Source organism: Bactrocera oleae, chromosome 4 (genome assembly GCF_042242935.1).
Source record: "Bactrocera oleae isolate idBacOlea1 chromosome 4, idBacOlea1, whole genome shotgun sequence".
In the NCBI taxonomy this organism is placed as follows: domain Eukaryota; kingdom Metazoa; phylum Arthropoda; class Insecta; order Diptera; family Tephritidae; genus Bactrocera; species Bactrocera oleae.
Window position 1 is genome coordinate 65,973,897 of NC_091538.1, and position 71,716 is coordinate 66,045,612.

The 71,716-nt window shown below is 35.6% G+C and overlaps 9 protein-coding genes across 9 annotated transcripts; 5 read left to right on the forward strand and 4 right to left on the reverse strand.

Annotated features, from left to right (window-relative positions):
* The first annotated feature begins 1,718 nt into the window (after positions 1-1,718).
* On the forward strand, positions 1,719-20,546 carry LOC106627206 (serine-rich adhesin for platelets-like). Its single transcript, XM_070108497.1, is given in 3 exon segments — positions 1,719-5,032; positions 5,843-19,275; positions 20,511-20,546. Coding segments are annotated over 3 exon segments (16,728 nt in total). The 5' UTR covers positions 1,719-1,773.
* LOC106627254 (uncharacterized) lies at positions 20,500-21,767 on the forward strand. Its single transcript, XM_014247318.3, has 2 exons — positions 20,500-21,036; positions 21,102-21,767. The coding sequence occupies exons 1-2, from the start codon at positions 20,656-20,658 to the stop codon at positions 21,552-21,554; spliced, it is 834 nt and encodes a 277-aa protein (XP_014102793.2). The 5' UTR covers positions 20,500-20,655; the 3' UTR covers positions 21,555-21,767.
* A 3,226-nt stretch (positions 21,768-24,993) lies between these two features.
* Positions 24,994-27,408, forward strand: LOC106627274 (uncharacterized). The gene is made up of 2 exons (XM_014247339.3): positions 24,994-25,485; positions 25,826-27,408. The coding sequence occupies exons 1-2, from the start codon at positions 25,084-25,086 to the stop codon at positions 26,042-26,044; spliced, it is 621 nt and encodes a 206-aa protein (XP_014102814.2). The 5' UTR covers positions 24,994-25,083; the 3' UTR covers positions 26,045-27,408.
* Positions 27,045-28,048, reverse strand: LOC106627280 (uncharacterized). The gene is made up of 2 exons (XM_014247346.2): positions 27,525-28,048; positions 27,045-27,460 (listed from the first exon to the last, which is right to left on the reverse strand). The coding sequence occupies exons 1-2, from the start codon at positions 27,924-27,926 to the stop codon at positions 27,158-27,160; spliced, it is 705 nt and encodes a 234-aa protein (XP_014102821.2). The 5' UTR covers positions 27,927-28,048; the 3' UTR covers positions 27,045-27,157.
* A 5,661-nt stretch (positions 28,049-33,709) lies between these two features.
* LOC106627282 (uncharacterized) lies at positions 33,710-37,584 on the forward strand. The gene is made up of 2 exons (XM_070108373.1): positions 33,710-34,443; positions 36,900-37,584. The coding sequence occupies exons 1-2, from the start codon at positions 33,997-33,999 to the stop codon at positions 37,086-37,088; spliced, it is 636 nt and encodes a 211-aa protein (XP_069964474.1). The 5' UTR covers positions 33,710-33,996; the 3' UTR covers positions 37,089-37,584.
* Positions 37,585-39,736: 2,152 nt separating this feature from the next.
* Positions 39,737-41,542, reverse strand: LOC106627269 (protein TsetseEP). Its single transcript, XM_014247335.3, has 3 exons — positions 41,381-41,542; positions 40,332-40,655; positions 39,737-40,245 (listed from the first exon to the last, which is right to left on the reverse strand). Exons 1-3 carry the CDS (start codon positions 41,426-41,428, stop codon positions 39,829-39,831), a joined length of 789 nt encoding a protein of 262 aa, XP_014102810.2. The 5' UTR covers positions 41,429-41,542; the 3' UTR covers positions 39,737-39,828.
* A 6,138-nt stretch (positions 41,543-47,680) lies between these two features.
* Positions 47,681-48,982, reverse strand: LOC106627286 (uncharacterized). Its single transcript, XM_014247352.3, has 3 exons — positions 48,495-48,982; positions 48,093-48,428; positions 47,681-48,029 (listed from the first exon to the last, which is right to left on the reverse strand). The coding sequence occupies exons 1-3, from the start codon at positions 48,570-48,572 to the stop codon at positions 47,838-47,840; spliced, it is 606 nt and encodes a 201-aa protein (XP_014102827.3). The 5' UTR covers positions 48,573-48,982; the 3' UTR covers positions 47,681-47,837.
* A 2,667-nt stretch (positions 48,983-51,649) lies between these two features.
* LOC106627293 (uncharacterized) lies at positions 51,650-52,991 on the reverse strand. Its single transcript, XM_014247360.3, has 3 exons — positions 52,459-52,991; positions 52,064-52,399; positions 51,650-52,000 (listed from the first exon to the last, which is right to left on the reverse strand). The coding sequence occupies exons 1-3, from the start codon at positions 52,510-52,512 to the stop codon at positions 51,773-51,775; spliced, it is 618 nt and encodes a 205-aa protein (XP_014102835.1). The 5' UTR covers positions 52,513-52,991; the 3' UTR covers positions 51,650-51,772.
* A 2,864-nt stretch (positions 52,992-55,855) lies between these two features.
* On the forward strand, positions 55,856-57,015 carry LOC106627287 (protein TsetseEP). The gene is made up of 3 exons (XM_014247353.3): positions 55,856-56,009; positions 56,074-56,409; positions 56,477-57,015. Exons 1-3 carry the CDS (start codon positions 55,956-55,958, stop codon positions 56,771-56,773), a joined length of 687 nt encoding a protein of 228 aa, XP_014102828.2. The 5' UTR covers positions 55,856-55,955; the 3' UTR covers positions 56,774-57,015.
* Positions 57,016-71,716: the final 14,701 nt, after the last annotated feature.

The following is a 71,716-nucleotide window of genomic DNA, read 5'->3' on the forward strand; positions in this document are numbered from 1 at the left end:
GATTTTCTAGGTCGTTTTAGTATATTCATAACTTAAATCATTTTTTTTTTAATTTAAATTTAATTATCGGAGAAATAAGATTACGAAAAAATTTCGATTTTTGAAGCCACCCCTTAGTGTAATAACTTTCACAAAAATGGACATTTTTTTTAAAACCACCATTTTGACAAAAATAAAAATTTTGACTAGTCCTAAGATCATTACCTGGTCTCATCTATAATAATATTTTTTTAGTTTTTAGAGTTGTGATTAAGGAGAAAGTCTTGCTCAACGCCAGGCACCGCTTTTCGGAGGTTCTCTGGAAATCGACTACGGGAACCAGCGAACCAAAAAATTTTAAAAGTGAGTCATCGATTAACAAAGTAGAGTAAGTATTGCAAATGCATATTTCTTTATCTCTCTTTTTTTATATTTCTTAAAAAAATTACAAAAAAATAAGTTTTTTTTTACTAGTAGGTGAATATAAAAGAGTACGTAAAAGTCTATTTTATTAGCAGCTGCTAAATTCTACCCTTTTTTTAATTTACTCAAGTATGAGTGACGTATATTGATAATCTAACCACCGATCCTCCTTTATTTAGCGGTAATCTTTAAACAAATATCATATACAAGTCATTTATTTGCCGGGCAAACAATACTAAATTTATTTACCCATTAAATATTTAACATTTGGTTGTAAAAAGACACCCGATATTTCAACCAGCAAATATTTATTCAAGTCAATAAAAGATATATATATATATATATATATGTATGAACGTAAATTACTCTATGACTTTGCGGCGATAATGCTGCTATAGAATTATGGGCAGAAGAGATACTGGCTGTCGAGTAGTTGGTATGTGGGTAAATTAACAAGATAACGCAGTTTTTATTTCCGGCAAATTATATACCTTTGTACATATATGAAGGTACGTAATATAATAGTCGACATATATTGCCAGAGCTGGTAAATAATATTAAAGTTTTTAATGAAAAATATAACAATTTTTTTTTCAATTAATTGCATCTACTTTATATTTTGCGAAATAAAACACGTGATTTGGTGTGTGAACTTTTGCCCGGGTTTGGTATATATCACCTGGGAGGATATCAATTAGTTTCTTTTTGTAGCTTTTGTGCTATTTTATGTAAAGTGTATAATTGTAGACTCCCCAGCTTTAAGGCTCGACCTTTAGGATTCTATAACCTAATAGAGGGTGCGTCTTAAACGTTCACCGGTACAATTTTTGAAAACTTATATGCGAATTTAGTAAACCAATACTCTGTATACTGGTACATTTTGTGAGTTAAACCTTCTAGTGAATCAGACTGTCTGGCAACAATGAGTGTCCAAGTAATTAAAGCTCAAAGCTCATCGCGCTTACTTATTTCACTCTTTTGAATTATAACGATTTACATGCGAGAGTTTATGAAATCGGGCTTCGTTTTAGTTAAGACTAGTCACAAAAAGTCACGTTGCTAGTTTTAAATAGTTAGTTGAAATACATTTTGCATTGCGCTTAAGTAAAGAAAGCTTTTATGTAGCGCTAACGTATTTAAATATCTACAATTTTATTTATTGTCCATAGCTGTCACTTGTTTCATTAAAACGGAAGAAAGTGTCACTGAAATGTTTAAAACATTAGCTTGAATGCCGCAAAACTATACACAAAGGCGAGTATAAAAGGCGAAAGAAATGATAGCCAAATACAGTATCTGTGAAATTTTCACAAGCGCCGGGTAACGAGGCTTAGAATATATCCTAAAATAGCTCCTAAAGTAAAAGTGAAAATGTGTGCTTGTAAATTATTGCTCCTTTCGGTTTGCTTAATAACGCCGTTTTGCATCGAATGTGAAGATTCTTTGATGGTGGAGAAGACAAAATTATGCTCTTCGTATTATAATCGAAAAATCGAAGCTGCGCAACACGCAATTCAGAGTACAATTGAAAGTTGTAGTGACAGCGATTTGTTTTGTAAACATATCGCAAATAAAGAATTCTTATTACAAAAGGCACAAATCGAAAAAGAATTGGAGTACTGTAAGAGAGCAGAATGCGATAAAATGTTTACAGTATTAGGCGAGCAAACTGTAAAGAACCGACTAATGCGGGCATATTGTGAAAAATTCATCGTGCTACATGGCGCTCGAAAGCGTAGGAGTACTACTTTCAGCTCGGCAGATTCCGATGCAAGTGATGTGTGGTCAGCGTCCGAAGAAGCGAGTGACACAATGAGCAATTCCGAATCACTTGATATGAGCTACAGTGATTCTTCGTTCTATAGCGTATCGAGTGTTGTATCATGCGAGTCTGAATCTCGAACTGCTGATAGTGACATATCATTTAATAGCGGATCAATAAGATCTAGCGATTTTACTGATGAAAGTTGGGATTCTTCAGAGTCTAAAAGTTGGGAATTGGGTCTTGGGTCTGAAACTGATGAAAGTTCAGAGTCTGAGACTGACGAATCATCCGATTGTGAAAACTGGAAATCTTCAAACTGCGAAACCGATGAAAGCTCACAGTACATTACTGATGAGATTTCGGAGCCTGAATCTGAAATTTCGCTCTCTTCAGATTCCGAAACTGACGAAAATACAATGTATAAAACTAACGAATTTTCTGAGTCAGAAAGCTCGACATCTTCAGAATCAGAAATTGATGAAACTTTAGAGTACAAATCAGAAACGTCTTCAGAATCCGAAATCTCAGAGAAGTCAACTGAAACTGAAGAGCTCCGCGAGTCATCATCTTCATCAGAAACTGAGGAATCAAGATCTATCAGCAAAGAAATCCCCACAATTTTTACAACAACCACGTCAACATCCTTCACTACAAAGCTTACAAATAATCCCACCACTTTCCCCACACAAACTCAATTTAAAACAAATCCTGATGTGTCCCACCACACGACTGATACTTCCACAAAAACATCTGAAAGAAGAGAATTTTCTACCACAACCGAATCCGACACAACTACTCATATATCATTGAAAACAGAGGTAGCAAATATTTTCACCACTACTTCTGGAGAAACACCTTCAACCACAAATCCTGATGCTTCCCACTTTACGACTGAAAGTTCCACAAGAGTATCTCAAATAGGTGAATTTTCAACCACAACCGAATCTGAAGCAACCACATCAACATCCGTGCAATCTGAGCCAGCAAACATTTCCACCACTTCTTCAGGAGAAACTCCTTCGACCACAAATTCTGATGCTTCACACTATACGTCTGAAAGTTCCACAAGAGTATCTCAAATAGGTGAATTTTCAACCACAACCGAATCTGAAGCAACCACATCAACATCCGTGCAATCTGAGCCAGCAAACATTTCCACCACTTCTTCAGGAAAAACTCCTTCGACCACAAATTCTGATGCTTCACACTATACGACTGAAAGTTCCACAAGAGGATCTCAAATAGGTGAATTTTTAACCACAACCGAGTCTGTCGCAACCACATCAACATCCGTGCAATCTGAGCCAGCAAATATTTCCACCACTTCTTCAGGAGAAACTCCTTCGACCACAAATTCTGATGCTTCACACTATATGACTGAAAGTTCCACAAGAGTATCTCAAATAGGTGAATTTTCAACCACAACCGAATCTGAAGCAACCACATCAACATCCGTGCAATCTGAGCCAGCAAACATTTCCACCACTTCTTCAGGAGAAACTCCTTCGACCACAAATTCTGATGCTTCACACTATATGACTGAAAGTTCCACAAGAGGATCTCAAATAGGTGAATTTTCAACCACAACCGAGTCTGTCGCAACCACATCAACATCCGTGCAATCTGAGCCAGCAAACATTTCCACCACTTCTTCAGGAGAAACTCCTTCGACCACAAATTCTGATGCTTCACACTATACGACTGAAAGTTCCACAAGAGTATCTCAAATAGGTGAATTTGCAACCACAAACGAATCTGACGCAACCACATCAACATCCGTGCAATCTGAGCCAGCAAACATTTCCACCACTTCTTCAGGAGAAACTCCTTCGACCACAAATTCTGATGCTTCACACTATACGACTGAAAGTTCCACAAGAGTATCTCAGATAGGTGAATTTGCAACCACAACCGAATCTGACGCAACCACATCAACATCAGTGCAATCTGAGCCAACAAATATTTCCACCACTTCTTCAGGAGAAACTCCTTCGACCACAAATTCTGATGCTTCACACTATACGACTGAAAGTTCCACAAGAGTATCTCAGATAGGTGAATTTGCAACCACAACCGAATCTGACGCAACCACATCAACATCAGTGCAATCTGAGCCAACAAATCTTTCCACCACTTCTTCAGGAGAAACTCCTTCGACCACAAATTCTGATGCTTCACACTATATGACTGAAAGTTCCACAAGAGTATCTCAAATAGGTGAATTTGCAACCACAACCGAATCTGAAGCAACCACATCAACATCCGTGCAATCTGAGCCAGCAAACATTTCCACCACTTCTTCAGGAGAAACTCCTTCGACCACAAATTCTGATGCTTCACACTATACGACTGAAAGTTCCACAAGAGTATCTCAGATAGGTGAATTTGCAACCACAACCGAATCTGACGCAACCACATCAACATCAGTGCAATCTGAGCCAACAAATATTTCCACCACTTCTTCAGGAGAAACTCCTTCGACCAAAAATTCTGATGCTTCACACTATACGACTGAAAGTTCCACAAGAGTATCTCAAATAGGTGAATTTTCAACCACAACCGAATCTGAAGCAACCACATCAACATCCGTGCAATCTGAGCCAGCAAATATTTCCACCACTTCTTCAGGAGAAACTCCTTCGACCACAAATTCTGATGCTTCACACTATATGACTGAAAGTTCCACAAGAGTATCTCAGATAGGTGAATTTGCAACCACAACCGAATCTGACGCAACCACATCAACATCCGTACAATCTGAGCCAACAAATATTTCCACCACTTCTTCAGGAGAAACTCCTTCGACCAAAAATTCTGATGCTTCACACTATACGACTGAAAGTTCCACAAGAGGATCTCAAATAGGTGAATTTTCAAGCACAACGGAGTCTGTCGCAACCACATCAACATCCGTGCAATCTGAGCCAGCAAACATTTCCACCACTTCTTCAGGAGAAACTCCTTCGACCACAAATTCTGATGCTTCACACTATACGACTGAAAGTTCCACAAGAGTATCTCAGATAGGTGAATTTGCAACCACAACCGCATCTGACGCAACCACATCAACATCAGTGCAATCTGAGCCAACAAATATTTCCACCACTTCTTCAGGAGAAACTCCTTCGACCACAAATTCTGATGCTTCACACTATATGACTGAAAGTTCCACAAGAGTATCTCAAATAGGTGAATTTGCAACCACAACCGAATCTGACGCAACCACATATACATCCGTACAATCTGAGCCAACAAATATTTCCACCACTTCTTCAGGAGAAACTCCTTCGACCACAAATTCTGATGCTTCACACTATACGACTGAAAGTTCCACAAGAGTATCTCAAATAGGTGAATTTTCAACCACAATCGAATCTGAAGCAACCACATCAACATCCGTGCAATCTGAGCCAGCAAACATTTCCACCACTTCTTCAGGAGAAACTCCTTCGACCACAAATTCTGATGCTTCACACTATACGACTGAAAGTTCCACAAGAGTATCTCAGATAGGTGAATTTGCAACCACAACCGAATCTGACGCAACCACATCAACATCAGTGCAATCTGAGCCAACAAATATTTCCACCACTTCTTCAGGAGAAACTCCTTCGACCACAAATTCTGATGCTTCACACTATACGACTGAAAGTTCCTCAAGAGTATCTCAAATAGGTGAATTTGCAACCACAAACGAATCTGACGCAACCACATCAACATCCGTGCAATCTGAGCCAGCAAACATTTCCACCACTTCTTCAGGAGAAACTCCTTCGACCACAAATTCTGATGCTTCACATTATACGACTGAAAGTTCCACAAGAGTATCTCAAATAGGTGAATTTGCAACCACAACCGAATCTGACGCAACCACATCAACATCCGTGCAACCTGAGCCAGCAAATATTTCCACCACTTCTTCAGGAGAAACTCTTTCGACCACAAATTCTGATGCTTCACACTATACGACTGAAAGTTCCACAAGAGTATCTCAAATAGGTGAATTTGCAACCACAACCGAATCTGAGGCAACCACATCAACATCCGTGCAATCTGAGCCAACAAATATTTCCACCACTTCTTCAGGAGAAACTCCTTCGACCACAAATTCTGATGCTTCACACTATACGACTGAAAGTTCCACAAGAGTATCTCAAATAGGTGAATTTGCAACCACAACCGAATCTGACGCAACCACATCAACATCCGTGCAATCTGAGCCAACAAACATTTCCACCACTTCTTCAGGAGAAACTCCTTCGACCACAAATTCTGATGCTTCACACTATACGACTGAAAGTTCCACAAGAGTATCTCAAATAGGTGAATTTGCAACCACAACCGAATCTGAGGCAACCACATCAACATCCGTGCAATCTGAGCCAACAAATATTTCCACCACTTCTTCAGGAGAAACTCCTTCGACCACAAATTCTGATGCTTCACACTATACGACTGAAAGTTCCACAAGAGTATCTCAAATAGGTGAATTTGCAACCACAACCGAATCTGAAGCAACCACATCAACATCCGTGCAATCTGAGCCAGGAAATATTTCCACCACTTCTTCAGGAGAAACTTCTTCGACCACAAATTCTAATGCTTCACACTATACGACTGAAAGTTCCACAAGAGTATCTCAAATAGGTGAATTTGCAACCACAACCGAATCTGAAGCAACCACATCAACATCCGTGCAATCTGAGCCAGGAAATATTTCCACCACTTCTTCAGGAGAAACTTCTTCGACCACAAATTCTAATGCTTCACACTATACGACTGAAAGTTCCACAAGAGTATCTCAAATAGGTGAATTTGCAACCACAACCGAATCTGAAGCAACCACATCAACATCCGTGCAATCTGAGCCAGGAAATATTTCCACCACTTCTTCAGGAGAAACTTCTTCGACCACAAATTCTAATGCTTCACACTATACGACTGAAAGTTCCACAAGAGTATCTCAAATAGGTGAATTTGCAACCACAACCGAATCTGAAGCAACCACATCAACATCCGTGCAATCTGAGCCAGGAAATATTTCCACCACTTCTTCAGGAGAAACTTCTTCGACCACAAATTCTAATGCTTCACACTATACGACTGAAAGTTCCACAAGAGTATCTCAAATAGGTGAATTTGCAACCACAACCGAATCTGAAGCAACCACATCAACATCCGTGCAATCTGAGCCAGGAAATATTTCCACCACTTCTTCAGGAGAAACTTCTTCGACCACAAATTCTAATGCTTCACACTATACGACTGAAAGTTCCACAAGAGTATCTCAAATAGGTGAATTTGCAACCACAACCGAATCTGAAGCAACCACATCAACATCCGTGCAATCTGAGCCAGGAAATATTTCCACCACTTCTTCAGGAGAAACTTCTTCGACCACAAATTCTAATGCTTCACACTATACGACTGAAAGTTCCACAAGAGTATCTCAAATAGGTGAATTTGCAACCACAACCGAATCTGAAGCAACCACATCAACATCCGTGCAATCTGAGCCAGGAAATATTTCCACCACTTCTTCAGGAGAAACTTCTTCGACCACAAATTCTAATGCTTCACACTATACGACTGAAAGTTCCACAAGAGTATCTCAAATAGGTGAATTTTCAACCACAACCGAATCTGACGCAACCACATATACATCCGTACAATCTGAGCCAACAAATATTTCCACCACTTCTTCAGGAGAAACTCCTTCGACCACAAATTCTGATGCTTCACACTATACGACTGAAAGTTCCACAAGAGTATCTCAAATAGGTGAATTTTCAACCACAACCGAATCTGAAGCAACCACATCAACATCCGTGCAATCTGAACCAGCAAATATTTCCACCACTTCTTTAGGAGAAACTCCTTCGACCACAAATTCTGATGCTTCAAACTATACGACTGAAAGTTCCACAAGAGTATCTCAAATAGGTGAATTTGCAACCACAACCGAATCTGAAGCAACCACATCAACATCCGTGCAATCTGAGCCAACAACTATTTCCACCACTTCTTCAGGAGAAACTCCTTCGACCACAAATTCTGATGCTTCACACTATACGACTGAAAGTTCCACAAGAGTATCTCAAATAGGTGAATTTGCAACCACAACCGAATCTGACGCAACCACATATACATCCGTACAATCTGAGCCAACAAATATTTCCACCACTTCTTCAGGAGAAACTCCTTCGACCACAAATTCTGATGCATCAAACTATACGACTGAAAGTTCCACAAGAGTATCTCAAATAGGTGAATTTGCAACCACAACCGAATCTGAAGCAACCACATCAACATCCGTGCAATCTGAACCAGCAAACATTTCCACCACTTCTTCAGGAGAAACTCCTTCGACCACAAATTCTGATGCTTCACACTATACGACTGAAAGTTCCACAAGAGGATCTCAAATAGGTGAATTTTCAACCACACCCGAATCTGAAGCAACCACATCAACATCCGTGCAATCTGAACCAGCAAATATTTCCACCACTTCTTTAGGAGAAACTCCTTCGACAACAAATTCTGATGCATCAAACTATACGACTGAAAGTTCCACAAGAGTATCTCAAATAGGTGAATTTGCAACCACAACCGAATCTGAAGCAACCACATCAACATCCGTGCAATCTGAACCAGCAAACATTTCCACCACTTCTTCAGGAGAAACTCCTTCGACCACAAATTCTGATGCTTCACACTATACGACTGAAAGTTCCACAAGAGTATCTCAAATAGGTGAATTTTCAACCACAACCGAATCTGAAGCAACCACATCAACATCCGTGCAATCTGAACCAGCAAATATTTCTACCACTTCTTTAGGAGAAACTCCTTCGACAACAAATTCTGATGCATCAAACTATACGACTGAAAGTTCCACAAGAGTATCTCAAATAGGTGAATTTGCAACCACAACCGAATCTGAAGCAACCACATCAACATCCGTGCAATCTGAACCAGCAAACATTTCCACCACTTCTTCAGGAGAAACTTCTTCGACCACAAATTCTAATGCTTCACACTATACGACTGAAAGTTCCACAAGAGTATCTCAAATAGGTGAATTTGCAACCACAACCGAATCTGAAGCAACCACATCAACATCCGTGCAATCTGAGCCAGGAAATATTTCCACCACTTCTTCAGGAGAAACTTCTTCGACCACAAATTCTAATGCTTCACACTATACGACTGAAAGTTCCACAAGAGTATCTCAAATAGGTGAATTTGCAACCACAACCGAATCTGAAGCAACCACATCAACATCCGTGCAATCTGAGCCAGGAAATATTTCCACCACTTCTTCAGGAGAAACTTCTTCGACCACAAATTCTAATGCTTCACACTATACGACTGAAAGTTCCACAAGAGTATCTCAAATAGGTGAATTTGCAACCACAACCGAATCTGAAGCAACCACATCAACATCCGTGCAATCTGAGCCAGGAAATATTTCCACCACTTCTTCAGGAGAAACTTCTTCGACCACAAATTCTAATGCTTCACACTATACGACTGAAAGTTCCACAAGAGTATCTCAAATAGGTGAATTTGCAACCACAACCGAATCTGAAGCAACCACATCAACATCCGTGCAATCTGAACCAGCAAACATTTCCACCACTTCTTCAGGAGAAACTCCTTCGACCACAAATTCTGATGCTTCACACTATACGACTGAAAGTTCCACAAGAGTATCTCAAATAGGTGAATTTGCAACCACAACCGAATCTGACGCAACCACATATACATCCGTGCAATCTGAGCCAACAAATATTTCCACCACTTCTTCAGGAGAAACTCCTTCGACCACAAATTCTAATGCTTCACACTATACGACTGAAAGTTCCACAAGAGTATCTCAAATAGGTGAATTTGCAACCACAACCGAATCTGAAGCAACCACATCAACATCCGTGCAATCTGAACCAGCAAACATTTCCACCACTTCTTCAGGAGAAACTCCTTCGACCACAAATTCTGATGCTTCACATTATACGACTGAAAGTTCCACAAGAGTATCTCAAATAGGTGAATTTGCAACCACAACCGAATCTGACGCAACCACATCAACATCCGTGCAACCTGAGCCAGCAAATATTTCCACCACTTCTTCAGGAGAAACTCTTTCGACCACAAATTCTGATGCTTCACACTATACGACTGAAAGTTCCACAAGAGTATCTCAAATAGGTGAATTTGCAACCACAACCGAATCTGAGGCAACCACATCAACATCCGTGCAATCTGAGCCAACAAATATTTCCACCACTTCTTCAGGAGAAACTCCTTCGACCACAAATTCTGATGCTTCACACTATACGACTGAAAGTTCCACAAGAGTATCTCAAATAGGTGAATTTGCAACCACAACCGAATCTGAAGCAACCACATCAACATCCGTGCAATCTGAACCAGCAAACATTTCCACCACTTCTTCAGGAGAAACTTCTTCGACCACAAATTCTAATGCTTCACACTATACGACTGAAAGTTCCACAAGAGTATCTCAAATAGGTGAATTTGCAACCACAACCGAATCTGAAGCAACCACATCAACATCCGTGCAATCTGAACCAGCAAACATTTCCACCACTTCTTCAGGAGAAACTTCTTCGACCACAAATTCTAATGCTTCACACTATACGACTGAAAGTTCCACAAGAGTATCTCAAATAGGTGAATTTGCAACCACAACCGAATCTGAAGCAACCACATCAACATCCGTGCAATCTGAACCAGCAAACATTTCCACCACTTCTTTAGGAGAAACTCCTTCGACAACAAATTCTGATGCATCAAACTATACGACTGAAAGTTCCACAAGAGTATCTCAAATAGGTGAATTTGCAACCACAACCGAATCTGAAGCAACCACATCAACATCCGTGCAATCTGAACCAGCAAACATTTCCACCACTTCTTCAGGAGAAACTTCTTCGACCACAAATTCTAATGCTTCACACTATACGACTGAAAGTTCCACAAGAGTATCTCAAATAGGTGAATTTGCAACCACAACCGAATCTGAAGCAACCACATCAACATCCGTGCAATCTGAGCCAGGAAATATTTCCACCACTTCTTCAGGAGAAACTTCTTCGACCACAAATTCTAATGCTTCACACTATACGACTGAAAGTTCCACAAGAGTATCTCAAATAGGTGAATTTGCAACCACAACCGAATCTGAAGCAACCACATCAACATCCGTGCAATCTGAGCCAGGAAATATTTCCACCACTTCTTCAGGAGAAACTTCTTCGACCACAAATTCTAATGCTTCACACTATACGACTGAAAGTTCCACAAGAGTATCTCAAATAGGTGAATTTGCAACCACAACCGAATCTGACGCAACCACATATACATCCGTACAATCTGAGCCAACAAATATTTCCACCACTTCTTCAGGAGAAACTTCTTCGACCACAAATTCTAATGCTTCACACTATACGACTGAAAGTTCCACAAGAGTATCTCAAATAGGTGAATTTGCAACCACAACCGAATCTGAAGCAACCACATCAACATCCGTGCAATCTGAACCAGCAAACATTTCCACCACTTCTTCAGGAGAAACTCCTTCGACCACAAATTCTGATGCTTCACATTATACGACTGAAAGTTCCACAAGAGTATCTCAAATAGGTGAATTTGCAACCACAACCGAATCTGACGCAACCACATCAACATCCGTGCAACCTGAGCCAGCAAATATTTCCACCACTTCTTCAGGAGAAACTCTTTCGACCACAAATTCTGATGCTTCACACTATACGACTGAAAGTTCCACAAGAGTATCTCAAATAGGTGAATTTGCAACCACAACCGAATCTGAGGCAACCACATCAACATCCGTGCAATCTGAGCCAACAAATATTTCCACCACTTCTTCAGGAGAAACTCCTTCGACCACAAATTCTGATGCTTCACACTATACGACTGAAAGTTCCACAAGAGTATCTCAAATAGGTGAATTTGCAACCACAACCGAATCTGACGCAACCACATCAACATCCGTGCAATCTGAGCCAACAAACATTTCCACCACTTCTTCAGGAGAAACTCCTTCGACCACAAATTCTGATGCTTCACACTATACGACTGAAAGTTCCACAAGAGTATCTCAAATAGGTGAATTTGCAACCACAACCGAATCTGAGGCAACCACATCAACATCCGTGCAATCTGAGCCAACAAACATTTCCACCACTTCTTCAGGAGAAACTCCTTCGACCACAAATTCTGATGCTTCACACTATACGACTGAAAGTTCCACAAGAGTATCTCAAATAGGTGAATTTGCACCCACAACCGAATCTGACGCAACCACATCAACATCCGTGCAACCTGAGCCAGCAAATATTTCCACCACTTCTTCAGGAGAAACTCCTTCAACCACAAATTCTGATGCTTCACACTATACGACTGAAAGTTCCACAAGAGTATCTCAAATAGGTGAATTTGCAACCACAACCGAATCTGAGGCAACCACATCAACATCCGTGCAATCTGAGCCAACAAATATTTCCACCACTTCTTCAGGAGAAACTCCTTCGACCACAAATTCTGATGCTTCACACTATACGACTGAAAGTTCCACAAGAGTATCTCAAATAGGTGAATTTGCAACCACAACCGAATCTGAAGCAACCACATCAACATCCGTGCAATCTGAGCCAGGAAATATTTCCACCACTTCTTCAGGAGAAACTTCTTCGACCACAAATTCTAATGCTTCACACTATACGACTGAAAGTTCCACAAGAGTATCTCAAATAGGTGAATTTGCAACCACAACCGAATCTGAAGCAACCACATCAACATCCGTGCAATCTGAGCCAGGAAATATTTCCACCACTTCTTCAGGAGAAACTTCTTCGACCACAAATTCTAATGCTTCACACTATACGACTGAAAGTTCCACAAGAGTATCTCAAATAGGTGAATTTGCAACCACAACCGAATCTGAAGCAACCACATCAACATCCGTGCAATCTGAGCCAGGAAATATTTCCACCACTTCTTCAGGAGAAACTTCTTCGACCACAAATTCTAATGCTTCACACTATACGACTGAAAGTTCCACAAGAGTATCTCAAATAGGTGAATTTGCAACCACAACCGAATCTGAAGCAACCACATCAACATCCGTGCAATCTGAGCCAGGAAATATTTCCACCACTTCTTCAGGAGAAACTTCTTCGACCACAAATTCTAATGCTTCACACTATACGACTGAAAGTTCCACAAGAGTATCTCAAATAGGTGAATTTTCAACCACAACCGAATCTGACGCAACCACATATACATCCGTACAATCTGAGCCAACAAATATTTCCACCACTTCTTCAGGAGAAACTCCTTCGACCACAAATTCTGATGCTTCACACTATACGACTGAAAGTTCCACAAGAGTATCTCAAATAGGTGAATTTTCAACCACAACCGAATCTGAAGCAACCACATCAACATCCGTGCAATCTGAACCAGCAAATATTTCCACCACTTCTTTAGGAGAAACTCCTTCGACCACAAATTCTGATGCTTCAAACTATACGACTGAAAGTTCCACAAGAGTATCTCAAATAGGTGAATTTGCAACCACAACCGAATCTGAAGCAACCACATCAACATCCGTGCAATCTGAGCCAACAACTATTTCCACCACTTCTTCAGGAGAAACTCCTTCGACCACAAATTCTGATGCTTCACACTATACGACTGAAAGTTCCACAAGAGTATCTCAAATAGGTGAATTTGCAACCACAACCGAATCTGACGCAACCACATATACATCCGTACAATCTGAGCCAACAAATATTTCCACCACTTCTTCAGGAGAAACTCCTTCGACCACAAATTCTGATGCATCAAACTATACGACTGAAAGTTCCACAAGAGTATCTCAAATAGGTGAATTTGCAACCACAACCGAATCTGAAGCAACCACATCAACATCCGTGCAATCTGAACCAGCAAACATTTCCACCACTTCTTCAGGAGAAACTCCTTCGACCACAAATTCTGATGCTTCACACTATACGACTGAAAGTTCCACAAGAGGATCTCAAATAGGTGAATTTTCAACCACACCCGAATCTGAAGCAACCACATCAACATCCGTGCAATCTGAACCAGCAAATATTTCCACCACTTCTTTAGGAGAAACTCCTTCGACAACAAATTCTGATGCATCAAACTATACGACTGAAAGTTCCACAAGAGTATCTCAAATAGGTGAATTTGCAACCACAACCGAATCTGAAGCAACCACATCAACATCCGTGCAATCTGAACCAGCAAACATTTCCACCACTTCTTCAGGAGAAACTCCTTCGACCACAAATTCTGATGCTTCACACTATACGACTGAAAGTTCCACAAGAGTATCTCAAATAGGTGAATTTGCAACCACAACCGAATCTGACGCAACCACATCAACATCCGTGCAACCTGAGCCAGCAAATATTTCCACCACTTCTTCAGGAGAAACTCCTTCGACCACAAATTCTGATGCTTCAAACTATACGACTGAAAGTTCCACAAGAGTATCTCAAATAGGTGAATTTGCAACCACAACCGAATCTGAAGCAACCACATCAACATCCGTGCAATCTGAACCAGCAAACATTTCCACCACTTCTTCAGGAGAAACTCCTTCGACCACAAATTCTGATGCATCAAACTATACGACTGAAAGTTCCACAAGAGTATCTCAAATAGGTGAATTTGCAACCACAACCGAATCTGAAGCAACCACATCAACATCCGTGCAATCTGAACCAGCAAACATTTCCACCACTTCTTTAGGAGAAACTCCTTCGACCACAAATTCTGATGCTTCAAATTATACGACTGAAAGTTCCACAAGAGGATCTCAAATAGGTGAATTTGCAACCACAACCGAATCTGACGCAACCACATCAACATCCGTGCAATCTGAGCCAGCAAATATTTCCACCACTTCTTCAGGAGAAACTCCTTCGACCACAAATTCTGATGCTTCACACTATACGACTGAAAGTTCCACAAGAGTATCTCAAATAGGTGAATTTGCAACCACAACCGAATCTGAAGCAACCACATCAACATCCGTGCAATCTGAACCAGCAAACATTTCCACCACTTCTTTAGGAGAAACTCCTTCGACCACAAATTCTGATGCTTCAAACTATACGACTGAAAGTTCCACAAGAGTATCTCAAATAGGTGAATTTGCAACCACAACCGAATCTGACGCAACCACATCAACATCCGTGCAATCTGAGCCAGCAAATATTTCCACCACTTCTTCAGGAGAAACTCCTTCGACCACAAATTCTGATGCTTCAAACTATACGACTGAAAGTTCCACAAGAGTATCTCAAATAGGTGAATTTGCAACCACAACCGAATCTGAAGCAACCACATCAACATCCGTGCAATCTGAGCCAACAACTATTTCCACCACTTCTTCAGGAGAAACTCCTTCGACCACAAATTCTGATGCTTCACACTATACGACTGAAAGTTCCACAAGAGTATCTCAAATAGGTGAATTTTCAACCACAACCGAATCTGACGCAACCACATATACATCCGTACAATCTGAGCCAACAAATATTTCCACCACTTCTTCAGGAGAAACTCCTTCGACCACAAATTCTGATGCATCAAACTATACGACTGAAAGTTCCAGAAGAGTATCTCAAATAGGTGAATTTGCAACCACAACCGAATCTGAATAAACCACATCAACATCCGTGCAATCTGAACCAGCAAACATTTCCACCACTTCTTCAGGAGAAACTCCTTCGACCACAAATTCTGATGCTTCACACTATACGACTGAAAGTTCCACAAGAGTATCTCAAATAGGTGAATTTGCAACCACAACCGAATCTGAAGCAACCACATCAACATCCGTGCAATCTGAGCCAACAACTATTTCCACCACTTCTTCAGGAGAAACTCCTTCGACCACAAATTCTGATGCTTCACACTATACGACTGAAAGTTCCACAAGAGTATCTCAAATAGGTGAATTTTCAACCACAACCGAATCTGAAGCAACCACATCAACATCCGTGCAATCTGAACCAGCAAATATTTCCACCACTTCTTTAGGAGAAACTCCTTCGACCACAAATTCTGATGCTTCAAACTATACGACTGAAAGTTCCACAAGAGTATCTCAAATAGGTGAATTTGCAACCACAACCGAATCTGACGCAACCACATCAACATCCGTGCAATCTGAGCCAGCAAATATTTCCACCACTTCTTCAGGAGAAACTCCTTCGACCACAAATTCTGATGCTTCAAACTATACGACTGAAAGTTCCACAAGAGTATCTCAAATAGGTGAATTTGCAACCACAACCGAATCTGAAGCAACCACATCAACATCCGTGCAATCTGAGCCAACAACTATTTCCACCACTTCTTCAGGAGAAACTCCTTCGATCATAAATTCTGATGCTTCACACTATACGACTGAAAGTTCCACAAGAGTATCTCAAATAGGTGAATTTTCAACCACAACCGAATCTGACGCAACCACATATACATCCGTACAATCTGAGCCAACAAATATTTCCACCACTTCTTCAGGAGAAACTCCTTCGACCACAAATTCTGATGCATCAAACTATACGACTGAAAGTTCCAGAAGAGTATCTCAAATAGGTGAATTTGCAACCACAACCGAATCTGAAGCAACCACATCAACATCCGTGCAATCTGAACCAGCAAACATTTCCACCACTTCTTCAGGAGAAACTCCTTCGACCACAAATTCTGATGCTTCACACTATACGACTGAAAGTTCCACAAGAGTATCTCAAATAGGTGAATTTGCAACCACAACCGAATCTGACGCAACCACATCAACATCCGTGCAATCTGAGCCAACAAACATTTCCACCACTTCTTCAGGAGAAACTCCTTCGACCACAAATTCTGATGCTTCACACTATACGACTGAAAGTTCCACAAGAGTATCTCAAATAGGTGAATTTGCAACCACAACCGAATCTGAGGCAACCACATCAACATCCGTGCAATCTGAGCCAACAAACATTTCCACCACTTCTTCAGGAGAAACTCCTTCGACCACAAATTCTGATGCTTCACACTATACGACTGAAAGTTCCACAAGAGTATCTCAAATAGGTGAATTTGCACCCACAACCGAATCTGACGCAACCACATCAACATCCGTGCAACCTGAGCCAGCAAATATTTCCACCACTTCTTCAGGAGAAACTCCTTCGACCACAAATTCTGATGCTTCACACTATACGACTGAAAGTTCCACAAGAGTATCTCAAATAGGTGAATTTGCAACCACAAACGAATCTGACGCAACCACATCAACATCCGTGCAATCTGAGCCAGCAAACATTTCCACCACTTCTTCAGGAGAAACTCCTTCGACCACAAATTCTGATGCTTCACATTATACGACTGAAAGTTCCACAAGAGTATCTCAAATAGGTGAATTTGCAACCACAACCGAATCTGAGGCAACCACATCAACATCCGTGCAATCTGAGCCAACAAATATTTCCACCACTTCTTCAGGAGAAACTCCTTCGACCACAAATTCTGATGCTTCACACTATACGACTGAAAGTTCCACAAGAGTATCTCAAATAGGTGAATTTGCAACCACAACCGAATCTGAAGCAACCACATCAACATCCGTGCAATCTGAGCCAGGAAATATTTCCACCACTTCTTCAGGAGAAACTTCTTCGACCACAAATTCTAATGCTTCACACTATACGACTGAAAGTTCCACAAGAGTATCTCAAATAGGTGAATTTGCAACCACAACCGAATCTGAAGCAACCACATCAACATCCGTGCAATCTGAGCCAGGAAATATTTCCACCACTTCTTCAGGAGAAACTTCTTCGACCACAAATTCTAATGCTTCACACTATACGACTGAAAGTTCCACAAGAGTATCTCAAATAGGTGAATTTGCAACCACAACCGAATCTGAAGCAACCACATCAACATCCGTGCAATCTGAGCCAGGAAATATTTCCACCACTTCTTCAGGAGAAACTTCTTCGACCACAAATTCTAATGCTTCACACTATACGACTGAAAGTTCCACAAGAGTATCTCAAATAGGTGAATTTGCAACCACAACCGAATCTGAAGCAACCACATCAACATCCGTGCAATCTGAGCCAGGAAATATTTCCACCACTTCTTCAGGAGAAACTTCTTCGACCACAAATTCTAATGCTTCACACTATACGACTGAAAGTTCCACAAGAGTATCTCAAATAGGTGAATTTTCAACCACAACCGAATCTGACGCAACCACATATACATCCGTACAATCTGAGCCAACAAATATTTCCACCACTTCTTTAGGAGAAACTCCTTCGACCACAAATTCTGATGCTTCAAACTATACGACTGAAAGTTCCACAAGAGTATCTCAAATAGGTGAATTTGCAACCACAACCGAATCTGAAGCAACCACATCAACATCCGTGCAATCTGAGCCAACAACTATTTCCACCACTTCTTCAGGAGAAACTCCTTCGACCACAAATTCTGATGCTTCACACTATACGACTGAAAGTTCCACAAGAGTATCTCAAATAGGTGAATTTGCAACCACAACCGAATCTGACGCAACCACATATACATCCGTACAATCTGAGCCAACAAATATTTCCACCACTTCTTCAGGAGAAACTCCTTCGACCACAAATTCTGATGCATCAAACTATACGACTGAAAGTTCCACAAGAGTATCTCAAATAGGTGAATTTGCAACCACAACCGAATCTGAAGCAACCACATCAACATCCGTGCAATCTGAACCAGCAAACATTTCCACCACTTCTTCAGGAGAAACTCCTTCGACCACAAATTCTGATGCTTCACACTATACGACTGAAAGTTCCACAAGAGGATCTCAAATAGGTGAATTTTCAACCACACCCGAATCTGAAGCAACCACATCAACATCCGTGCAATCTGAACCAGCAAATATTTCCACCACTTGTTTAGGAGAAACTCCTTCGACAACAAATTCTGATGCATCAAACTATACGACTGAAAGTTCCACAAGAGTATCTCAAATAGGTGAATTTGCAACCACAACCGAATCTGAAGCAACCACATTAACATCCGTGCAATCTGAACCAGCAAACATTTCCACCACTTCTTCAGGAGAAACTCCTTCGACCACAAATTCTGATGCTTCACACTATACGACTGAAAGTTCCACAAGAGTATCTCAAATAGGTGAATTTTCAACCACAACCGAATCTGAAGCAACCACATCAACATCCGTGCAATCTGAACCAGCAAACATTTCCACCACTTCTTCAGGAGAAACTCCTTCGACCACAAATTCTGATGCTTCACACTATACGACTGAAAGTTCCACAAGAGTATCTCAAATAGGTGAATTTGCAACCACAACCGAATCTGACGCAACCACATCAACATCCGTGCAATCTGAGCCAGCAAATATTTCCACCACTTCTTTAGGAGAAACTCCTTCGACAACAAATTCTGATGCATCAAACTATACGACTGAAAGTTCCACAAGAGTATCTCAAATAGGTGAATTTGCAACCACAACCGAATCTGAAGCAACCACATCAACATCCGTGCAATCTGAACCAGCAAACATTTCCACCACTTCTTCAGGAGAAACTCCTTCGACCACAAATTCTGATGCTTCACACTATACGACTGAAAGTTCCACAAGAGTATCTCAAATAGGGGAATTTTCAACCACAACCGAGTCTGTCGCAACCACATCAACATCCTTAAAAGCTTAACCATCAAGCATGTTCATCACTTTTTCCAGTGCCTTGTGAACTTTTCTTTAGGAACTGCGTCTACAACGAATTCCCGTGTTATGTATGGTGGTGCTATGACTAATTTCTTAGTTTAGTCGTTGGTAAATAGCCAATTCCTCTAAACAGTTTACTATCTTAGCTATCTCTTCCATTCGTTATTATAGACCAGTGAATTCGCGTAGCGTGTTATCTTTAGTGGCGGAAGTAATTTATAAGTTTTTAGTCGATTATTTGTGAACAATGGGGAAACAGCAGCAACAATGATGTATTTGTACTCGAAAGCTTTTAGCTATATAAATTATAGGTTTCTATGTTTGTATGGTATATACTCGTATATGTATTAAGATAAAGAAATTGCAAAATCTGCAAAAAAATAAATTTTGAAAAGACATCGGAATTTTATTGAGTATTTATGGATGTTGTAAAACAATTTTACAAAGGCAAAATAACCATTTTACCTATAAAATTCTGTACGTTCCCTTAATGTTTTCCAGTTATACATTAGCGGCCAATCTGAACGTACAGATTGATTATACTCGACCAATAAACCAAAAGTACTTAAAGTGCATTATACTTAGTGAAAAATTGCAATTCGCGAAGCAACAATTAACAAGAGATCATTCCAGAAATTAATAGAAAATGTATAAGCTATCGATTATTCTACTAAGCCTTATAGCAGGCTCGGCTTTCGGTGCTTCAACAAACAATTTGTTACGGAGCACAGAGATCAACTTATTGCAATTGATGGTGGACACGCGAGCCGATCAACGCGCGAATCCTGAGCAAAGCTTGGCTTGCTTCGATTATTATCTTAAAGTGTTCGACGATCTCAACGAAGAGTACCGCCTAAGTTTTGCTGCTTGCTTGGACACAGCTGATGTTGAGCGGAGAAAGATCGACGCTGCCACACAACCTGAACGCGATGCCATTGAAAAGTCGGCAAATTCATCGTGTGAGGCTCTGAACGTTTGCGCAAACCTTGTTGGTTCTATCGAATATTTCAGTTGCTTTTCGAGTGCTGTAAGTGGAGTCTGATCACCGATGACTGGGGTGAAATATTGTTTAAAAGAATTATTATTTTTTAGGGCAAACGAAACACCGAAAGCATGTACGAGATTTCAGCAGATGCTGGCGAATCACTAGCAAATGTACGCGAAAGCTATCGCTTAATAGAAAATGCTGAACATCGCTGTACGAATGCATCTGAACGTGAATATGTGGAGAATACTTATAAGACTAATTTGGAATTACAAAGCTGTCTTAGAGGCGAAACGGCAGTACCGACGATCGTCGCTCCTACAGAAATACCTACGTCTACTCAGGACATAGCAACAGTGACAACTGAAGAGCCCGAAACAACAGCGGCATCAACAGAGTCAATTTCAGATACTCCTGAAACAACAGCGGCATCAACAGAGTCAATTTCAGATGCTCCTGAAACAGCAACAGAGGGTGATTTCATGCCAGAAGAAGACCTTTTTGCCATGAGGAAACTTCTTGCTAAACTTAAAAGTAGACTTGCATTGAGCAAATATTAAGGGCCTAATGCTTGAAACCCACTAAATAAAAATGCACCAAACTTTATCCTAATTAAAATGTCTACTTTGGCAGAAACACATTATTATATGGAAGATTGAGAAACCCTGTATTTGAAATCAATTAATATTAAATGTTACTTCGAGCACGAAGAAACCGTATTTTGTAAAAATTCTATAAAAATAAATAAAAATTGTGAACAGGCAAAAATACAATTGTTATTTTATAATATTCTGTAAATCAATTATGAATACTTTGAACCGAATAGACAAAAGTCAGCGTATTGAAAACTGTCGTCTTGTCCCTTCAAAATTCGAGCGTAAAGATTTTAGAATGTATGGAGATGAAATCATGAATCTTTCAAGCTTTAGAAACGCGTACCAAATAACGGTACAAATACTCAAAAATATCATGCCTTATAAGTTTTTGACTTGCTGGCGAGCTGCTTTTATAATAGAATTCTCATGTTTAGCATTTTTGAATGAAATATTTATTATTATGTCGATTGCTGGCGTAGATAAGCTCACGATTACTGATAATAGTTCAATACACTTGATTTATTAGTTAGATATGAGGATTGGTTGTCAGTGCAAATTGTAGACACGCAAATATCAAGTTCAGCAATCCAATTTAATTACTCGGCTTTATTGCGTTAATTAAGCAGATAGTCAACATCAATATATGTTGAAACTAAAAAAAATATTAAAGTTTTTAGAAAGTGGTGTATTGTGCCATTAACCAAATGTTAATAATGAAGCGGGTATTAAGATTCTTTGAACGAGACATTTAATTGAAACCCATGTCAACAAAGGCTGTATTTCCTATTTTTTTATGTTTGTCTGAGAAATAGTACAGTGTTGAACAGACTTAACGGAAACTTTCGTTAAAAAAAAATTGTTCATTTCTCTACATTAATATTGTTGCCTTCAAAATCGTTCCCATTCGATATTATCCACTTATGCCAGCGCTTATTACAATCGTCGAAACATTTATCAAACTTGATTTTTGGAATAACCTTTAGCTCTCTCAGAGAAGAACTTTTAAAGTCATCTACGAATATGCTTTTAAAATGACGGTCTGTTGCAGTTCTCTTTATTTTTGGAAATAGGAAAAAGCCACACAGAGCCATGTCTGCCGAACTGGAGGCAGGAACATCGTACATTATAGTTTTTGGCCAAGAATACACGAACAAGCAACTAGGTTTTGAAAATTCATAAAAACCTTAGCGCCTGCTACAGATAAAATAAGCAATATGGGACAAAAGGGGCATATATTATATATCAACATAATAAAAAACCAGCAAGAAAAGCCTAAGTTCGGGTGTAACGGAATATTTTATACTCTCGCAACTTGCACTAACTTATATTGTAGGTCATAGACTCATTTACTTTTATTATTGCTATATTTTACTTCTCGCCAGCGAAAATTATACTAAAAATTCGGGTCATAGGCATGAAATTAATTATTGACATTTTTCATGCATACTTGAGAACTTATTTTCAAGAAATTTTATAAATATATATTACAAAATCGTGAATATCAGTTATATGGCGTAAAACGTAAAACATTTCCGCCCGATTTTACCCATTTTAGGCATAAAGATACACTGTCGAAAATCTTTATATTATGTATATGGGAGCTAAGAGAAATATTGATTCGATTCAAACCATCTTTGATACAAGGGTGTAATATTGTCAAAGAAACATTTTCCCTGAACTTCAATAATATATCTCACAAAGTGATCGGTATTTTCGCCGAAAAGTTAGACATACGCATCGCGGTCCACATATACATGTATGAGTGGCGCAAATCATTCACTGAAGCTCGCAAGTCATCGAAAGCTTGTCTAATGCGAGTCGTCCATCCATCTCTGTTAATAACGATAACATCGAAAACGATGACGAGACGTGGGCTTATGAATATGATGTCGAAATTGTATAAAAATCACGTGAACAGCGCTTCAAAAATGAAACGAAACCAAAAAAAACTAAAATTCGCCGAACTGAAGGCCATCCCAGCTGAGGTTTATAACAAGTGTATGGAAAATGGATTTAGCTTTGCAATGCTTGTATTGGCTCAGGAGGCTACTTTGAAGGCAATAGTAATGACTTGTATTAAAATTCGTGGAATTGTGGTTTTCATTTCGTCAGTTCAGTTCAAATTTGAACAAAAGATATATTATATAAGCATTTATGATCTCTTACAATTTGAGAGACATTGGAACCCGTCTAGCTAATTGTTCATATTTCAATATAGTACAAATTGTTATAATTCATTAAACCTTTTTTATATTAGACTTTTTGGCAAACTCCCAAAATATCGTACTTTGTACTAGATAAAAATTAATAAATATTTGCACTGGATCACGCTTTAAATAATCATCGCATTTAACGCTATCAATCCTTCAGTTAAATACTCAATTCTTAGAAAGTTAGACTCGTATATGACTCAATTTGAAGGCATACTAATTACTAATAAAGATAATAATTTTCTACGTATTCTGGTGTTAATTTCATTGATACTGCAATAAAATTAAACATTATTCATCATAAATATGTAGATGTGTACACGTAGAAAATTATTAAAATACATTGAAGCAAGATTTAGTCAAAATTATCATTAGATATATTTAAACTATTTAAATTTTAGAAAATTGCCTGTAAAAGTATTCACTAAAATGTTCTTGAAACATAATATATTTTTGTTGCGAAAATTCGGACTGAAATATGCCGGTAAATTTCACGATTTTAAAGCAAGTGCGTTGTGCGATGTATGTACATATAAAAATTATTTTCACATAACTTGGAGCAGCTTATTCGTGTTCCTTTCGGGGTACATAAAAAGTAAAAAAAAAATAAGATTTTGTATGCTTTAGGGCTTTAGAAATACCCAATCCTAAAGAATACACAATTTTTATTCTTTTTTAAATTTGTATGTTCCCCGAAACCAAAACATTGCAGTACTGTGGTACCAACATACCAAACATGTGAATGCGTCTTATCAGCCATTTGTCAGCTGCCAAATCAATTGATAAGAAATTTCAAATTAAGTCGTAATGTTAATGTTACAATTTAACAATAATAATGTAATGATCACTTATGCATATACCCAGTGCACATTGCGGAATATAATTAATTTGAACTATTTGAGAAATATTTATGGGAGGTTATTTCTATTTCCCAATGTTGAAATTTACGGTGAAGTTTCAGATATGTGAAAACAGCTACTGTTTTTAAGATTATCAACTACTGTTATCAATGAACGCAATTTATATATTTATGGTTGTTCCTAACCTTCGCATTGTGGATTGGTATTAAAAATAACATTAAATCGGGCAAATATAAATATAATCATAATGAGTAATGCAATATAATTATCAAATGTAAATCACCAAAATAGTTCGCACTCATATAAATACTCTTGAGCAGTGCTTTTGAAGATCAGTATAAGGTGCATAGCCAATTGCGACAGGTGTAAAAGAAAAATTAATCAACACTAAAAGTGATACTTTAAAGAATAAAAGTGTGCAAGATGACAGCAAAATCTCTACTCCCCTTGCTGATGGCAACAATTGTCAGCACTGCCTTGGCACAATCGCCTGTGGATTGGCAGCCGTTGCTTGACCAGCAGAACTTGGTTCTACGCCAAGTGGTGCGGACATTGCAACTGACCCGTGGCGGACTCATCGGAGCTGAGGAAACCGATGCCTGTTTCGATTGGTATTTGAATAATCAGACTGCGATCAATGAAGTCTACTATAAGGATTACAACGACTGCAAGAATACGGCAACGGCAGCAAAGACATTGCTGTCGAAGCAAAGTGCTTTAGAACGTGAAGACCTTTTGGATGATGGTCACTCACTTTGCTCTGCTTTGGGTGCATGTGAAAGTATCTCCGATAGTCTGGAATTCTTCCAGTGCTACAATAAGATGGTTAGTACTCTTAACTTGAGACACTATGCTATATCACATTATTAACATTAACGGTCGTTGTATGGTTGATATTTGGTAATGAGAGTAAAATATCAGTGAAGAAGTTCTTATGAATTAAGGATATAATTTTAGTAACAACATTAATTTGAAACAATTAAAAATAAAACAAATTACAAATTTAGCTAAAGTGTTCTAGACAAAATATGGTATGAAAATATGAACTATAACTTTGATCTAAAGTCATCAGTACTCACATATGTATAGACATATTAAAAATTATTCTAAATATGAACATATTTTATATACTGATTTCCCTTCATCTCCCTTTTTATCATAACAGTCTAGCAATAACAGTCCGCAATTGTTGAACATAACTGTCACATCGGAGCGCATAGCTGACAAATTGACAATTTCATATCGAGCCATTAATGACACCGAACGTGTATGTACTACTGAAGCCCGTGTTAAGAATGTGAATGACCTGAGTATCAGTAGAACGAATCTCAATAACTGTTTGAATGGTGATTGGAACCCCCCCCGGGGGGCGCGAAAGCTCTGAAGCGTCCTATCAGTTAAGTGGAAGCCGAATGCTACTCAAGCAGGACATAGGTATATCATTCTGAGCCAATAGCTCGCATGTCAGAGAGGAAAGCAATAGACGCATGAGTTGGAGCAGAGATAATATTACTTACTAAGAGTAATTTATAATTTATATATATATATAAAATCAAAGAAAATTTATAACAATAACACAGAAATAATATTCTGGCGCTTTATTTTAAACTTATTTACCTATACGTATTTAGAAAAGTATGTAAGATATATATACGGCTTTAGAAGATTAAGAAATTTTATAAGAATTATAAAAGGAAATATTTTTTAAAAGATTATAGGTATTATAAAGTCTAATTAGGTGGCTCAAAGTTGAAATAAACTTCCAGAGTTATCATTCCCGAAATTTAGTACATAGAATATAGTATCACTCGAAGTTTGTGAAAACAAGAAAAAAATCAACTTCGTCAATTTCGGCTGCACCGCAACGTTTGACGACATTTTTTCATCTTGGAAATGTTCACTACATTGTTACAATACCTTTAAGCAGTTTTGTAAACACAGAAATGTGTTAGTAACGGACATAGGCTCCCCCATGGTCAAATGTCAAAATCTGCCTAGAAAGTTTTGACCTCAGATAGGATCCAACAATCGACCCTGCAGCAGTTACCTCTATCAATGCTTTTAAATATCAACTGAAAGCATGAAAATTATAATGAGCAAAAGATAGCGATTAAGTTACTGAGTAACCAAAGGTATTGGGATTTTTTTAAAAACTCTCGAATTCAAGTTTGTGGAGAGTTTTTTTTGTTTTATAGAAAACATTAAACTCGTAATTGGTGTAAATCGAGAGTGACAAAATAGCCAAATAGTAAATATTTTCTGGCATTAGTGCTGAACATACTCACTCTGAGTACCCCTTTGACAAAAAAAATTTCGGACAAACGGTTTTGACATATATCAAGGTTATAACAGTACCAGTTTTAGAGATAATATATGAATATGAGTAAGAGATTTATTGTTATTTTTATTACAACTGAATAAGGCAAATATTCGGACAATATTTTAATTGAAGTTAAGTACCATATAAATCGTTTTATGCGAATTTGGAAAGAGTAAACTAATAATTTTGTGTAGTTGTTGTTGGATCCGAAGATATTTGCGTTGTTAACGTTGTTGTATGAATTGGAGTTGATGTGGATGCTGTGGGACTTGTAGTTGTTGTTGGTACATCAGATACACCATTTAGGCAACTTTGTAAACTATTATAGATGACGTTGTTGTTTCCATCGTATTTGCGTTTCGCATCGATCAGACAACCATTCTCCTGATAATCAGAGTCGCTATAAGCGTGCTTCACCTCAGCCAGCGTATCAGAGGCACTTGCGGAAACATTTGCCATAGTATGCTGATTTGTAGTACTCTATGGGAGAAGCGAAGATGCACTTGTATTTTATAAATTTCTTTTTAGAAATATCTTTACTTACCGCCAACTCGAAGCACTTAAAGTAATCAATGGAGTCCTTATTTGGTACACAGTTTTCTAGCAGCTTGCAGGCATGCGCACTCGATTCTTCGATTTCATCTCGCTGCTTATATGTTGACTCGTCAATTTTTTTGCGTCTATCCTCGGCACTCCACAAGCATTGTGAATAATCCTTTTCATATTCATCATAGCAATCGGAGAGTTTCGGCAAATAGTAAGCGAAGCATTCATTGGAACGCTTCGGATCACTTTGCTGGAGGTTGCGCGTGTTCAGCAGGAAATCGATCAAAGTTTGATCGGTGTTGATTTCGTGTATTCTGTTGCGGTAGCGTGTTAGGTTCGCATGCGCTTGCATAGCGATGAAAAGGACGCTGAGTAGAGTGAATTCCAATGCACGTGCCATATTTTGTGTACTTTGCTCTTCGATGGTCCTGAATTTTTTGAATATTAAAAAATAATTATTTTTACTTTAAATTGCTTTGGTGCACCTTGTTTGCTGCTGCACTAAACAATTTGACTGTGACACTCACTGAGGCATTGTAACATTTTATAATTTACTGCCAGCTCCCAGAGAACATTGTGATACCGCGCTAAGAATTGAAAAAATTTTTGAACATCTGATTTTTTTTTTTTGGTTCTTCATATTTCGCTGATATTTTTAATTTCTTTGCCGGCAATCTCGCTTATCGCTCCACGGGTGTCTTTTACAGTACGGCAATGTGAGTGTGTTCATCCGATATAACTTCTGATTTGCAAGAAGAAAGAACAAAAATCGAACTGTGTTTACCGGTCATTAGCAGTCGCGATAATTAGTTATTCAACAAATCATTTTTATCATGAGTCGGTGTTATATACTTATTATAAACGAAAACTTGAGTTTACCATTAAAAGTTAGTTATCAGTAAACGAAAGGTGAAAGACATTATTTGAGAAATTTTGCAATGAGCATATATCAATGTCAATCAATTCCAACAGGAGTTAGAAGCTGCTGACCCGCAGGTTATTGTGCTTTTAGATATGATAAAGAATCTTCTTCTCAATGTACTCTACACAGTTTGCACCACTGATTATTAATATGACAACAAAAAAATAAATATTTTCTAAATAAATATTCTTTCTAGAGCTAAAGAATTTCCTAAAAGTAAGCTCTTTTTACGGGTCTTTTCCAAGTTTTGGCGCTGGTCAAGGTCTAATCAATTTGTTGATTGGCGTAACAATTAAGAGGTCGAAGGTGATGGTATCTGCTATGGTAAGCGATTATGCAATTTATTTTACCTCTTTGGTTCCCTATATCAATATTAATTTTCCTCCTAAATTCCAACTGGGACGTTGCAACAAGCCACAAACTAGACTTGTCAAATAGGCACCTGTGTTAAATGACTTGAGCCATTAGCGAGTTTGGCCTTTTGATTAATTTTTTCATGATCAATCGGGGCTTTTCCGGTTAACTTATTTATTTCGGAACTGATCTAATCTCTTGTTGGAATCTAGTATAACATCGCAAAAATCATGATTTATTGTGCTCGTATTTCATCGTGTAATATACATATATATTGTAATTGGAGAATTAGCACCACCGCTGTACTAGACACCTACATACATATGTATCTATGTACATATATTAATATTTTTCTCGAAAAGAAACAAGTTTAGTTTTAGTATCGGTTTATTTTCTGACTCCGAAATTTAAATAATATTTGCTTTGCTGAGATTTTCTGTGGTTGATTGAGTCACAAAAATATATTCGCTAATTCATTGGATTTGTAGTTAACATGTTTCCATACAAAGGAGCCCTTATTGAACGCGAAATTGAGGTTCAGTTTCGGTTGAAGTATTATTCGATGAAATGGGTACATAGGCTTTAATTTCGACTGATCTTGAATTTTCGGACTCATACTAGATAAGTTAATGAGTCACTAATATGCGATTAGGAACAAAATAATTAGTAGAAATTTAGGGACTAATATTTCTACTTATCTAATTTTGATATAATTTGAACTTGCAGCAGTAAAGATAGAAATAAATATTTAATCAAAGCCTAAAACCGAAAGTAAGTCAAATGGTAAATAAAAGATGTCGCTGCAGCTACTTAAATGCACTCAACTAACTGTGTTTAGGAAAGTTGCTCAAAAACTTGCTCAGTGAGTAATTAGCTTTCCAGTGGTGCGTATCAGTAACTCAATTCATATCGTTTATATTTGCCTTTATACATATATATGTCGACATACGTATAAAGGTATGTTTTTAAGTGTTAACTCTCTTATCAGTGTTGTAAAGTTAATGAAAACGTGAAATAAATAAAAAATTACGTGGATTTATGGATATTCTCTCTTCTTCTTTGAAACAATATTTTTTATGGCAGATCAGTTGTCTTTAAACTAATTCTTATACGTCGGTATATGGTAGCCTTATCATTTTAGTTGGTTATATCAAACCCTGATCTCATAAACTTGTAATAGTAAATTTCATGTGCAGGTGCACATTGATTAATAATATGAGGAGATGCCTGACCAACGATTTAATTAAAATGTGAAAAATTTAAGCTTCAGGTTAAGCCCAATAAGTTTCGTTTGGGTAAAAATGCATTGAGTTAAGTTTTATTGTGGTATAATAGGGTAGGTTTAGAAGGTTGATATTAACATTTGTAAGATTCCAACAGCTGAGGCTAAATCTGATGATATTTTGTTTTATAAATAATATTTTTTTCAGAGATCGTTCCACGAAAGAGCCTAAATAATTTACATATATTATTGATTATTATTTTTATACTCTTGCAACATGTTGCTACATAGTTAAACAGTTTTGTTTACCTAACGGTTGTTTGTATCACCTAAAAATAATCGAGCTAGATATAGGTTTATATATAAATGATCAGGATGACGAGACGAATTGAATTCCAAGTGACTGCCTGCCTGTCCATCCGTCCATCTGTCCGTCCGTCCATCTGCGCAAGCGATAACTTGAGTAAAAATTAAAATATCCTACGTTCCTTGGCAAAAAAGTAAGGACGAGTTCGTAGATGGTTGTAATCAGGCCCACAAAACGCCATTACATTTTATATTAAAGATGGGTGTAAACCCATATCTTGGGATCTGCTTAATCGATTTCAACCAAATTCGGTACAAAATATTCGTCTTATATTTCTATATTATAGTGCGAAACAGGGCGAAATCGGATTACAACCAACCCTAATTCCTATATAACATCATTTTCAATTCCATCAGATTTTTTCACTTTCCACTATGCATATCAAGCAACAATGATTATATCGGGGTAAAACTTTGCGTGAATAATACGTTTAAAGTATGCCACCTTGTGACCAAAAATTATCTAAATTGAACCAAACCTGTTCAAGCCCCTAGGTACTGAATATGTGGACCCCAGTGCCAATAGCTGATTTTTTACCGAAAATATCGGTCATTGTGTGCGATATACCTATATAGGCAATTCACAAGCTTCGTCTTATGTCGTATTTCAATAGGTTAAAAAATACGACACTTGTGAGCACCCCTTAATTGTTGTATGTTATATTATGTAATATTTCTACACTTCACCAGCTGGTAATGAAAAATTAAGAATACAAACTTTCCACGGGAAAGTGACGAAAATAAAATTAAAGCTTCTTTAAAAACACAATAAAAAAAAGTAAACAGATACAGCTGATAGGATAGCACACTCAAAAAACATACTTCGCCGTGTTGTATTTGTTGTATTTCAATTTTATATAGGAAACAACAACAGTGTTGATATGATAGTCATAAAAAAATGAGATAATACAACGATATGACACAATTTGACACCTTGTGAATACCCTAATAATTGAAACTCTTAGAGGATTATTTTCTAATGATAGTATGCATGTATGTCAATACTTCCCTTAGCCGCCATGTACCTAATATATAAAAAGATTTTTGAACTTCCGAATGACTATATACCGCATATATCGGCCATTATGTGAGTTATCTCAATGAAAATGAAAGAGCGTGTTTTAATTATAACAGTGTATCTTTTTGTCTAAAATGAATAAAATTGGGAGAAAACTTGACCTAGCCCCATATAACCAATATCTAGATATTCGAACATTCGGCTGACTTTGCTCCATATGAGTTACAAATAGTAACTAGCAGTTCAATGTTACCATCTTTTTACGTTTTATCATCTGTAATTAATTTATTAAATGCTATAACTTTTACTAATTAAAAAACAAAAGAAACAACCAAGCATTTATGACCTCATTTACATGTTGAATTATTTTTTTTGCTATTTTATGTTTCTAGTAATGGAAAAATGTTCAGGCATCAAACTAAATCACTGTTTTGATCTTGATGTGTATGCATACATATGTATTAAGGTTAAACAAAAGAAATTAATCTATAGCAGTTATGGGTAAAATACAACCTACATATACATATGCAGAGAAAACAATATCTTTGAGTTAGATTTTTTAGGATATTTTACGTTTCACAAAAATCCGCTATTATATATACTTTTATCCTAAACGGTTCACAAGGTATGATACTTTTAATAAAACACGTATTTTTATTATGTGTTATCTAAATAGGAAATGTTGAATTCCACCGACACCTTTTAAAATTAAGCTCAAAGTCCTGCTTTGCACCGATTTTTTTTCTCTGCATAAAAGTTTATTTTAACTTTTAATACGACATGCTATTTTTTTTTGGCTCACCCTAATACATATAAGTATATGGAGAAATATTTGTAGGTTCCATTCATGGAAATTTAATTACGAGACAACACTTTATAGTTGTTGTTTTTGAGTATAGGAAATAATAACAAATTAAGGTGAGTATTATTATTGGTACTCTTGGACATAAAAAGTTAGATAGTGGGTGCTTAAAAACACTATCAAATAGTTTGCGTACGATTGTGTGTATGCCATATATTTGCCTAGATATAACAAGTGTTGCATATTTTCTAGGAACTGCAAACTTAACGACCACTAAGATGATAAGTAAAAGGAAGTCATTATAAATTAAGTACACTTTATAAATTAAAATTTTTTCTTACTTTATTTTTCTGGAAATACAAAATAAGTAGAGTAGAATAAATGTTTTTATATGCCAGATTCCGTGAAGATATTTTTTCTAATAAAAAAGCTTTCCATACAAGCACTTGATTCCTATCGTTCAATTTGTATGTCAGTTATCTGCTATAGTGAACCGATATCGGCGGTTCTGAGAGATGAGTGACTTATTGGGGAGCAAACGACGCGTGAAAAATTTCAGAACGATATCTCAAACAACTGAGGTGTTAGCTCGCGTATATGGTATATGACTGACGGACAGATGGATATTGACTCAGCTTATCGCGCTGGTCATTTAAGTATATATTTTATAGGGTCTTCGACGTTTCCTTATGGGTTCTGAGATTAAAAGCTTCGTAGCAAATTTAATATACTATGTTAAGGATATACTTGTAACAATAAAAATGATTATAAATCGGTTATTACAAAGCCATTCGGACTATTCGAGTTCACGGCATGAACAAAATCGTGTGCTTCACTTAATCAGAACAATCGAATGAAATATCTTCTGTTGAGTGATTGGAGTTTCCTAATTTCGGCACACCCTGTTTTGTAGCTCGAAAAGTTGCTATACCCAAATGGTTATCTGAGTTGAAGATATTTTTTTTGCTACTTAAAGTATTTTTTTTTTAGTAAATTTCAGTATCTGATGAATTTTTTGTAACATAAGCAAAATTTAGAATTAATTGTTTTTGATAAATGTGTAGTTGATATGTAAACAAAGTTAATTATATTGCAATTTGCGATCAATTTGAAAGTACAGTGAAAAATATATTTTATTAATTTAAAAAATAGCATACTTTATTTGCATATATATTTTTGTTAAAAATAATTTATTTAATATTTTAATATATAATTTTTGGATAATTATCATATTTTCAACTTTCAAAAAGTACTGACGTCCCTCATCAGCACACTAAAATGATTCGGTGAGCTGTAATTGAATTTGTGTTGCGGTTACTTGATATTTTTTTAGAACAAATTCTATCTTGCCCTCAACCCTACCTGTTCTACCACGCTTTCAATTTATGATAAGAGCCAAAGCATTTGCCCCTCACACATGCCGACAGACACATGTGTATCTGATTAACTACTGCTGAGCGAACGCAACCGCCACAACAATTAGTCGACACATTGCCTAGCTCATGTAACGTACACCGCAATTATTGTCTGGCTGTCTAACGGTACGCCTGTCTATTTTCAAGCCCGTCAACTGATTGCTAGCTGTCTGTCTACGCATAAACACACGTAGCTGTCAGTCAGTCGGCGCTGTGTGCGCCGTGTGTGCACTTCATGATTGCAGCAAAGCAAACCAACAAGCACAATTTGCCATTAATTACACATTTGCAATCGCCTACTTGTTGTCTACGTGCTATACGGTGTCGCGTTACGTAAGCACGTGAGCGTATGCACCGTTGTGTGAGTGTAAATGTTTAACCCATCAACAATGGCTCAGCAAGTGTCATCGTTAAAACAGTTAGAGTCGCTGTTGCTGTTGCTGTTTTTATTATGGTTCGCCAACAGCTGTTGCAATCAGGCGCAGGCATTTGCGGTATTGCCGGAGAATGTGTTCGGTGGTGGCGCCGGTTTGCTGGTGAATGATATTGTTGTTGGCGATGTCGCTTTGCCGGTGACGCGCGTTGAAAATGATTGCTTTGAGACATTTTTGCAGGAGAGTCGAAGTGCGAGCAACACCTATGCGTCGGCATATCGAGCATGTCAAATGTTGGGCAGTCGGAAGCGTATGGAATATGTGAGCGCGGAATGGTCAACTCGAGAGGATATGATGGAGCAGGTGACAGCGTTGTGTAAGAATCTTTGTGATTGTGCACAAATTGTGGCTGATCTGGAATTCTTTCAATGCAGTGCCCAACATGTAAGTGCATAGAAATAAGATATTTGTGGTTTATTGGACCGTGTTTGCAAGGAAAATGAGGCGTTATATTGAAAAGCGGTAAACAAGTTAGAATGTTTACATTAGGTTGGTCCTCAAATGTGGGCATACATTTTCCAAAGCATATTTCATGATTCTAATATCACTGCAATCAAAAGTCTCACTTCTAAATTTGGTTCCAATTATAACAATTTGTTTTACAGAAATTATTAGAAATTATAGATATTGAAAATAACACGATACATAATATGATTTTTTAAGAGGTTGAACAGAATTTATACCAATTTATTTGGAAAAATGTTTTTTCTATTCGCAAAGCTCTGGAAGAGCTGAACGAACCTGTTTTAAAATTTCGGAAAAAATCATAAAATATGTATATGCTTAGAAGATAATTCTAAATTATAGAAAATCATGTAAGTGAATCATATTCACCTCCAGAGAGACGGTCATACAAGACCTTTGTTTCTCATAGAGAGAATGTCTTGTTTATGTTTATTTTTGTGGAGTACAGTACAAAACAGTGGCTACCAAATTTATGAGCAGACGTAAAAAAAAGTCTTTAAAAAAGTAGATTATGTGAATTTATCAGTTGTTATTGAAAACTTAATTAGTTTGGCTTGACTTGGTATTTATATTTGTTATAGACAGTGTATTGTGTTCAAATATTAAGAACGCATTTCATAAAGGAAAATCTACATTAACAAAATTCTTTCAATTTGTGAATAATGTATCAGTATTGTTTTGAGAGAATAATTTTTAAGAGAATATCATCAGTATGATCCATAAACCGACTTTAGCAAATCTTTAGATAAAGCTCTTTTGCAAAAACTTGATCTTCTCGGTTTTTAGCCAAGATTTCTTCAGTGAGTATCTTTTTACCTCAACAATAGAATACAACGAGTGACATAAATCATTTGATTATTTGGTGGCATGGAAAAATATGGCATTGAAAAAATATGGCATTGAAAAAATATGCCACTGAATATTAAAAAAAAAGTAAGACGATGAACTTTTCCAATTTCAATATGTATTGTAGTAAAAAACTGTAGTCTAGAACAAGATTTGTTGATTTAGAAGTGACTTGGACCCTAAGCTAATTTTGGTCATCTTGTTAATTCAACAGTTTGGAAAGCTAAATGTACTCTTTGTTCTATTACGTTACTAAAAATCGTTCAAGAATGTCCGATAGGGCTTTATAGGAAGTAACCAAATCCATTCTGACAAGTTAAGATATTCTAAAATAAATTTTCCTAGTCAATTATTCACTTATAATCATCTATTTATTTTTAATTTAGTTTTATTTGTTATAAGCAACTTTTAAGTCAACAAGACTACATGCTCGCTCAACGTGTTGTTTTTGTAGTAATAAATATTATTTTATAAGCTCTTGTCATTTTTAACAATTACAGTTTATATCTTGGAGCTTACAGTTACATATGATTATTGTATTAATCTACAAATAATTGTAAAGTTAATATTGACAAAATCTATTGCATCGATCACTTAGTGGCAAGCGTAATTTTATACCGACCAAACCGAAACCGTAGTGTAATGTTGTATAGAAAATATTATCTTCTTTACTTTTTGATTTCTTATATATTGGAAGGAGTGGTTAAATATTTCTTTTGATATTTACGTAAAAATCAATTAGCAAACTTATATATATGAGTACAAAGGCTTAAGAAATTATAAATAATTCGCTTTTATGTACTTAAATACTTGCATATCTATTATAATTCCAATAATTTATTTAAAAATAACGGCAAATATAATTCGATGAACTCAAGCATAGCGATAAGCTTATACAATAATACTTAACATGAATAAACTTTTGTTGTTCATTTCTGCAACAACAAGAAAGCAGTGCAAATACACCTTAATATTTTAGATGTATAAGTGGCACATAATCTCTAGTTTACATATTCTTTTGTATGCCTATGACATAAATTTACCTACTTTCTTAAACGCTTTAATAATCCCTAATTCTTTAGCTGATAATAAAATAATTTACATGTGACAGTAACATTTTTATGCCTATGCGGTAAAATCTTGTCTATCAACAATTTCATAAGCTATCTGCACCCCAGTCTATACAACGGGTGTAGACATAAAGGTCCAAGGGCGCCATAATTCCAACTAGTCGTATAGATATTAAAGATAATTTAGAAAATAAAGGTTTGTGCTTAGATTAGTTTTTCTATTTTCTCTCTCGCTGATCGCTAAAGACTATAATAAAGATTTGTATTAAAAAACGTTTAAATTTCATTTGATTATTATGTAAGTGTCCAGGTTGAATCAGTTTTTCTTGCAAACATAATATTAATTATAGAAAACATTAAAAAAATGTATCTACAATAATTAAAAATTCTTTTAAATTTAATTTTTTTTTCAACTTATTTAAAATTTTCTACTATATTTTCTAAACATATTCAAAACAGTCCTACAAAGGTGTGAACACAATGCAGCAAGTTTATTTGAATTCAACCGCCGCCACCGTGGAATTGGAACACAAATATGAAGAAGCGGAAAAGGAGATTCTATTATGTATTATCTCTGCCGAGCAGGAATATGTGGATTTGTCTAGTAAAGCGTTTCTAAAGCTGTCGAAATGTTTAAAAGCAACTTGAAATGCGTTTTAACTAAAATTATCTATTTTGTATAAGTAAGGAAGGAAAAAGCTCTAATATAATTGTGGTACAATAACATTTTTAATTGATTTAAGCTTAGTTTTAACAACAACAATAACACAATACACTTTTATTTATTTTTTTTACGTATTAAACGAAACTGAACTGTTGTTTTAAGCAAACTTTTATGCCTGAAATTTTTTGCTAAACGTGTTGGGCAGAATTTCTATATAAAAATATGTGAAAGAGGAGAGAGTATGATATGCTAATCATACATACGTGTATACTAAGGTAAATAATAAAGTGTAAAAAAAATGGATAGCAGCATCAGAAGATGTGCTGATAAAGTATCAATGCTTTGAGTTAGAATTGTGCCAGAAAAAAAATTTGAAGCTTGGCAAAAGATTAGAATTAATGGTAAGCGTAACAAGAATTATATCTCTGCACAAGGTTGCGAATTTTATAATTAAAAATTTTGAGGATGGAAAATAGACTATTTAAAATTTAGTTTTTAATCAAAAATCGGAATTAGGAGAAAATTATTTTTTAAACTTAAAACTGGAGTAAATAATAAAAAAATTCTGTTTTAAATTAAAAGCTGAAATGAAAAGGGATAAAAAGAAGAGATTTACATATTTGTAACGAAAGCCTTTAATTAAAAGTAATTAAATGTAAGCAAGGCAAAGACTGCTAAATTATACAAAAATTATGGAACACGAAGTATGAAATCGTGATAATATTTTTATAGTAAGATAATTAGTTTTTTTAATATTTAATTAAAAGTTTGGCATTAACATTTTTTTATTTTTCAATCCGGTATTTAAAAATAAAATTTTGAATCCAAATTTTGGTATTAAATTTTTTTATTTTATAATCCGGTATTTGGAACTAGAAATCTGAAAATAATTTTTAATTAAATGTCGGGATTACAAAATAAAAAATTCAAGTGTTAGTTCAATTGCTTTTTAATGCATTTTTCAACCCTGCTTCTATATTTTTCTCATAAACTTTATTACAATCTCATCTTACCGTTTCATATAAATAATAGGTAAAACTGGATGATTCTGGTGTAAATTTCTTCTGAATGAGAAGATTTTCAGTTAGATGTGAAGAATATGTTTAATTTTGGGAAGAACGTTTTTTGCAACCTTCTGAGTTAAGATTATATATAAAATAAAAGTAAGTTAATCTAGAAGACATCTAAAATGAGCTTATGCACCAGAAGGCTACCTAATAAGGTAAAATGGTCTTCAATGAAGATCTATAGGCCGATTTTGATAGGTATTTTTGTATGACAGCTATATCCTATAGTGGTCCAATATCAGCTTGTCGGCTTAATTTCAAAACGATATCTTAAAAAATGAAGGACTAGTTTGCATATATACAGACAAACAGATGGATGTACATACAGGTGGACATGGTTAAATCGACTCAGCTCGTCAGGATAATTATTTACCATACATATACTTGTAGTAAATACTTTATAGGGTCTATGACATTATTATTTTCTCTCATCACATTAATGGTTAGCTTCATCTCGCTCTCTCTCGCACCTCCATTCATTACTGATTGTTACGATGACGATGATAACGTCGTACATTATGGAACCTTTGGACGGCGTTCAGACGAGTACTCTTTTGGCGCTCATTATCGGCAACTTTTTTGTTGGTGTCGCGTTTACAATAGGGACGTTCAGACAAGTGAATATTGATTTGAAATCGAGCGCTATTGCAACCATGAAAGGAATTTCAAAATGTCGAATTGCGTAGCAGCGAGCTGTTACGAATATAAACCCGAGCACGAGTGGCACGGTCCCGTTTTTGTCGTCCCCTCGCTTTAAAATACCGGCTTTAGTGACAAAAAGGGGTGCGCGTGTGAACCGGCACCAACATATAACTGTCGTCAAATAGTGTTGTCTTAGATTTATTATATAACATAAAAACGTCACCATGAAGTATTAACTCCAAACTTTGTAATGTGCGGATTAACTCGCGTTGACTGAATCGTCATAAATTCTGCTGTTCTCACAGTATTTGTATATATGAATATCATACTCGCATATTTCGATATAAACTAGTAGCGGTAGTATAAAAGAGAAATCTGGACGAAACAAAGAAGTGACGACCGGCATAGAGGATATTGCTAAGGTAAACTTGCAGAAAATCGGAACTTCCTAAAATTTAACACGAAAGTAAAATATGCTCAAATATGAAATTTTCAACTAAGCAGGAGCAAATTTTATAGATCAAGAAGAGAGACAGCTGAATTTTTTTTACGGTGTCTCCTTTGCATTTCCTGACTGTTTACTTATTTTTATATCGCTTTTTCTTCACACTTCCCTTTTTATTTCCTCTCGGATATTTTCTTTTTCATTTCTTTCGCGTTAAAAATTTAATATTTTGTGTTTGACCGATAGAAGTGACAATATCTCGTACAATCAACTTGAAAACAAAATACATTTAAAGCTACGGGGAGTATATATATCGACATTTTTTGAACGACTGTACTTTCCGGACGCTTTAATACCAAACTAGTTTCTAAATATATTAAAATAAAAGTTTTAAATTCTTTGAGAAAAAGGAGTTATAATGTAATGATGTAATCTAACCAAAATTTTGGAAAGATACAAATAAATCTTCCATATATACTTTGGGTTTAAATATAGATGTATTATATATATTTATAAAATAATATATTTATTATAACAGATTTTCTTGTAGGACTATTTTACATTAACATTTTACACATTTTGAGCCTCTTGATTGCCATTTTGATGCAACCAATTATTGAAAATGGAAATTAAATTACTCCTCGGCGCAGGATGAGCAGCAGCAGCCGTCCGAGGCTGACTGTTCAAAACACCCAAGGGCGTACGACGAGGAGCAGAAATCAGTTGTATATCATTTACGTCAGCGGACGATAGAGAGGGGCTGACTGTAGTGGTGGTGGGTGGTGGTATTGTTGGTGGTGGACCATTTTCTAAACAATAATTAAGCGCGGTGTAGATTTGTCCAGTGCGCTCCACATACTGACGTTCACTCGCGTTTGAGCAACGATAGGACTCGACGTCAACAAAATTGATTTGCTGCCGTAAATCTGCTGCCACATCGGAAGCATTATTAGAGACGACGTAAATGGTGGACACTGTGTTTGAAGACTGCAATAAATTATATATACAAGTAGAAAATATTAATGATTATGTTTTTTATTATATAATTATAAAAAATCTTGCTTTCCACTCACCAAATATCCGAAACAGTCGAGTGCCGACAATGAATTATTGATCACATTACACGATTGCACATAACCACAAACACCAGCTGCTAAATTAGAGATGCCACTTTGGAGTGTACTCGCCTGTGCCAAAATATTATCACGACCATCTTCTGCCGCTTGCACGCATCTCTCATATTCTATCGCCCACTGGTTGGTTGCTTCGTTCAGTAGCGGTACATAAAGGGTGAAACATTGCATTGATGTCGGTGTTGTGGCGCGTCCTTGTTGGGCCAGCAGAAAGTTGCCCAAAGCGATATCAGCACGAGCTGAAATGCGGCTGGGGACCGTACACTATAAAAGTATTATAAAGAATTGTAAAAAAAATATTTTTAAACCAAAATAAGAAATTAACAAACATTAAAAAAAAAATTTCAAATATTAAAAAATAAATGTAACAAAAATTTTAAAAGTTATTTAAAAAAAATTAAGAAAAATTTAATAAAACAAAGCAAGAAAAAATTTCTTGAAGATATCTCGTCAAATTCTGTTCTAACAAATGAGCAGGTTCTTAGTGAGGAAAGAACAGGTGCACAATTTCAAATCGATAGCTTAAAAACTGAGAGACTAAATCGTATATATACAGACAGACAGACGGACATGACTAAATCAACTCAGCTCATCATTTTGATGATTTAGGTATATATTTTATAGACTCTCCGATGTTTCCTTCTGGGTGTTACAAACTTCGTGGCAAACTTAATGTACCCTGTGCAGGGTATAAAAATACAAAGAAATTAATAAAAAAAATTATATAAAACTAAAATTTTAAAAAAAAAATTTAAAAAATTAAAAAATAAATTTAAAAAATTAAAAAATAAATTTAAAAAATTTAACACAATTTTAAAATATTGAAAACAAAAATATCATAAAAATTTAAAAGTTATAAAAAATATTAATAAAAATTAATAGTATTACAAAGTTTGAAAACAATTGCAAATATTTAAATATAAGTATTTAAATAAATTTTTTTTTTTTACAAAAATTATCTTTTTAACACAAAGAAAAAAATCACTTACCTCCGCCACCAGGATGGTGCTGAGTACACACAATACGATTTTGAACATATTTCTGTTCTATTTTATTTTATTCCACTATTCTTAAAATCCTTTCAGGCCACTCGATTAACTTTGCTTTTGCTGTACCGTGCGCTATTGTGCGTTTAACTGAATTCGGAAAGTGTCACAACTACTTTATATTAATATTTGCGAGAAATGCTTAGTAGGCCTCTTAAGAGTTCCTTATCTTGAAAGTGGAGTGCGGTGGCATCTGATAATTTCTAACATATGTAAGGCATGTACGTTGGGTATTCTGATTCCTTCGTATGCACGTTTCAATTAGCATTTGATAAACTAGCGCACATACACTCACACCTACAACTGTTGGATGCTCACCGTTATGAGTGTTTATTGCGTATTTGCTTACCTTTTGATTTGCGTATTTCGAGTAGCTCTCCTCATATATTCCGCATACTTTGTGATCACATTTATATCGTCGAATATATATATATAAACATTTTGTTGAACATAAAAATAATAATCGTATATTCACTCGTATATATTTATATCTTTTTATAATTTCCTCCATTGATTAAAAAAAATTTTCCCTTCTAAGAAGTTGTATCTCAAGCGACTCTCTAATGTAAACATTGCGGTTTTGCACGCATGTGTATGTGGGTGATGTACCTTGTTGGAAAGCTCAAAACCTTTTTACCATTATTAGTAAAAATAATTAACTTATTTTTAAATTATTTAAAATAATCGCTGTTAAAATATTCCTAGGTAATGAAAATTGTAATACCTTTAAATTTTATTAGACCGGGGTATATAATTTTTGAAACCAAAAAAAAAAATTATAATTGGATGAAGTCGGAAAGAGGAACGGGAGGGACGTGGTTGAATTTTAAAGAGTTAAAAACCGTTCAGTTTGATTTCGAGGAGCTTTTTGCGAGCTTAAATATATATCTATGAAATTCAGCAAAAACTTCATGAACTTTTACTCAACCAGTTTAGAAAATGTGAGTACGAATTCTTTAAAAGTGCAAAAAATTATCGACTCAAAATAGCTCAGTAGCACATACGAGTAAATATAAATATATAATTTGTACTTAAACAGTTAAATAGAAAAGAGCTTAAAAGTTCATATAACAATTTAAAATGCCGAAATAATTATTAACTCAAAAAAGCTTCGAATAATTTTAGCAACCATCAGATTGCATACGTATTTTAGAACGAGCTTTTTGAGAGCTTACATATAAATATATCAAGTAAATTCAAAAATATTAAGAAATTTATACTTAAGCAGTTTAGGAAAAGCTTTAAAGCTCAAATAATAATTTGCAATCTTAATAATTTGGTGCTTATATCTTCTAGGAACAACTGAAATAAATAAAACATTCGCTCCAAAGAGTTTTTATTCAACGATAAAGCTTCAAGGGTACTGAAGTTGCTTTTTTAATAAAATTAAACAATTTCGAATTGTTGCAAATTGATGTAAACAAAAGCCTTTGCTTTGTTTGTGCACTCAATATTTCTTAGAAGGAGTCCATATAAAAAACACGTATTAAGAGAGTTTATGGCTTAGTACTTTTATTGTATTTGAGTTAGATTTTGGCATTCTTAACTAAAAATTTTGTTTTGTTTTGGATTTGTAGGCCAAAGAGCTTGCGTTCTTACAATTTCGCTTTATTAACCCTTAGATGACAATGTCGAACATAAATACGAATCACAATTAAATTTTTCAAAAGTTATTGATTTGATGTTTAGAATTTTTTTGTGTGGCAAATTTTTTCTTCTTATTGTTACGTTAAATCTCAAACTGTAAATTGTAATCATAAAGAAAAAAAAGCGTATGAAAAGCCCCAAGGCATAAGAAACACCGAAAGATTTTAAAGAGCGTTTTCTCCCGAAGGGTCTTTAACAATTATAAGTGTCGCATTACACTATACATTATAAAAATACGCACAAGGCATTAGCTACTTAAATTACCAGGAACTACTTATGTTATGTGAATATAAACAAATGTGTACTAAATTAGTTTAGATAAGTGCCATACATTTCTATTAAGTTCAAATTTACTTGTCATTGCCTAAGTGCTTGATGATTTTATCGTTGAAAACCACTTCATTTCTCATCTATATTTGTACCTGCTGATTTTTTTTGCTGCCATTTAGGTTGGGGATTTTCCAACTTTTGTCCGAATAAGTGACTCAAGCGAAGTAAGTGACTCAAGCGACTGTTAATAGAAGTTAAATTTTATGTGATTATTTCGTCACTTTTAGAAATTTTTTAGCAATACTCTTTTGTGGTTATCAGCGTATAATTAAAGAAAGTGATTTCATTGGCGGCGTGCAGAGTTATCAGAAGTATAATTTGGTTTCTGTCAGCAGCTTAGAATAGTTGCCTCGCATTCAGTTCCATTAGCTTAGTTGCCACTTACATATTTAGTTTCGTTTGGTTTGATTGAACTTGATTTTCAGTGGAAATCCAGTGCTTATACCCTAAGCACAGTATATGAAGTTTGCCCCAAAGTTTGTAAAACTGTGAACGTAACATCGGAGATCTTATAAAAAATATGTATAAATATTCAGCGTGACAAGCTGAGGGGATTTAACCATGTCAGTCTGTCTATCTGTATATATGGGAACTAGTCCTTCAGTTTTATAAATCATATGATTTCTTATATTTTGTTTTATAGTTTGAAAATATAATATAGAAGATCATATTTTATATGGTTTAACTTTGTCTTCTTTCAGCGTCTATCATGTTTCACCGTGCTACAAAAACAAACCGTAATAACTTTTTTTCTGTGTGAGTGTTTGATTTACTTTTTTTTTTTATTTGGCAGGTTATTATTTAAATTTTTTAAAAGTGAATACTTAAGATACCAAAAAGAGGGTTTGAATAGTGCAGCGGTACCATGCTTTACAGCCCCTCATTTCCGTCCAAATCAAGGGAGTTCAGACGGGATTTTGGTGGCATTCCTTTCAGTAGATGTACCATTATGAGGTTTGTACACATGTTTGCCGAATTTTGAAGTATCGCAAGAAGACTGTATCATCGATATCTTTATATTCGTGTTTAAGAAACAATCGCGGCTGTTGCACCGTCAATTCAGGCAAATCCAAGAGTTTCGACTCGCACACATGCGTAACTTGAAGTTAGCAGACGGTCATTACAATGGATAATTCAAGATGACGTAAACCTGTTTCCGTACAAAGTTCAAATAACAAGCTAAACCCACTAAATTTGCCTATTTACCTGGAATTTTACAATGTAAACAATCAAAATTGCCGTATATGGAGTGAATCAAATCCAGAAATAATCTGCGAGACGGCACTTTACCCAGAAAAAGTCACTGTGTGGTGCGCAGTTTCATCAAGGTGTATTTTCGGAGCATACTTTTTTGAAGAAAACGGTGTAACAGTAACTGTCAATGGACATCGTTATTGAAAAATGTTGAATATGTTTTTTTACCCAGAACTGCGTCGAAGCAAGGTGAAGCAACTGTACACATAGCCAGAACGGTTACTGCGGAACTCCAATGAAAATTTGAAAACAAATTAACTTTACATTGCGCTGGCACCTAAGGTATCTGACCTGACTGTACCAGACTTTTTTATGGGATTATGCCAAGCCAGAGGTGTACAAAATAAAATCCAGCAATCTGACTGAATTTAAGCAGTCCATTAAATCGATAATTCGGGCAATCCCGACTTCAACCCTTCAGGCCGCAATAAATAATTTTCTTAATAGGTGTCGCATATGCGTGGCTGAGCATGGACGTCATTTACGGTCCATAATTTTAAAAATAATTAATTAATATAATTATGTAAAAAACTATATAATAAAAGCAAAATAAATGTAATGCGTTGATTAAAAAAGGTTATTACGATTTGTTTTTGTAGCACGATTCATGAGCCACCCTGTACTAATACACGATTAAAGGCGGTAAAATGTAGGAAATATATATTTGATGGTCTGATTAAAGACATGTGACACTTTACTTTTATTTTAGCAAATTTCAGCAAATTATATAAAGAATTACAATTTTGTATATGACATCATGTGATATGGTAAATCATTTGATGTATTTTTAACGAAGTGATACTTTTCTACATAAATGTTGCGATATGTGGTGTACCATACTTAAATATATCACTTGATTTCATTTCATATGACGTGATATAATATCACATTTAAAGGTCTATTACACAAATAAAAGTCTTATATAACTGTAAGCGCTAAGGTCGCAAGTGGTCGAAACTCCACCAATAGAAAAACAATTTTATTGAAGAATTTGAACAAAATGTGAACTGAATTATTATCAACATTATCAAAAGCTTCGATTAAATTTAAATTTTTAGTATTAATTACATTTTGTGCTCTACGCAATTGCAAATTTTCTCTATTTCTTTGTCACTGTACTCTCCCTGAAAGTGATTTATGGTAAGTCCTGAAATCGACGACACTATACTTCCAAAAAAAAAATTTAAATAATTGAATGAATGCCTGCTTAGCAATAAATATCGCCTACCAAACAAGGAAGTAATGGGAGATCGTCAAAACACACGGAAAAATTATCTCTCGAAGTGAAGTGCTGTTAATTAAACCAACTAATTAAAGTTGGAAAAAAATGGCAAAAAATTTCACTATCAAAAAATGCACTTGAAATTTAGAAAAAAATCCCTTTCTATTTCGTTGTTGTTGACATTGTCGATTCAAGCAACTACGTTAAATTGACCTTGAAATTTTTTTTTTTTTAAAGTAACTATCACATAATGCTCTTGAAATTAATCTAAAAATTTCTAACTCACCAAAATAAAACGTATGCTATCAAAATTTATTTCCACTTCAATGTGTTTTTTTTTTATAAACAATACTTGAAATTAAATTTGCGTTAAAAACGTAAGTGTAATTGTGCAACAGCAATGTCCAAACACAATAGAAAGTGGAAAAAAATCGCAACCACAAATCCACCGTTAACGATATACAATTATCCGATATAAGTATTTGCAACTTATATAGGGTGATCCATTTTGAGGTTTCCACAGAAAAGTTTTATTTAATCGGGAGTGTTGATTATCATTCGAAAGAACAGCCTTTGGCATTTATTTTTTGAATATTATTTTCGATGACTCGGTTAAGGCTTGAATCGAAGCGAGATTGTCCGCATAGAATTTAGACTTTACACATCTCCACAGAAAAAAGTTAAACGGCATACGATCTCGATGGCCAATCGACCGGCTTAAAACGTGAAATTATCTACTCACCGAGGTGTTCTCTCAATAAATCCATTGATTTGCGATGGTTGGGAGGTGGCGCCATCTCGTCGAAAGCAGATGTCGCCGAGATCACGTGCTTAAATTTCAAATATGAACCTATTATTCCACTGGCCCACAAACCACACCAAATCTTTTTTTTTTGTGGATTTTGTTTTCCGCTGAACAAAATTGGACACAAAAACGTTGGATATTCTTGGAGGTTTTCGGAATCCCATAGAGCGAAGCGCTGTCGCTTGGGAAGGTCGAGCTGCTTCAGTTCTTACCCAAGCTAATATTTGTCCACTTTTAATTTAAGATCGTTCCATATGTGCCACCGCGCTTGTAGTTGTTATAGTCGCTAAAAATAGGATATACCATATATGTATGAACTGATGTGATGTCATGAAATGATTTTAAAGTGATGCTTACAGTCGCGGCAAAGGTTAATTTTCCAACGAGACTTAAGAAATTAATAAATAACTTCTCGTTAGCGATTAAATCTTCCACATATGTATCGAAATGGATTATCTGCATCATGAAGATCATAAATTCATGACTCATGTATATTATATAAAAAGTAGGGCCGGTCTAGCTAAAGGATTAGTTTTGTTTTGTTTTTGCTTAGGCCGCAAGGAGTGTTGAAAATGCCTTCCCACCATATAGAGATCGTCATCCTACGTGAGTGGTGTACCCACTTGAATACTCCCCTTTTCTATCATGGATTTTTCCTTTGCTCCGGGACAGCTTTTGCATTACTTAAGTCCAGGGACGCCTACAATTTTGTAGCCAGCATCAGGCTGACTTTCTTTTATTCAGTGGAATTCATCCGGGGGTCCGCGTCTATGTCGATTTTGTTATTGCGTAGTACATGTTCTACATATGCAGCAATTTGCTGCCAGTTTTCGCCGCTAGTTATAGCTATAGCTATAGATAACAAATAAGCGAAACAAAGAAATTTTCTTTCATTCTTAATTTTACGGCTTTTCATTTGTAAGTGACTGTTGCAGTGCCTAAAAGTATACCACTAATAAAATATTGATTATGTTTAATATATGAGTGGTGTTATGTGTGCGTGCGCCTATGTACTAGTATATGAACAACAAAATTGGAACTTTTATTGTTTTTTATTATTAATTTCCCATCTGCAGTACTTTTAATATTTTTTAGATTAAAACTTGTGTACTGGCTTAATTAGCAGTAACGGTGCTAGCGGCTCACAAGCCATTGACAAAACAAGCATTCAATTCTTTATAGGTCTCAGAGGTCTGCGCAGCATATGCAAGTTGAGCGTTATTGGTGCAGATTTCCTCAGTATCCGTAATTAGTTGCAATCCACCTTTAAGAGAAATGGCTGCATTGGCAGCATCTTTTGACAGATTGTAGATCTCATTGACATCAGTAGAAGCCTAATCAAAAGGAGAGTATTTTAAGCAGTACAAAAACGAATTATAATTTTCCAAAAGTCTTACAGCTGTGGCATAACAGTCGAAGAAGTTCAAATTGTCGCTGTCACTGTTGCAGGAAGTGAAAGCACTGCAAATAGCAGAGGTCTCATTAACGAAAGTTGCACGATTCTGTGCAGCTGAGGTAGAGAGATTCGCTTCAGCTTGTGTAGCCACGGTTACACACTGTTCATATTGCACCGAGAAGTTGGTTGAAATTTGATTTAAGATCGGAATAAAATGGTTGAAACATTCGATAGTGATTTCAGGCTCAGCCGAGCCACTCAACATATTGGATTCGGCGAGCATGTTTAGTATATTATTATCAGCCTTAGCTTTGGCAACGTAGGTAAAGGGCACAGCCTGTGGAGTTAGAATTTCATTTATTTTAAGAAGTGAGAAAGTAATTCTGCTTATATTTTTACTTACCAATGTGGTACTTATGAGGGCCAACGAGAAAATTGCTAATGCTATAGTTTGCATATGTTTGCCTTCTTTACTTTCCATTTACTTGTAAAATAATGAGTTTTCGAAGTTTTAATGCTCTCTTTTATACCAATCGTCTTCACAATCGCATTCTACATATTATTGTTTTGTCTATGTGTATCTAATTGCATTATGCTTTTCAGATAATTTTGATTGAGTGTTGTTTGGCTTCCCTTATCAGTTAATGCTGCTATTAAAGCGTGACGTTCTTAAAGACTTCCCCCCCATGCTTAGCCAGAAAGCCAGACATGTATGATTCACTTTTGCTTATTAGAAGCTTACACCTTTAATACGTCTAATGAGTTACATATATGATATTTAATATATATAACATAATTTTATCATCTGATCAAAATTAACTGGGATTGAAATCGTTAGGCCTGTGGATTTCCAAGTCTTAACGTTGAGTAACAGATGTTGAGCAAGTGGGATATAAATTCTCAAGAAAATAAGAAAAAACGTGAACTTCGGCTGCAACGAAGCCATAGTACTAATTATCAGTTTTATAATATTTTTAAGAAATAAGAACGGATTAATAGCTATCAATGAGGAATTCGTCTAGTCGTTCTGAACTTTGGAATATTCTTATATAATATATAAACTTACCATATTAATTACAAATTCAAGCTGCCGTAGTATTACACCAAGGTTTCGTGCCTTAAATTATTAGAAGATACTGGTTAATCTTCTATTGTGAGTAGTTCCAAGTTCCAAATATTATTTATTTAAAAAATTACATCATTATTTAAGGGGTGACTTGAGTTTTGTCGAGCAAAAAACGTTCTATTTTCAATAATTTTTTTTTTTTTATATAAAAAATTAAATATTTTATACAAACTTATTATTATTAGATATATACTTGATAAAGATTTGGTGAAATTCTCAAAAGAAAATATTCAAAACTCAGTCATTACGACGTCATTTCCAGCAGACCCTCGGAAAAGCGGTGCTTCCGCGTTGACAGCAGAATTTCTAACAGGATCATCAAAAGTAAAAAGAAACAAGTAAGGAAGGGCTAAGTTCGGATGTAACCGAACATTTTATACTCTCGCAAAGTCAAATGGTATACTCGTTTGAGATTTCTTTGTGGATTGGCTGATATTTTCGGTAGAAGGTCAACTATAGGAACTGGGGTCCACATATTTAGTACTTAGGGGCTTGAACAGTTTTGGGTCGATTTAGACAATTTTTGGTCACAAGGTGGCATACTTTAAACGTATTATTCACGCAAAGTTTTACCCCCATATAATCATTATTGCTTGATATGATGGATTTGAAAATGGTGTTATATGAGAAAAAGGCGCGGTTGTAGTCCGATTTCGCCCATTTTCGCACTATAACATAGAAATATGAAAAGAACGTTATGCACCGAATTTGGTTGAAATCGGTTAAGCAGATCCCAAGATATGGGTTTTCACCTAAAAGTGGGCTGTGCCACGCCCACTGTCTAATTTTGAACGCGGTTCCTATCAAGTTATCTCAAACCATCCCAGAGATAAAATGTAATGTCTCTGGCGTGTTTATTGCTGGATTTATCGCGCTTTTAGTAGTTTTTAACAGTACCGTTATATGGGGAGTGGGCGGAGTTGCCACCCGATTTCAACTATTTTCACACCGTCAATAGAAGTGCTAAAAACATTTGCTTCTAGTTGTTATTATAGCATTAGCGGTTTAGGAGATATGCACATTAAACCTATTAGAGGCGGGACCACGTCCACTTTTTAAAAAAAAGTTTTAACTGCAGATGCCCCTCCCTAACGTGATCCTGTGTACCAATTAGCAGTCTTGTATCTTATTGCGGAGCTTAGTTATGGCAAGTTATTTGTTTTTGATTAATGGCGTTTTGTGGGCGTGGAAGTGGTCCGATTACGCCCATCTGCAATACCAACCGTCTCACGGTACCGAGAAACATGTCTACCAAGTTTCATAAAGATATCTCAATTTTTACTCAAGTTAGAGCTTGCACGGACGGACGGACGGACGGACAGACAGTCACCCGGATTTCAACTCGTCTCTTCATCCTGATCATTTAGGTGATACAAACAACCGTTAGGTGAACAAAACTATTATACTGTGTAGCAACAGGTTGCGAGAGTATAAAAATACGTGTTTGAATTAAGACCATTAACTAGGTATTGGAACGAGCAAAAATGAAAAGAGGGAAAATTGTATTTTTGGTAGACGATTTTACAAACACGTGCAAATTTTGGTGAAAATTTCTCGACGTTTTTTGTTTCTTAAATAGTTGTAATTGAACAAAAAAATTTCTCCGCGGCAAGACTTGCAAATTATATCTCAAAGACCTATGTTAAATTTCATTAAGATCAGTTGAGTAGCTTTTGAGAAGTCTTAATAACCGATTTTGAGAAAAACGCGTTTAAATTTTTAAGTGACTGTATAGCTGACCTCGAGCTCGCAGCTTTTCAAGCTGTATCTCCAAAACTATTACTGGTATCAACTTGAGAATACAGAACTATATTCTAGAGATGTTATAGAATTACAAGAGACTATAATTGATTTCTTTTCGAAGCCGTGAAACCAATGTAATCTCTAAAAATAAAACACGGTTAGGTGTATGTAAATAGAACTAATGTGTTAGTCAAACTTCACCTTTTAGCAAATTTTTAAAAAAAAACTTATTTAAATGTGATCATTTTGGTCTCACCCTTGGTCTTCATTGCCGCCGCAGTAGATAGTTCAAATATAAGACAAATTGCGTTTTTCCATAAAGAAATATAGAAAATTTTAATACCCCAGGTTATACCGGTCACTGGGATCCTCAGTTTGCTCAACGCATCCAATTTGTTGGAAGTCTTTGCTGATCTTGAGCTTGCTATCGAATGTGCATATCGTGCAAATTTCTTGAATGAGACCTCCATCTAATTGCAGTGCTTTCACTTCCTGCAACAGCGTCAATTTGGACTTTTTCAAGTGTTGTTAGTATCCAATTCCTACAAGTATTACTAAATAGTATACTATATGCATTGGCCTTCCAGCTGTAATATGTATGTTAGCCGACATATGGTGAGGAGATATGTCGAATTATTGTACCTTCCTGTTCTTTCATAGAGAGAATTTTTTCCAAACAAAATGTGCTAGTTTTAGTGTTACAGAATTTTTTCATTCTCAAAACTGAATTCATTTAATTCATATTCAAAGTGGAATTGAATAAAAACAAATTTTGGATAGCAATAAGTACTGAACAGTTTCTTATATAGACTTCATGTGCTAGCTGAGGCTTTAATAGTACTAGCGATTGGCAATCCATTAGCGAAGCAGGCATATAATTCCTTATAAGTTTTCGAGGTCTGTGTTGAGTATGCCTGTTGGGCCTCATTTTTGCAGATTTGTTCAGTATACTTGATTTGCTGCAGACCACCCTTCAATGATATAGCTGCATTTAAAGCGCTGCCCGACAGATTATAGCTTTCGCTGATATCAGCAGATAACTAGTCGCAAAAAGGATATTCTAGTTAGAATAAAAATGGCTAGTATTGTTCAAAAATACTTACAGCTATGGCATAGCAATTGAGAAAGTCTAAATTATTGTTCTCACTGTTACACGAAGTGAAAGCACTGCAAATGTTGGTCGTCTCATTTACGAAATTTGCACGATTCTGCGCTGCTGAAGCAGAGAGCTTGGTTATTGCTTGTGAGGCCACAGTAACACATAGCTCATATTGCACCGAAAAGTTCAGCGTAATTTGATTTAAGAGTGGCATGTAGTAAGTGAAACATTGCGATGTGATTTCGGGGTCAGCAGAACCCCATGAAATCGTATTTGGACCCAGTAAATAGATTACGTCTTCATTTGCCTCGGCCTGAGCGACAGCAAACGGTGGTACAGCCTGAAATGTTATATAATATGTTATTGTTTGCATATATGCTTAAAAACTTTTGTTTTTACCGTTGTTGTGCCAATGAGTGCCAAAATCAAAATTGTGAAAATCATCGTTTGCATAATGTCAAGTCGTTTACTTCGCGAGTTCTTTCGGTCAAATGAGCAGCCGCAATTTCAAATCAGTTTGCCATAACAATTATCTTCATAGCTATTGTTAAAGGTTTATAGATACCAACAAATTTGGCAATTTTGTTATATGTTCATATTTACACATATGTATATGTAGATATATACATTTGATTGAGTATCCTTAGCTTAACTTTTATCGATTAACGCAAGACAGTTATGACGCTTCAAAGCTGAGAGGCCTGTCGGAAATTACACAGAGTAGCGAATGCGTGAGTCACTTATAATTATAATAAGTTTAAATTAAATTTTCACTACATGGGGGCCGTGATTGGGGTTTAATCCAACAATAAGTATATGAGATTATAAAAAAGTGACCATTTGGTGATAAATTTAAATAATTTGACGATTCACCAAACAATGGGGGCAATGTTTGCTTGAGTTATAAGCTCGAACAAGCCGTCAACTATTCTGTAAACTTCGTATAGTGCGAGCCGAAAAAACAACTGCCATAAATTATATTGACGGATATAATCAAATTAGACATACAATTAATAACTATTATATCTAGAAATCTTATCTTTTAGCACATGCTAGGTTTCTGCCCTGCCATTTTTAAAAATTGGATTTAAGAGCATTTTTACTTTTGTTTTGACATTTGCATTTGAAACAAAGAGTAAGAATTTTTTAAAACTTTAAAGTTCCAAACAAAAATCTAAAGGGGACAGGAATGTGTCTTGAAATCGACAAGTATTTTCTAGGTCACCTACTAACTCATATTACTTTTATACTTTTGCAAAATACCTTCAGGTGTTGGCAAAACTTTATATAAAATAATATTGCAAAAGAATTCAACATTCATATTCGGTCGAAGTTTTATCCCGATACCTTTACTAGTGCTTGATTTTTATACTGGAAATTTAAAATTTTGTTATATGGGCTTTTGTCTGACTTCGATTTTCATTTTCACACTGTAATGTAGAAATGTCAGGCTAGTATTACCTACCGAAATTGGTTGATATTGGTTGAGCAGGTCCCGCGATATGGGTTTTCACCTATATGCGGGCGGTGCCACGCTCATCATCTTATTTTGACCTCAACTCCTAAAAAGTTCTCTTCAACCATTCAAGGTTTAAAGACTAATGTATCTGGCTTATTTATTTATTGATTTATCGCGCTTATAGTAGTTTTTAACATTTAGATTTTCGGCCCACAGGTACTTCTTGCTACTGCGAACCGCTGTGTCAAATTACAGTTCTGTATTTTAATATCTTTGGCACTCAATAAGTTTTCGTTCAATAGCGTTTTGTGGGCGTGGCAGTCCGTCTATGCCCATCTACAAACTCATCCTCATTTTCTTGCGAAGGAAGACGTGTACCAAGTTTCATTGCGATATCTAAATTTTTATTCAAGTTAGATTTATATATACCATATATAACTTCACGGTTAGGTGAAAAAAACTATTATACCCTGTAGCAACATGTTGCAAGAGTTTAATAACCAAGTATTTCTATACATTTATATTCTCTTACTATTCAGTTGTGTAAAATGAAGTTGTCACGTTAATTGCTATTAAATGTTAATTGAAGATTGACTAAGCGTTACTTTTCCAAAATATTGTTTATAGCTATAAATCTAATATTGTCAAGTGTGATATGTTCACGTTCACTTTCAGCTGTCTAATACATATTGAGTTTTGAGCTTGTCATATATTTTTATTTGCTAGTCCACTTAATACTTTTATCATGCACACTTACGTTTACTGTGTTTTATTGTATTTTCGTTTTACATATGTGTACATATGTTTGTAGTATATCAAAGACATTATATACAACAGTTCACATGCTACCAATTAGTTGAGATAAGGGCAATGAGAAGTCAAGATATCGTAATATATTTATATCAGAGCATGCAGACAATTATCTGTATAATTTGAGCATTTTATATATTTTTTAAAGTTTTAAAATAAATAAATTTCTATTTATAGTTTTTAATGAAATTTTGAAGAAGTCGTATTAACCATTTTTTGTCGTAAGAAATTTATATTTAAAATTTTTATAATAAATTTTTAATAACTCTGTGATTTAGGTAGTCATTTTGTACTTCGTGTTAGACATATTCTTGAGTTTAGGCATTATTAGATGAGTGGCAACGATTGAGAATGTAGCACCTGCGATCCTTCGCATATTTCTTTTCTCTGTGGGCCAAGGCTACCAATTCCCAATATATCATATAATTTTAATTATTCCATTTAATTCATATCAAAGGGGTTTTAAAAACAAGTAAAAATAATTTTTTTTCGGAATATTTCTAGAAAGCTGTAACAGTCCAATTGGTACTTTAAAACCGCTGACTTGTGTAGATAACGTTATAAGCCTCATAGTAGTTATTATTATTCATGCATGCGGTATAAAGGATATGATAATATGCGCATAAAAGGTATTGACTGCGAGTTTAGGTATGGACTGTGTTGAGCTACGAGCTAACATGCCGAACTCAATGATCTTCCAAATACAAGTTCTTGATCTTTATCGGTAAAAAAAAAAATAAGAGTGTTCCTCTAACATTTGACCGAAATTGAGTTCACATCGAGAGGCTGTGTTACACTCTTTCTGTTGTCGCACACATGATCAGCATAGTGCGAGTGTGTCGGTGTACGTTATGGTTGTAGCCAGGATTTCAAATAATGCATTAATAAATAATTGAATTAGCATTTGAATTAAATTTTTTATTTACTTTGTAATTGTAAATATCGGATTAAAAAAATTAATCCTAAACACGGATAAAGCGAACGTTGATACGCTACATTAACAAAATACTAACTAAAATGTATTAAGGCCATAAGAGCCGTTGTGATCCTCTGCTATCTCTTTGATATAGACAAAAAAAATTATTACACCATTTTGACTTGCAACATTGCTCTATTTAATGGTGTTTCTAAATACATACGATCACAATAAAACATTTCGTCATTCCCATAATTTTATATATAAGAATTCGACTACAAATCAGATTCACAAAGGCTAATGATAAGATCATATAAAAAGTACCATACCACATAAATTTCTTTTCTCTACTCTTAAATGTCTTTATGTATAATTCTACACTTTGACATTCCGTCAGGGCATTTATGAAAAAAGTTAATATGTCATTCCTAAAAACCACGTGCATATTTGAGACTTTTACATAAACGTTTCGACCCCTTGGCTCATCGTTGCATGTGAGTAATTCCTAAAATAGATGTTGCCTTCAACACAATTGCTTTGCAACAACAATCGATAATGACCCATAAACTACTCAATCATAAATATTTGTGATTTGCAAAATCAGTTAATTACTTCAAGAGCACAGATTGTAGCTATAAAAGACAATTTTAATTTTTGGGCAGCTCATTAGTGTTATACTTTTCGAAAAGTACGAGCTAACGACCTAACAACATGCAAACTGTCGCTCTAACTTGCTTTTGCTTGGCGTTAATTGGCGCTGCTGCGGTAAGTGAAATATCAAGTTATTAAGTAAATAATTATTTATTCAATAATCTTCCTAACTTACTAGGCCACACCACTTGCACACGCCGTCAAGGCTAACGCTGACAATGGCATACTCCGCATGTTGGCTGAGGCGAATGCTATGAGCGGCGCTGCTGACCCCACAATCACCACCGAGTGTTTCAATTACTATATGCCAATCATAAATCAAATCTCCCTGAATTTCTCGGCGCAATATGAGCAATGCGTCACTGTGGCCACACAAGCAGCGACTAATCTCACCGCCACGGCTGCTGTGAACCGCGTTGCCTTTGTGAATCAGACCACCAATATTTGCAATGCATTCACTACCTGCAATAGCGACAATGATACTCTGGACTTCTTCAACTGCTACGTTACCACTGTAAGTGTTTTTGTGTAATTGTATGTGAATATATCTCTGTAAACTAATTATTCACCTATACAATTAGTCTTCAGCTGATATTATGGACATCTATACGATCTCGGACAGCGCTTCGACTGCTGCGCTTTCATTGAAGAGCGGGCTACAAACGATCAGTGATAAGGAGACTTCGTGCACCAGCGGCGTTCAGTACACTTACACTTCGCAAACTGCCGAAACTTATAAGGAGTTGTACGCATGTTTCATCAGTGGTTTACCAGGTTCCACTACTGCATCTACCTCCAGCACTATTCCCCCAGCTAGTTCTGCTGCCGATGATGGCACTGTTTCTGTCGCTAGCTCAGCCGCTCCTGTTGCCTCGTAGTTTCTTTGTGTAGATAAAAACAAGTTTGTGCGATGTTTTTTAAAATTTGCTCTCGCTTAAAACTTAAAAGAAGAGAGAGGAGTATTTTAAATAAAGCGACGATTTAAAGAAGTCAACAAAGTGCAAAAAAGGTCGATAATTGTATCATCACTACTGTATAAATATGAATCCACCGTTTTCATTTATCATAATGAACTGATGAAGAAGGTTAATTATAAATTTTATTTTCTAGAAGTTCTGGACTTTATGAGTGTTTTTTTTAAATGACAATAAGACGCTCAGAATTTCGCAATACTAAGAGAATACTGCTATGAGTCTAGCTAAATTTTTATCTGTTTCTGATTTTTTGTGAGAAACTAAGTACTATATACAAAGAGGTTATACTTGCTATAACCAATTCCCTACGACGACCTTAAAGCTTGTATATTTTAGTTGAGAATATTAGTATATACCATTTGATAAAATTTGACATGGACTGTAAAAAACAACACGTAAAATTGCCGTACTTTAGTACAAAGCTTATATATCGTAATGAAAAAAATGCTTTTGAACCAATACCAGTATGCCAGTGCTTAATTAAATTACTCCTCTGTTGTAAGCCTCAGCTGGTAAAGCTTTCAGTGCCTTCAGTATATCACTTTTAATGGGTTCAGTGCTGATAAATGCATGAATTTTCTGCCCACTTATCCGGTCGTTTACCAGTTGCTGCACTTAGACGTCTCTTATCGACCAACTAAAATTCTTTATTGACTGTTTGACTCAGATGCGACATTTACACGACGACGTTTTTGCATAAGATTCAAGTTGATTGGCACGTTTTATTCCCAAAATATTAACCGCAATGTATTGAGTGGATTTGTAAGAAATCTTGAGATCCTCTGCTATCTCTCTGATGCCAGCGCGACGATTTGGCGCACTGTTTCTTTATCTTGTTAACTTAACCAATTTAACTAACTAAACTCGGTCTTTGTGACTTGATTTGCTGTTGTCTAAAAAAAAAACCGGTCAAGAGAATGGAAACAAAGATGACATACTGCCTTTAGTTACCGATTTAGTCTAAAAAAAAACTACCCCTCTCAGAAATCATTCGAACAAAACTATAGCAAGTTTGTTAAACCACCTTCTGAACAAAGTTCCATCATATTCACATCATTGAACTCAAATTAGGAGCATGAGAATTGATGTGCAAATGAAGCATGGAAATTTGATATCACCGCATAGTTCCTCTTATGTTTGTCAAGAAATCAAAACGTCTTGCTTGTGTAATAGATTGCCCAGAGCACATATATATCGGTATATACTTCAATCAATCGACTCGGCTGCGGCGGTCTTTGCTCCCCAGATTATATGAATGAAAAACTTTGCTGTCAGTTTTTATACTCTAAACAGAAGGAAACGTCGGAGAGTATATATATATAATATATATAAATAATTAGCTTAAGAAGCTGAGTTGATTTAGCGATGTCCGTCCGTCTAACTATCAGTTTTGAGATATCGATCTAAAATTTCACGCACGTCCTGTGCATCTCAAGAAGCTACTCACTTGTCGGAACGGCCAAAATTCGACCACTAAAGCTTATAGCTTCCATACAAACAGATGGATCAAACTCAAGTTGCTGCATTTTATTTGACGAGATATCTTTACGATGGTACGGAGTACTATTCAAGGTAGCGCTACATTTTACAAAAAAATAGTTAAGATCGGATGACTATAGCATATAGCTGCCTTACAAGCAGACATATCAAAGTTAAGATAAAGATCATATTATATCATTTTGTGCTATAAAGATGGACTTGGGAGGGTTATTTTAGTATTGGTGCAGCCGTTTTTTCTGGTCTCCTCTTCAAGCTTTTCTCTGCGCTTACAGAAGACATTTATATTATGCTTTGTCTTTCATTTTTTTTTGTATCTTCACTAGAGCACTTGCTTTTAAATTGTATTTAAGAAACCGTTATTGTACCTTATAATTAAATATGTTTATTTATATAACCGTATACACAACACGTTATCGCATTAGAGGTTCAACTCACGCTCTCTGAAGCACATTTTATCATCACTTCCTACATTTATCTCCAGAAATAGTACTGCAAAATTTTACCGTAATGTGTTTGCTTTTTTCAGTAGCGCGGTCTAAGTTATTGCTTACCTGCGTAAAATAACAAAAATAATGCGCGCGTATTTCATCAAGCAAATGTGGTGTGTGGGAAGTAAGCATTACGGATGCATCAAATACCAAGAATATTTTAGACGCTAAAGCGATTACATTAATTTTCTTCATTAAAATATCAGCGTTGCAAAAATGCTTTGGAGGCAAATGTAGTGCGATTACTTAAGCATATGTGTATATGTAATTGTTTGAGTTTGTGTGTGTGTTTCGAGCACTTAAGTTAAACTTAAGCTCACTTGTAGTTGCAGTTCCCTTTTGCTGCGCTCTCACACGATTTCCCTAAGAACTGTTTCTCGTTCGCAGCAACTTTGTTGCTGTTATTATTTTTTTCGTAACTTGCGGAACGCCACAATGTTAACGGTAGTGAGAAATATCAAAATTGACTTTGTGGTAAGGCCTTTTGTTTACTCATACACACACACACCCATTCACTACGACAGCTTACACGCATACACCCAGCTAAGGGTTCATAAGGATGTGGTGAAGTTATTATTGCGCGTCGCTTTTAAAATGCTTTTAAGGACTGAAAGAAAATTCCTTAAGTATAAACAAAGGAGCGCCGCAGCAGTATGTGGAAGAAAAATTTAGTGAATTTGCTTGAGTCTGGCTGTAATTTAATTTGGTTGCACTGTAATGGCGTAGTTGATTGTTAACTTATGAGATAAATGAAATTAGAATTTAATAATAATAACAACAACAATGTAGCACTTAGACTGCTTAGACTTAGACTAGTATGAGTCTTTTTTAACAGAACTAGTTAAATACCTTACAAGGCTAAAGGAAATTAAATCACCGTTATTTTTTACGCAAATTATATTTCTGCACTTTATCAAGTTAATACTCTCGAGATTAATAAATTTCTACTTATTCGGTTTTCTTTAGCCTTTAATGATACTCGCATTTGTGAGGCTGTGTTTCGCCCCTTACTAGGTGTAGTTTACATATCTCACAACATACTAAAGCTGTAACAATCAGACTTGCTGAAGAAAAATTGCTTTGAAACTTTCGTAGAAAGTATGAAAATGTGTGAAATCGTATGACAAACGCGCCTACTCTCCATATAATTGTTAAGTTGAAAACTACTAAAAAACGATAACTGCTAACGAAACACGTAAGAAGAAGAAGAAGGAATTTGTGTAAAGATTGAACAATGGGTGTGGCACCATCCACTTTTAGGTGAAAACATTTATCTAAATAACACCTCTACCGATTTCAATCATATTTGTTGCATCATATAATCACATCCGAAAATATTCGTAATCGAACTATAAGTTTTCAAGCTTCCAAATACCAAATATGTGCACCGCAGTGTCTTTAACTGACTTTTTCACGAAAATATCGGTTACTATGTGAGATACCGTAAGGAATTTCAAAGAGCATCTTTTCCCGATTATATGGTTACTTGTATTAAAAATTAAAAAAATCAGGTTAAAACTTCCCTTAGCTGCCATATACCTAATTTAATTTAATGCGTTTGACTTGATAAATCTGTTAGATATCTCAAAGAAATAAAGACGGTATCTTTTTCTGGTTATAATGTAACGAGATACAAAAAATCAATAAAATCGTGTCAATATTTCTCTTAGCCTTCATACAGCTGACCAAGACTCATACCGATTTTCCAGTCGACTCAAACCATTTATTGTGGTCAATATGAGTAATATTTAAATAATTTAAGTAGTTATGTTTTCATAAATATAATTTGGCTTGACGCTGAATATGAATGAAGTCGGTCTAGATCCTAATTCAAAAATTATATCCTTAATATAATGGCATCTACAATATGTCTACAGTTACTTTTCCTTCAAATATTCAGTAAGTTGAATTTAGTTCTTCTAGTTGAGTTTTTACCTCATACCTATATCTCAATTAAATTTAGTGAGAGCATTATTATTAGTTTCGAGCCATTTGGTGTTAAAAATTATGGATATCAGTAAGTAACTTCAAACAGCACTGATATCAACATTTGTGTTAGTTAAATCGGTTTTAACGTATATATCTCGGAATGAATATGCGTGATTATCTTACATACAGTACAAGTTACGAAAATTCCAAGATTATACTAATTCATTTCTATTTTCCTATTTCAATCACACATTCCGTGGTAAGGGTTTTCTTTGGCAGAAGACTCCATTCGGAGTCATCGCAGCCAGACTGACCAAAAAGTATTATTCAACAAGAAAAACGTCAACTGCGTCTACACCGAAGCCATAATACCTTACTCAGATGCATTTCATATATAGTAAACTCAACTCATATACATTAAAAATCATTAATTGCATTCAACATTAGTTCAATTCATCATCGATATGATATCTCATTTCTTTCAGCGAGAATGCATTCCTGTAGCTAATTGGAAATTGCAAAGCTTTCCGCTAACTAAGAAATTTTACTGTGTAGACGCAGGTCTCTAGGTGCACTCTAACTCTAGCTCTAGTCAATTCTTAAAACCTAGTGTGGAACGCATACACTTCGGTGCGCCGTTGAAGCAAATGTTTTGCACCGCACGATTGCCCACGCTGCAACGGTTGTTAAGTAGTCGCATGCAATGTGCTTTTGCGACCGCCACCAACCCTTGAAAAAACCACCCACACAATTTCGCTTGTAGCTGAAGCACCGACATTACTTTAAACAGCAGCAGCGGCAGCAGCGAGCCTCACACTTGAGTGCTGTGCATACGAAATCACTGCAGTAGAAAATTAGAAATTCACTCAAATGCTGTTTGCTGAACTGTTCCGGCTGCTGCTGCTGCTGTTGTTCTTGCTTTAGCTGCCGCCGCTTGTCTCTCGACTGCCTTTGTTGGCGCAATTCTTGTCCAGCCAGCGGCGACTTTTGTCTTTTAAGCCATTTTAAATGCACAAAAGTGTGGCGCACAGAAATCGCTCCGAGCCGCATTCGGACGTTTCTTTGGCAAAGTTTGCCGCAATTTTCTTATAATTTGATTTGCTTTCTCATACTCGAAGCAAGAATTTTTCGATTTCTTCCATTTCGCTTGCTTCCTTTTTCACTTTTCTGCTCTTTAGTAGATAGTTCACAATATGTGTATGTGGGCCTGTGTTTAGTGTGTGTAGTGGCGTGTGATTTCTGCAAATTTGTGCATTTTTTTGTTGTATTTTTTCTGCATTAATATGATCCTTCTCAATTTAAATATTTTTTGACAAAGTCGCATACTTCAGTTTTATCATTTCCCTATTTCGTTCGTTTCATTATCCACGCTTCTTTGGTTTCTTATTCTTATTTTCGTAATTTTCAATTTGTCAAATGTTTTTTTTTTTGTTTTCAGTGACCTTTACCGTGATGTGTGCAGTACGCTGCCTGCAAGTGCGTGTGGCATGCGGCATGCAGCGTTGCAGCCACTTGAGGCCACTGCGTCTGCATGCGCTGCTGAGCTTTTTTTTTTCTTTTTTTTACAGCTATTCACCTCAAAATTTTTGTATATTTAATTTTGTATGTTTAACGGTATTCGGCTTTTGTTTTATTTTGATTATATTTTTTCAGTGCTGGAAACCAACCAACCGCACATTTTTCTTTTCTTCATCACTGTGTCGGTCACTTGCTGTCTTCTGCATAATATTCCTTGATTGTATTTGTGCAAGTTAATACTTTCTCCGTTACCGATTTTTAAAAGAAGTCGCATGTCTACAGAAATCAAATATATATATATATACATAACAAACATACATACATATATATATATATATACATATATACTTGTATATATATCTATTTTTTCTGTTATATATTGCACATGTAAAATTGAAATCTCACTGGCCATTTCTTCAAGGCGCTGGTATTTTATGTGGCACAATATTCTATTTGCACTCACTCATTCATCGCTCTCTCCTTCAGCTTTATTTACTTACACAAATTTCTTTTGTTCTTACCCGACTCTGTCCGAATCTATGTGCTTGCCGCTTATTAAAAATGCCGCAAATTGTCTTGCGAAAATTTGTCAGCGGAAAATTGAAATCAGTTGAGTGCAAAAGTTGACGCTTATGCTTTGCTATGTAAACAACAGTTAATTTAGGTCAATTATGCAGTGTTATATAAGCTTAGCTGTGTTTCGAATATCTAAGTAATTGAAACAAGAAAAAACGTTAACTACGGTTGCACCGAAGCTAGTACACCCTTCCTATATTAATAAAGTCATACAAGAACTTAATTGAGATCGGTCAGTTTGTATGACAGCTATTTTCGTATCATACAATAGTCCGATCTTTAACAGTTCTTGAAATATTGCAGTGTTGCCTTGGGCAATAATTCATGCTGAATGTCGTGATGATATTTTGTCGCATAGAAAACTTTTTTCATACAAGGGCTTGAGTTTGATCGGTTAGTTTGTGTGGTAGCTATATGCTATAGTGGGCCAATATCGGCGGTTCAGTCAAATGAGTAGCTTCCTGTGGAGAAAAGGAGGCGTGCACAATTTAAAATAATATAATAACTCGAAAACTGAGGGACTAGTTCACGTATATATGGTTAGACGGACGTGGCTAAGTCGACTCAGCTCGTCATGCAGATCATTTATGTATAGACTTGTATTGTATATATATTTGTATATACAATATATTATAGGGTATCTTACGTTTTCTTTTGGGTATTACAAACATGGTGGAAAACATAATTATCACGTTCAGACAATAATTATACAAAGTTTGCATGTTTTCTCAAAATTATAAGTTAAAAGTTGACCAAAATATGATGTCATAATAGGTGATTGCGTAGCAGCTATAACATATATGCCATGTAATCAAATTTGACCCGGAGGGAACCTGGTCCATTTGAGCAGCGCCCTCGTGAACCGAATCGATAATTTTTTTTCCTAGAAAACAAAAACGCTGTATAAACTTTTTTTATGTTCGCGTAAAGTTTGATCTCCATATTGTCAATTATTGTGTGTTTGGGAGCTGTTTGTATACGGCATGATATTGCTCTGGCGATTTTTATCATGAAAAACATTGAACAAGAAGTTTGCTTGATAATTTTGTATTTCCAATGAAATCACAGCTGCGGAATCGTTGAAAATTTTGCTCAATTGTTTTAAAGAGTCTCTTTTAATACGTACAAAATTATTTGAGTGGCAAACAGCTCTCAGTGAAGGTCGTGAAGTTATCGAAAATTGGCTTAATATGAGTCGCCCATCCACCTCTGTTACTGACGACAACATCGAAAATGTTAAAGAAACATTGTCGTGTGTTCCAAATCGTCGTGTTGGTATGAGAGAGATAACAGAAGATTTTAACATCTCATATGGATCGACTCAACACATTTTAGTCGATTGTATGTTTCAAGGAAATTCACACCCTGTTTGCTCTGATAAATTTGGTCGCACTATAAATAAGATTAACTCCCATGTCATAGCCGTATACCAAAAGTTAACAATGTACGTGAAACATGCCTTTTCTCTTACACAATTTAATTTCGCTGTTTTCTAACCTAGTTTAATAAAAATTTCGTTCAATCTTTTTAAAGTAATAACAATTCAATTTCACAAACAGATAAATAATTTACTTTATTATTTTTATCCAATTAAAAATTTATTATTTTTATCCAATTTTATAGGAAGTAATTTAGTTGTTAATTTAGGAGTATTTTGTTTTATACTGAGAACACTTAACATAGAGTTTGATTATATGCTTTTCAGAAGCTTTCTTCTTTCGATAAACGATTGAATGATATTAAAAATATTGGACTGGGAAACTCAATACAATTATTTGTAAACGGTTTTAATTCAAATTATTATTTGTGGATAATCAAAGCTGCAAAAAATCAGAAATTTGTCTTCATAATGGCAATTCTGAATGTCAACAAGCTTCATAACTTATTGGAAATGTAACAACCATAATATAACCGTTGTTCTTACTTGTACTTTGTTGCTAACAAACTCGATGCTAGAAGGAGCTACAAAGTAACATGGGTTTAAGGACATTAGCTGGCTTTTATTTCAAGTCATTTAATGCTCACAATTTATGTGCGAATGTGTGAGTTATGACCCAGTGACCGGGTGCGGGTATGCTTCAATTTGTATCTATTGGCAAATAAATTTTTATAGAGGGGTACGAGTACACACACGTGCTACCACTCATTTAGCTGATGTACTATAGATATATATACATACATATGTACATATATGATATATATATATATATAGTATATGTGTATATCTTCAGTTGCGGAATAAATTTGTGGCGCATTGCTTGTCATTTGTAGTTTCAGCGCATTCATTTCCACATACGCACCATATTCGCTTATGTATTTTTATGGGCATAATCGAGGTAGCCTGTCGAGAGCCGTTTCTGATACGAGTATATTGCCAACCACCGAACGTGCTAATGTGTCATCTATTTGAATTATTGCCAAAATATGGCAACATGCAGACACGCCACAAACATGTTGCAAACACCTTCACCCATATATATATATATATATATACTATATAATGTTATAAGCTTTACTACTTTATGAACGACTATAGCACTTGATAAGCTGCTGTAAATAAATAACTTCATAAATTCGTATACACACACACACACACACATTTGTACATCTTCCTGCAACATATTTCGGTTACACTTTAACCAGTCGCCGTCACTTAATGAGCTATTGCTTTTTCTCAAAACGTTTACCAGCTATAGGCTGGCCTTCGCTTATTTTACTTGGCGAATTTCGCCATTTTATTTATTACACTTATTCCCGCTATTCCCTTTCGGTGGTAGTATTCCTCTTCAGTTGACTCATTGTTGTTTGTTACTTTTACTTCGCCCTCTTTCACCATTTGACGTCGCAAATAGCGGTTTTCTTTTCCATTCCGTTTGCCTTTTGCCATTTTATCATTGCTTTGCTCTGCCTCAGTGGTTTTAATTTGAATTTATGGCTTGATTTTTTCAATAATTTTTTGTTAGTCATCGCCATTTTTCTTTGGCAATTATTCCAATCGTCGCTTGGTGACACTTTATTTTTTATTCGCCAGCCAATTTAATTCAATTTAAGTTACTTGCGTAAATTGTTGTTACAAGTGAAGAAAAATTGCAGATATTTCTTCGCTAGCGCGTATGTTTATAGATATTGGATATATTGGATACATATATATTTATTGGAGTAAAGTTTAAGGAATAATAACTTGAATACACAACAATTGTCAGCATAGCAAACAAATATTTGTGTTTAATCTCAATTAAGCGTGGAAAACTAAACTAAAATCCATGTATACAAGGATTTTTTTCGCTTTGCCTGAGGGTCAAATTTGTAGTTTATAAGAAAAGAAAATTTTTGGAAAAAATTTTTTTTTTTTAACATCTAGAGGCGGCCTACTGTTAAAGTAAAGTTTAAACTTTTTATTTCGTAAAAAATATTTGATAAGTGTTCTAGAAGCTGTGGAGAGTCCCCTTTTAGGCCAATTAAATGTTATCAACTTAAAAAAAACATTTGTGGTCATTATTGGACTAAAAAAAGTCTTAAACGACAACATGCTTTCCTTAAGCGTTAAAATAAATTTTGAGTCGAGAACCGTCAAATTCGGTAATTTTTATATAAATGTGAAAAGCTTAAAACCAAAAAAAATTTTTTTTTGCCCAAAAAAAAATGTTTACTCGAAATTTTATTTAAAACCTCTAGATGTTAAAAAAGGTTTTTTTTATCCAAATATTTCCTTTTTTTATAATGTACCAATTTTACCCTCAGGCTAAGTAAAAAAAAAATTTTTCTGTTCCACCCTAATGTATACCTAAATTCATTACGTTTATTTTATTTTTCCTCGAAATTGAAGTACTTACGACCGTATAAGCGATATGTAAGTTACTCATACGCCACCGTCCAAACAAGATTTAAATGCAGAATGCGTATACGCCCCGACCAAAAGTTTTTCTTGCAAATCAACATATTTGATTAAATGTAAATAAATAAAAATATATATTTAATCATATTTAGTATATTTTCCAAGGAGTCAAGCATTTTTGTAGCCTCAATCAAGTTACGGCGTGTCGTCAGGCTAAGTTAATGGATAACTAAAATATTAAGAGATACAAATAAAGTACTATGATTGCAATTAGAAAATATATAATATCTCAGTTTTTTTATTTAGACCATAACTGACTCAGGTCTCTGACCTATAGCTAGCGATCTTAACACTCCATAAATGAGGTAGTCTACTTTTTCATTTATCTGTAACGTTTGTACCTAGAAATATTATTTTGAGCCTACTTAAGAAGCACGGCTAGAGAAAAAAAAGCGGTTTGGATCAAAAACCTAAATGCGATATCAATTGTTTTAAACTTTAACCGTGCATTTTTATATATTTTAAAAATACATAGTAAAGTTTTTTCAGAAAGAAATTAAATTTTACACGCGATCTTCGACGACGCTAAAAAGCATCTTCAACTGCTCTAGTGATTTCGTTCGTCTTAGTGGATGAAATCTACAAAAACTAGAAACAACGTTAACTTTATCAGCACCGAAGCTATTATACCCTTAACAGGTGCATTTTTAATAGCATAAATAAGTATAAAAATATTTTTAACTCGCACTTGATTGCGAATATTCTATTTAAATGGCAGCTTTAAGCTAAAGTAGTCCGATCTGAATAATTTTGTCGGATATTGCATAACTGCCTAAGGCAATAATATATATATGATAAATTTCGTGAATATATCTCATTAAATGACAAAGTTTCCCATACAAGGACTAGAGTTTGATCGTTCAGTTTGTATGAAAAATTGTGAAAAAAGAACGAGAACAAAAATTTCTGGTCGATATCTGTAAAACTGGGCGACTAGTTCGCATTATACTTTGTATCGTATATTAATCAAAAATTTAAAAAATTCAAATTTTTTTTGCTATGTTTTAGTTTCATTCAAAATATGCTTTTACAAGTATTCGTATAAGTACTGTATATATTTAGGAGCCAAAAACAACTAACTACACATGTACGAATTCAGGATATATGTGAAATCCTTCTGAGCACAATGCAACCACGATACCACGAACATTTTTGAAAACAAACGGACAATTTCTGGCAGTAATAAAAACGAGTACAAATGTGAGTTATACTAGCAATTTTGCCAGCTCTGACGGTTCCACACTGTCTGATAAATAGTATAACCAAGTAAGCAAAATACAAAATTGTAAATGAAAGATATATGCAAGATGAACGGAATGGAGGAGATATTATTATACTTAATAAATATTAAATTATCAAATACTATATTTCTAATTCCTCTTCGCCAACTTTTGAACATACACATTTGACCAGATTTAATGTGCATACACAAAATACTATAACATATTGAAACTTTAATCCCAATCTATATAAGCTGTTTTTAAAATATTTCAGCTCTGGTTTAGAACCTAAGCTCTAAAGCTATCTGTATAGCTCTTTGCTTGCCAAAATCTATGAGGTTCTGATCACTTTGTAACCAATTAAAAGCAAATCCAAGCAGGACAATAACTGTATCGTTTATATAAAATTACTGCTCTGCAAAATACTTCACTTTGTATCACTCTGCATTTTTATAAACTTGAAGATATTACCCAAAAGTACATGCTTAAATTTTTCTGATTCAGCATCTCTATACTTGAAAAATATCGTTAAATTGCTTTATGTGGCAATCATATGTTAGATTTGTGGGGCATTTAAATTGGGTATATGGCTTCTTCGGTAAAATGCAACTTATCTGCACAACAACAAAATCAAATTTTATAACACACTCATGCAGTGAAATGTATGAGCACACACGAGTGAAAGGATTGTTACCCGTATTTTCATTTGCCACTCGCCAAGCAACAATTTGTTATTTAAGTGCATCTTTTATCGTCCGGTTGTGTTTATTGCTTTAGAAGCGCAAACATTTGCCCTCCGCACTACCTCTAAACAAAGCGCATACCCAGTCGGTAAGTTAGATAAGTGCCGAAGTACTGGTGTATAATTTGTGTTTTCAAAAGATTTTATGTTTCAATATTGTACTTACAATATATAATGCATAAACATAAACAAATCATTAATTTGATAGAAACCGAAAAGTACACTTTAAACAGTGTTTAGCCTAAAGGTAGGCAATTAAAATTGTGAAAGAGCATATTTTTAGGCATAATTCATTTCAATGGTGGATACAATGACTAGGATTACATTGTGCATTTTTGAATCAATGATATATCTAGATAAAATATACGCTAAAGACTTTTTAGTCTATATATGTAGTGTAAAAACAGTCGCCTATGACACCCACAATACAGTCCCGAAGCAACTAGCAAATATTTAACTACGTTAAATTTCTACAACTGGGCAACAGGAATCACCTCTGGAAGCCAAGTATAAGTGCATATGCATGGCTATGTGTTTTCCAACAACGACAAGTGTGCGTAACCACATTTTCGCAGGTGGCAAAGTTTAATAATAAATGCCATAAATCGTTTTGGAGATAAACTAACATGAGGGGATAACTAGAAAGAACAATATCGTGTTACAAAAGTGCATAACTAACACTTCTCGTGCATATAGGTACATGCCACAGAACACAACAGGATTGTGATTCAGTTATATTTTCATTTAGTTAAGGCTTTGAATAGTTGTAACCAGTGATAAAGCATGACGAAAAAGGCAATATATTTCTGTTTTAATTTAGGTGCAGTGAAGATAAAACTCCATGAGGCACTCAGTGATAAAATTTTTTTGTTTTATATGGCTAGATTTTGGTATTTTTTAAGTTAATCAGTATGCAACTATTAATTGAGTGTGTGAGCCTTTAAGAATAATAGTATTTAAAAGCTTTTCAGTATTTAGAAGCAGGTTAATGCTAGCTACTTAAGAGCCTAAAATACTTTGTAAATGTGTATACATATATAATTATAGATTCTATAAGTAATTTACATATCACACTATTTTGAAACAATACTAACAACAACCATTGGCTTCTGCACATGGCACAGGCACAGCCGACAATCATTCATACAATTACTTATACATATATGTCCAAAGAAATAATATCTATTTGTTTTGTTGCTGATTCATTGCTATAACATTGATAATAGCCGCAAACAACTCTAACACAATACTTTGTTAAATAATGAGTATTTGATCCGCTGATCAATCATTGCAGTGATTAGTTTCTTTTTGAATGGATAGCATACAGATAAGATACTCGATGTTAAGTGCAAAGCATTAACTATGTTTAAATAAAACATAATAACTCAACGATCTGGAATTTGAAGCAATCGTCGGAAAGCCGGATAAACCGCTGCAGATGAGAGTGCAGTGTTTGGACAGTTTTTACTTATACAGCGTTTTTCAGTTACGAAGAGTAAGCCTTACTTGAACAGAGTATGCAAGTTCTCAGTTCAGCCCAGAATGTCTCTCTCGCCACGATAGCTATATAGTATACCTATGTATGCGCCAGGCTGGCTAAAACACTCCTTGGGTTTCTACTTGTATGATAGGAGATACGTGAGTTGAACGCATATACGAGTATATTGTCTCAGTCTAAGAATTGGGTCGTGAGTTTCGTGAGAATTTCGGTGAATGTAGGTTTTTAATATCCTAGTCAATTTTAAACGAACTTTTGGTAAGCCGTAATTCCATACCGGCCATATGTATATAGCGCGAAGAGAACCAAAAAGGCTGTTACCGACAATATATCGCTAATTATTATACGCTTCCTGGCAAGCTCTGTGCAAAGTGGACGTAGTGGCGCATACACCGTATGCTTTGGAACTGGCTGCCACCCCACTTTTTTCCATTACTATATTTCGGAAAATATTGGTTGGTAAGAAATTCGCGAGACTGAAGCAAAACAGCAATGTTATTGTATTATAAAAATGAGATCAACAAGTTGAATCAATAACACCCTCGGATATTCTTTTCTCAAAATGGTACGAACTCTTCAGCCTGCCCTTTAAAAACGTGGTACAACGTCTTTATATTAGACACTATTTCAATCGAACAGCTTTTCGTTGCATTCTTCATACTAAATAATCGTTTTAGTCAAATTCAATGGAGTGAAATGTGTTGCCGAGAAGTAAGAGAAGATGGAAACTTAGTCGTTTTGTGATTATATTTGATCTATGGGCATGTTTTGCATGGCGCTGAAGCGTTGTTGATATTGTAGTCTCGCTTGCTACTTGCAGCCGTTAGCTGGCTGCATCTCATGTCAGTCCTAATATGCACACATTTTCGCTCAGAAATTTTACGACGCTGAGTGATGGCTGGCACATTCACCATGAGCAGCCAGCATGGCAAAAACAGCAGCAACAGCCAGAGTAATGAAAAATAACAGTAATGCAAGCGGCAGGGTATGTGTGTGTGGGTGCACCGCTTGCAGTAGCTGGTAGAGAAATTGCTGTGAAAACATTACGAAACTACAAAGATGTGAGCTGCAGCGAAGGTGTCTGATGTTGTCAAAAAGGCAGAGATGGCAGAACAGCTAAACTGCGATGCGCGCAGACAGCGACAGCGACACAAGGATATGCGAAGGTGCGAGGTAAGGTAGACAACGCAGTAACTTTATGTGCATTTGTATATGTGTATGTGTGTTGCTTTGCTTATAAACTTTATCTGGCGCGCTGTGATTGATGGCTTAGTAATTTACTTAAACTTGAAGTGCCAGCTAAAGTTGTTGGAGTGTATGACGTTGGCGTATAGCTGAGCGTAAGCAACAGGCGCTGCCGCTGCTGCCTCAAGGTGTTCCGCTTGCCTTCTGCTATATATGTAATAGTATTTGTGCGGCATTGTCATTTATTTTTTAAACGCTCAGGCGCTTTTATTGCACTGTCAGCTATGACTTGCAAA

What these genes read in the sequence shown, in the direction of transcription:
- LOC106627254 (XM_014247318.3), top strand. Translation starts at nt 20,656, where the DNA reads ATGTATAAGCTATCGATTATTCTACTAAGCCTTATAGCAGGCTCGGCT. An exon ending in TCAGTTGCTTTTCGAGTGCT is followed by an intron (nt 21,037 to 21,101) that starts GTAAGTGGAGTC and finishes ATTATTTTTTAG; the next exon opens with GGCAAACGAAACACCGAAAG.
- LOC106627274 (XM_014247339.3), top strand. Translation starts at nt 25,084, where the DNA reads ATGACAGCAAAATCTCTACTCCCCTTGCTGATGGCAACAATTGTCAGC. An exon ending in TCCAGTGCTACAATAAGATG is followed by an intron (nt 25,486 to 25,825) that starts GTTAGTACTCTT and finishes TTATCATAACAG; the next exon opens with TCTAGCAATAACAGTCCGCA.
- LOC106627280 (XM_014247346.2), bottom strand. Translation starts at nt 27,926, where the DNA reads ATGGCACGTGCATTGGAATTCACTCTACTCAGCGTCCTTTTCATCGCT. An exon ending in TTAAGTGCTTCGAGTTGGCG is followed by an intron (nt 27,461 to 27,524) that starts GTAAGTAAAGAT and finishes CTTCTCCCATAG; the next exon opens with AGTACTACAAATCAGCATAC.
- LOC106627282 (XM_070108373.1), top strand. Translation starts at nt 33,997, where the DNA reads ATGTTTAACCCATCAACAATGGCTCAGCAAGTGTCATCGTTAAAACAG. An exon ending in TTCAATGCAGTGCCCAACAT is followed by an intron (nt 34,444 to 36,899) that starts GTAAGTGCATAG and finishes TATTCAAAACAG; the next exon opens with TCCTACAAAGGTGTGAACAC.
- LOC106627269 (XM_014247335.3), bottom strand. Translation starts at nt 41,428, where the DNA reads ATGTTCAAAATCGTATTGTGTGTACTCAGCACCATCCTGGTGGCGGAG. An exon ending in GCACCATCCTGGTGGCGGAG is followed by an intron (nt 40,656 to 41,380) that starts GTAAGTGATTTT and finishes ATACTTTTATAG; the next exon opens with TGTACGGTCCCCAGCCGCAT. An exon ending in TCGACTGTTTCGGATATTTG is followed by an intron (nt 40,246 to 40,331) that starts GTGAGTGGAAAG and finishes AATTTATTGCAG; the next exon opens with TCTTCAAACACAGTGTCCAC.
- LOC106627286 (XM_014247352.3), bottom strand. Translation starts at nt 48,572, where the DNA reads ATGGAAAGTAAAGAAGGCAAACATATGCAAACTATAGCATTAGCAATT. An exon ending in CCCTCATAAGTACCACATTG is followed by an intron (nt 48,429 to 48,494) that starts GTAAGTAAAAAT and finishes CTAACTCCACAG; the next exon opens with GCTGTGCCCTTTACCTACGT. An exon ending in TCGACTGTTATGCCACAGCT is followed by an intron (nt 48,030 to 48,092) that starts GTAAGACTTTTG and finishes CCTTTTGATTAG; the next exon opens with GCTTCTACTGATGTCAATGA.
- LOC106627293 (XM_014247360.3), bottom strand. Translation starts at nt 52,512, where the DNA reads ATGCAAACGATGATTTTCACAATTTTGATTTTGGCACTCATTGGCACA. An exon ending in CACTCATTGGCACAACAACG is followed by an intron (nt 52,400 to 52,458) that starts GTAAAAACAAAA and finishes ATAACATTTCAG; the next exon opens with GCTGTACCACCGTTTGCTGT. An exon ending in TCAATTGCTATGCCATAGCT is followed by an intron (nt 52,001 to 52,063) that starts GTAAGTATTTTT and finishes TTTTGCGACTAG; the next exon opens with TTATCTGCTGATATCAGCGA.
- LOC106627287 (XM_014247353.3), top strand. Translation starts at nt 55,956, where the DNA reads ATGCAAACTGTCGCTCTAACTTGCTTTTGCTTGGCGTTAATTGGCGCT. An exon ending in CGTTAATTGGCGCTGCTGCG is followed by an intron (nt 56,010 to 56,073) that starts GTAAGTGAAATA and finishes CTAACTTACTAG; the next exon opens with GCCACACCACTTGCACACGC. An exon ending in TCAACTGCTACGTTACCACT is followed by an intron (nt 56,410 to 56,476) that starts GTAAGTGTTTTT and finishes CTATACAATTAG; the next exon opens with TCTTCAGCTGATATTATGGA.